General features: G+C 49.2%; 1 protein-coding gene across 2 annotated transcripts; it reads left to right on the top strand.

Moving 5' to 3' along the window:
• The first annotated feature begins 14,714 nt into the window (after positions 1-14,714).
• On the top strand, positions 14,715-52,040 carry RHPN1 (rhophilin Rho GTPase binding protein 1). 2 transcript variants are annotated; one of them, XM_069854764.1, is made up of 15 exons: positions 14,715-14,985; positions 25,045-25,163; positions 30,558-30,686; positions 35,260-35,335; positions 35,739-35,816; positions 38,082-38,206; positions 38,522-38,688; positions 39,242-39,429; positions 40,651-40,807; positions 44,815-44,934; positions 47,816-48,010; positions 48,270-48,346; positions 49,596-49,742; positions 50,996-51,154; positions 51,312-52,040. In XM_069854764.1, the coding sequence occupies exons 1-15, from the start codon at positions 14,884-14,886 to the stop codon at positions 51,504-51,506; spliced, it is 2,034 nt and encodes a 677-aa protein (XP_069710865.1). In that variant the 5' UTR covers positions 14,715-14,883; the 3' UTR covers positions 51,507-52,040. The 2 variants fall into 2 exon arrangements, with proteins under 2 accessions (XP_069710865.1, XP_069710866.1); XM_069854765.1 differs by having other exon boundaries at positions 25,048-25,163.
• Positions 52,041-70,517: the final 18,477 nt, after the last annotated feature.

Raw genomic sequence — 70,517 nt, forward strand, 5'->3', positions numbered from 1 at the left:
CAACAGGCTTCAAAGCATCTATGCCCCTAAATGTTCCTTCTCTACCCAAGATATCAGAGTGGTCTGGGTAACAGCTACATGAAATGACCAAAGATACTGCTCTCTGCCATCTCTGGGAAAAAAAAGCCACATTAGTCCCACCCATACATCATTCTCCAATGATCTCCTACCATTAACTGCTGCAAAATGGAAAAAAAATCACTAGGGAGGTGATTGCTCCCCTGCACTTGGTGCTGGTGAGGCTGCACCTCGAATTCTGGGCTCAGTTTTGGCCCATTCAGGACAAGACAGACATTGAGGGCCTGGAGAGCATCCAGAGGATGGCAACAAAGCTGCTGAAGGGGATGGAGAACAAGGTTATGAGAGGTGAATGAGGGAATTGCAATTATTTAGCCTGGAGAAGAGGAGGCTGAGGGGACCTTATCACTGTCTACAACTCCCTGAAAGGAGGTTGTAGTGAGGTGCGTGTTGGTCTCTTCTTCCAAGCAAGAAGCAATAGGACAAGAGGAAATGGTCTCAAGTTGTGCCAGGGGAGATTTAGATTGGATATTAGGACAAATTTCTTTACTGGAAGAGTGGCAAAGCAGTAGAAGTGGTGGAGGCAACATCCCTGGAGAGGTTCATAAAATGTGTAGATGTGGCACTTCAGGACATGATTTAGTAGGCACAGTTGGACTGACAGTTGGACTGGATGTTCTTGGAGGTCTTTCCCAACCTTAACAATCCTATGACTCTACGATCAAACTTGCTGATATAGGTCCCACTGTCTTGGAAGCTGTTTTATTACAGGAGGTTGTGGGGATCAACTCCTTCCACAAGCATATCCATTCCCTGGCTGGGCATCAAAGTCATTTCAGGAATAATATATCCTATATATATAGTTATAAAAAATGTTATACAAATAATCTGTATTCAGGTCCTCCCATTATCTCTCACTCCCCTTTCTCCTTCCAACAGTGCCAATTCCACGGCTTAGAAAATACAGATACAATATAAAGCTACAAATAACAGCAGAGATGTTAATAAATACAGAAATAAAGAATTTTCCACTGATTTACATTAAGAAATAAAACTAAAACCCTAATTGTGTTACTGTTAAACCTACCCAAAGGCCAAAGATACACAGGACACTTACCATTTCCACTTGTTTTCTGCCTCTTCCTTCTTTCCTTCCTCCTCCTTTTTAGCCTTTTTGTTGTTCTTTTCTTCTCCTTCTTCCTTAGATTTCCTTTTCTGGGTTTTTCCTTGGATCTCCTCTTCACTCTTCCTCTTGCTTTTCTCCCCCTTCTGTTTTGTTTCCTTCTTTGGCTTTTTCTCCTTGACTTTCTGCTTTTTCTCTTTCCCTGACACATCTTCAATCCCTACCACATCCTTCTCCATCTCCTGACCAGTCTCTGCAGGCTGCATCTCTCCCAATCCTTCATCCCCTTCCTCATCCACCTCCTCTTCCTCCTCCTTTACTACTTTTCCAGCTTTACTTTCCTTTCCCACCCCATCTCTCCCCTCCAACCCTACTCCCACTCCTTTCTCTCCTTCCCCCTCATCTGCCTTCTCCAGCTCTTGCTCCTCTTCTGAAATTTTTTCCTTCTTTATTTTCTTTTTCCTCATCTTCACCTCTTCCTCCATTTTCACCTTCTTGCGCTTCTCTGCTTTTCCCTTCTTCTGCTTTCCCTTCCCATTATCCCATCCCTGGCTGCTGCTGCTCCTCCGTTTCTTGGCTTTGCTCTGTCCCACTGCCTGATTCCTGATCCCATCATCACCCTCCTCCTCCTCAATGCTCTCCATCACATCCTCAAGGTTTTCCTCAAATTCATCCTTCTTTCCCCTTCCTCTTCTCACCAATCCCTTTTCCAGCTGCTTCCTTTGCTCTTGCTTTTTCTCTCTTTTCCTTTTTGAGCCTCGAGCATCCCCTTGCTGTTGTGGGACAAGAAGGTCCAGCTCCTTCTCCTCACTCTCCTTCATAGCAGTGACCTTCACAGCCATTTCTGAAGCCCCAGGATTTCCAGAGAGATATGCATTCCCACCAGCAACACCACCGCTTGGCTTGGGGACCTGTAGGAGGCAGCGAGAAGGGGAGAAAGGTTGACCTTGGGAAAGGAGAGAGAGTATCCCAAAACCCATGTGAAAGGAAGAGGTACTGAGGGATGTGTTCCATGCAGGATTGGGTCCAGGGGGTGACAGTCGTCCCAGGTTTCCTACCCCAACTCCTTTCTGGGTTGCTGAGAGCTGCTGTTCTGCTGCAGGTCCTGCTCTCTGGGGTTTGAACTGTGACCTACAGCAAAAGCAAAGCCACTTCTTACAATGTTAGCAAGCAGCAGCCTCCGCCTCTTACATGCAAAGTTAGGGGGTTGCTCCCAAACAAGCTCTTGTTTCCCCTTCAAGCACGGCAGCACCACAGGTTCCTCAGTAGGTGGAGATATCCCAAAGCAGCAGAGACTTGACTCCATAGGAACTGGCCCCAGGTTGCATCTTACAGGATGAGGAAGCTTATATGAGTGGAGCCACAAGGACTCCAGACCAAAAGTGGGAGGCCCCAAGGAAATGTCCCCTGAGACACTTCTACCCAGAGAAGGATACAGGTTCACAGCGCTTGGCAGCGCCAACAGAGAGCAGGACAGCAAAGATATGAGGCTGAGTATCATGGACACGCTGGAGGAGGAAACTTTGCGATGGGACACATCTCCCGGGACTGTGGGGAGAGGCTCCCCTACTGTCTTCCCAAGGTGGCAGCCGAAGCATTGGTACAACACGGAAGGACACAGCTTCATCATTGCAATGAGCTGCAACACAGTGTCCAGATCCATGACCTCCACCATCAGCAGCATTGGTGGAAAACGCAAGAATACGCCCTTGGTCAGAGAGTTCAAGTGTATTTTGAGGATTTCCGTGGAACCTGCAGACATTATAAAGCATCAATCTGTCCCTACACCTTCTGTTAAGGCTTCTCCAAGCCAGGCAGGGAACTGGGAACCTCATCTTTGAGTTGCTCATGTTGCGGAAAAGTAAAGCAAGAGATTAATGAGGGAACAGCAAGCACAGCCTGAGCCAAGCCAGGTTGAGCCTCTATCTCCACAGGGTGGAGATGAAAACTGGGGCTGTTTACCTATTGGGTCATGGCTATCTCTGAACCAAGCAAAATGCCCGTCAGGCTGCAGAGCATCACATCCCCAGCTTATGATCAGCATGAGCACAAAAATAATCCCCTTACTTATCTAGGCCAGCAGATGAAAAGCAGCCATAGCCCCATTCCTCCAGCTCAGGCCCTTGCACCAGCCCATGGGTCAGACCCATTTTTCCCCACTTCTGGAACCCCTCAGCAGGACTAGTTTGAAAGCATGGTCAGTTGTCTTGATGCCACCCAGGAAGGAACTGGGAAACAAGGTTTCTCCTCCCAAAGAGGATGTTGATGAGTCCCCTGCACGTCCAGGCGAACACAAGACCAGAGCCACAGTTCCTGCTTTTAGCCAAAACATGGGCAGAGAATGGATTGAAAGCAGCTCTGAAGAAAAGGACTTGGGGATGTTGGTGGATGAGAAGCTCAACATGAGTCAGCAGCGAGTACTTGCAGCCCAGAAAGCCAACCATGTCCTGGGATGCATCCAAAGAAGTGTGTCCAGCAGGGTGATGGAGGGGATTTTCCCTACCTGCTCTGCTCTCATGAGACCCCACCTGGAGCCCTGCATTAAGTTCTGGAGTCCTCAGCACAGGAAGGACATGGATCTGTTGCAGAGAGTCCAGAGGAGGCTACAAAGATGATCTGAGGGCTAGAGCATCTCCCCTACGAGGAAAGGCTGAGAGAGTTGGGGTTCCTCAGCCTGAAGAAGAGAAGGCTCCAGGGGGATGTTCTAGCAGCCTTCCAGTACTGAAAGGTGGCTTCAGGAAAGCTGGGGAGGGGCGCTTTCTCAGGGAGGAGGAATAGTTTTAAGCAGAAAGAAGAGATTTAGACTAGATATTAGGAAGAAATTTTTCCTGTGAGGGTGGTGAAGCCCTGGCCCACATTGCCCAGAGAAGTCATGGCTGTCCCATCCCTGGAGTTGTTCAAGGCCAAGCTGGATGAGGCTTTGAGCAACCTGATCCACAGGAAGGTGTCCCTGCTCATGGCAGGGGGATTGGAACTGGATGAGCTTTAAGGTCGCTTCTGACCCAAACCATTCCATGATCCTGTAGACAACATTTCTGCAATGGAAAGGGAGATTCTTGACCCTTTTCTAAAAGTTCCTTTAGGCTGATGCTAATTACCAGACACCAAAGGAATGCAGGGCTCAGGAAAGCTTCATATGGGGGCAGCAAGTTCCCCAAAAAACAGGGGCCAGATGCTTTTTCTGTACAGCTGGAGCACTCATTACACAATCTCCACTAAACTCATTAAAGCAAACAGCCCAGCAAAACACACTCAGCCCCTCCAATCTCATTAGGAGTCCAGCACCACCAGATTCATGACTCAGAAGGCAAAGTCCTACCACCTTTTGGGATTGGCTCCTTCCCCAGAAGGTCTTATTAGAGGCCTCTCACCGGACATTAAAGCCCCTGCCTGTAAGACGCAGAGAGGATTAGCTTGCTAAGGGCCAGCTTTATGAATTCAGCTTCCTATCTCCACTCAGATCTAGCATGCAACAAGGGAAAGAAACACCCTTTTCACAGGTTTGGTGAGGTTGATTGTCCCCACCAGCATTTCCCCACCGCCTCCCTCTATATTTATGTAGGTATGCGCTTCTGAGCAATCACGCCCTGCTGACTTGAGCATCCTTAGGGAGGTTGGACAAGAACAGGAGCCTCCCTCACCACCCTCAAAACCCATGATGGGGCCTCAAATTCCACTTGTGATGGTTTCAGGAAGCTTTGAGGTCACTGAAAAGACCAGGACATAACCAAGCTGCCCAGTGAAGTCATCAGCAGCAGGGTGGTCCTAGTGATACAGGAGGGAAATCCAAGACTGTACAACCCCACGGCAAGAAGGGAGAGGACATATTTCCAGCTCTGTGGGCAAAAAGCATACAGAAAGTAGCTTAACTTACTTTGAAGAGTCTTTCAGCCCCACTGATGGGTCTTGGTGGAGGGCTGATTCAGTCTCCTCCTGAAAGATATTAACATTGCTGATCTGGGAGAGCTTAGTTCCAACAGGTACCCCAACAGCAGCATCACCCCCAAGAAATCACCCAGCCCCTATGATAGCAGCCAGCCAGGCCACAGTACCATGTCCTATTGATGTGACCTTGCCCATCCTCAGCCACCTTGACTAGAAACCAGAAGCCTAAACCAGCAGATTTTTCCAACCACTAGGAGAGTTTTGAGGTTTTATAGGGTTAGGAAGTCCCTGTCTTACTTCCAATGACACTGAAAAGGTATTTTATAGAGCAAATGCAGGAAAACTATCATCCCTTCTCAACAATCATGCTTGTTAGATGCATTGCTGCTATCAGTTACACAAGTCCAGCACAGCAGAAGCAGGGGGAAGGCCCCAAAACAAAGATGTATCAAATGACAACTTAAACGCATCTCCACCAGCTTGGTCCTTTGAAGATTAAGCAATCAATGCCACAGATGGCAAAGAGGAAGTGGGGGGGGGGGGGAGGGGGCGCAAAGAAAGAAAAAGCAAACCATAGGGAAAATGGGGACAGGACACAGGAGATGAACTCAGAGGGGACTCATAGCTCTAAGTCCTGATCTATGATAGCCACGAGAAATATTATCACACTATTTGAACACTTGTTTCAAAGCTGAAGCCAAGTTCTTCTGCTCCTGGTCATGTAAGGCTAAGTCTCTCCACTTTGCACCCTGAAACCCATCCCAGCTTCACCCGATGCTTGCCAAGGGATAGAGGCTCTCGTTATAAATTCTGACTTCCAAGTTTCTCTCTCGAAGGCTTTCAAGGGAGGCCAAAACCACACTGAGATTTTTCTTGAAAGCTGCTGCTGAGAAGCTGCTGGGTTAACTCATTAAGGGGGAAAAACCCAAGTTAATTATAGGTTGGCTATGGCAATCTACACATTTGTTCCTTGGGAATATGCCTGCTCTCAACTTCACAACCATCAGAAATCACGCTGGTAAATTCAAGAGCACAGAGGCATCATCTTCCAAAAAGTCCTGCATGTAAAAGCCTGGTGCTCACTCCAGGGACAGCAAGAACACCAGGACATCAGCCACAAACACCCCTGGGGGGTTTCAAAGATGTAGCTCCCATTTCATCCATCTAGGAGTTTGCTGACACATCAGGCACTGCTTGAAAGAGGGTTGGAGGCAACACAGGGATGGGGAAAAGCATCTCTGCTGGTTTTACTTCCCAAGAGGATAAGTGCAGTATGTTCACATGGGCAAATGAAAATACAGGAGGAATCAGTCAGGATCTGTGCCACCCAGCACGATCCCAAGAGCAGCAGTGAAGCCCAGATCCCTCATAAAAGGATATGTCGGGATGAGACCAATCCCAGCCTCATGCTTGGGAGGTGATGGAGTTGCCAGTGTCCTGGTGCTCCCCATAAGTGCCAGCTCATGCTCTTGATCCAACAACAAAATATGACTGATTCAACCCCATTGCCACATGCACCTGAGCTTCAGGAGATTCACTCTTTAAGATGCTCAAGGATCCCTTTAAGGGGCTTGCACACAACCACAAGCTGTAGGACACCATCCTCACAGCTCCCTTGAGACCAAACCACGCAAACGCTGCTTAATACACCGGCACAGAGATCACCACGTACCAACACAGATACAACTCCCTCCTTTGCTTGGATCCCATCCTGCAGGCTCGAGCCAAGAACTTTCCCTTCTGCAGCCTCTTGCTTTAGAGAGCTTCTTGGCCAAAAGGGAGACAGAGAAGGAACAGGTTTTTCCAATTAAAAAACCTTTTTGATAACCGAAGCAGCCCAAGGAGAGCTGAGCTGGAGGCTGCACTCCCATACATGAATCTGGGGTGAACCCAGATGTGGAACCTCAGCATGGGAGGGACGAAGCCCCATAGCTCCTACCTCCTCCCCCCCCGTCAATTGTACCATCAGCCCCTCCATCCAGCTAAGGAGTTACCTGCTAATGATGTTTTCCTGTAGTGGCTTCTCCTTGACCTTGGGTGACTTCTTTTTCTTCCCTTTTGCCACAGGGGGCTGCTCACCAGGACAAACAAGAGTGGGTTTGATGTAGACAAATCACTGGGGACAGTCACAAGGGTCACCCCAATGCCCAGGCATGGATAGGGCTCGCTGGTACCTGCACTGTGCATGGTATTTCCTCCAGCTCCTTCTTCACAGCCTTTAACCTGGGTGCCTTTGGTACCTCCTGCCCTTTCTTCGAGTTGTTCTTTTGCTTCCTGAGGACAAGAGCAAATCCAATCTGCTAGGGCCAAGCAGGCAACACCTGCAACAAATCCCTTGGCAGTGGAAATAAACCACCACCTGATGCCACACAACTTAACCCTTGTGTCCAGCAGTACTAGAAAGGGGGTCCCAAAAGGAAATTCAGAGACACTTCCATGCTGATCATTTCAGGGCTGAGCTGCCCAACAGGGCCAACTGCAGAAAGCTTGATAACATAATGCTGGAGGCCCCCCAAAACCTCCTGCCATGCCCCATGGTATGAACCTGCTGCTGTTCTTCTCCCTACTGGCCTTTGAGACCACCATGGCTCTGTCATCCATCAGCTTTTTCATGTGTGATCCAGGGTTAAGGCTGCATCCTTGTGGATGGTCACTGCAATGAGATGGAGACAGCACGTGGCTGGCAGAACCCCAAGTTTTGCTTTCAGAGAAAACCACAGCAGATGGCTGCTCCACAGCTCAATCCTGAAATTTGCAGCCAACTTTGTAGGTCAAACTCCACTTTAGCAAGGACCCAAGTAAAACACCTGATTTTAGTCCCTGAGCCGCTGTTGGAGGTGGCAAAAATAAAATTGCTGCTAAAATAAAAGGAAATCTTTCTCCATAGTATAGGCATTCACAACTCCAGGTGAGTAGATGGGGTTTGAATTTGCACCCTCAAAAGAGCCCAGGGTATGCAGCAAGATTTACTCAAGTCCTAATTACACCCAGAAAGCCAGGACAATGGAAAATAAAACAAAAAAAAATTAAAAAAAAAAAACCCACCACATCAAAGAAACAAGAGGAAAACAGAAATTTTGACTATCCCCACCAAAGCAGGGAGCTGGGCTGCTGTCACCAAGCTATCAGCTCTCCTCTCCTCCTTACAGCTGGGGGAGCCAGACCCTATCCTCTCCCCTCAACACTGTTCCCCCTGGAAGCTCAAGGCCTCAGTAAATGCATGAAATAAAATATTCATATAATAACAACCTGGTCCTTTCTCAAGAATGAAGTTTACTACTGAGGGAGAAAAGGACGTCTCAAAAAGAGGAGAACAAGGTACAGAGCATCACATGACACCTCAAAAACTTTTCAAAGAGTAGAAAACACATTGAAAAACCTCTATATTTTAGCAGTCTTTCCAAAGTAATGAACACTCGCAGCTGCTGGTGGTGGTACCAGGCTCACTCAGCACAACACTACCCGAGCCCCCAAAGCCATCCAGACTAGAGAAGACCCCACCCCCTACCCAACTTCCTCCCTAAAGGCAATGCTCCCCTGTAGGCAGGGTATTTAAAGACTCCCTCAGCCCTAATTGGAGGCTCCCAGCCTAAGATGCACCCTGGGAAATGAAGTTTTAGCTCAAAAACTGAGGTTTGAGGAGAAACCCTGGCCAGCATCTCCTGTGCAAGGACACACGGTGAGGAAAAATACTTTGCACCGCTCAGGTGGAGGACTGAGCCAAACACATTCCCTTAAATTCATAGAAATCTACCTTCCAGGAGATACCTTCTCTTCAATGTTGTGATTTAATGGGTCCCAAAATCCAGCCTTTCTCAGCTGCCTCTTGCCCATCAAAGCCTCACATTTGGATTTGGAGACATCATTGAACCCCAGCTCTGGGTGAAGAGACTGGATCCCACAGGGTACTCTGTACTGCTATCCATAACCCTCATCCTGAAGGACTTACCCATCCTACTCCTCTCCAGCCCTATTCATGCAGTAAGTCTATTGCTTTCACCTGCCCACCTTGACATCAAGCACTTCATCACAGCTGAGCCTCAAAACGGTCTCAGCCATCAAGGGTGGAAGTGGCATTTGTGTAAATTGGAGAAGAGAAGATTTAGATTAGAAGTTAGGAAGAAATTCTTCACTGTGTGGGTGATGAGACACTAGAACAGGTTGCTCAGGGAAGCTATGAATGCTCCATCCCTGAAAGTGTTCAAGACTAGTTTGGATGTGGTCTTGAGCAACCTGATCCAATGGAAAGTGTCACTCTCCATGGCAGGGAGGTAGGAACTGGATGGTCTTTGTTGTTCCTTCCAACCTAAAACATTCTATGACCCTAAACTTGGGAAGGTGTTGGTTCAAAGGGTCCACAGAGGCTTTACAAACTACGAAGAAACATGGGCTTTCCCCAAAGATACTGGAGTTAAGGGCAAAAAAGGCATTGCCCCATGCTGAGATCTCTGGCCATGGTGAGTAGCGGGGCCAAGCTTTCCCCTGGGAAGGTGCCGCCCGGTTCGCGGCCGGGAGCGGAAACCCCCGGAGGGAGGGCTGGCTCCGGGAAAGCCTCTTTGATCCTCGTTGCACCACCCGGAGAAAAAGCATCCAAGCCACTTTTCTTGCTGGATGAGTAAAAGTTGTCAAGGGATGGGAGCCGGCCCCGGGGCAGGGAGCAGGAGAGGACGATGTCGTGCTAGGGCTTGTTCCCTCTTGGCTGCCTTCTGCCAAGTCAGGGACCAGCATATATTTGGGTTTCTCCCATTTTCACCTTCCATCTATTCAGCCTTGATGCTTGGTGAAGTTTTTTCCCCAAGATCTTCACTCCGGGTGAGGTGTCCACAACGGGTAATTTTGGGGTCTGCAGGGTGAGTGAGTTGGGATGAACCCCTCCTTGCGTAGACCATCTCCAGTTTGCCTATACATCCTACCCAAACAAAACTTGGGTTAAAGCTCTTAGTAAGAAGAGGACACTCTTTGCAGTGGGGTAGATGGGAGTCAGGTGATTCCATCCAGGACTTTGCAGTAGGAAAATATGGACCTCAAAGGGGGTCTGGCTCATCCTTGCGGAAAACCGGACTGCAGATGGGGTTCCTGGGTGGTTTGGTGACTCCATGGTGGGCTGTTAAGGGCTGTATCAATGACAAGCTGTCCATCACAATCAGGTGGAAGGCATCTCCCTCATTAAAGAAGGATAGACATCCTCCTAGATGCTCCCCAGTGTGCAGGTGATTGTGGCTGCATGATTAAAGCCCTTTTCTTTGCAAACCACCACCAAATTCACCCAGAAAAGCTTTGCTATTTTGCTTTTCTAGTCCAACAGCAACTTTCAGATTAAGACATCCAGAAGGAACGGAGAAGTCCTTCTTAGCATAGTGCAATCCCACACAAACCTGGAAGACCCGATGAGGAAAAATTGGCTGGGAAAGGTGGAAATGGTTTAATATATTCAAGTAGCTGTAAAATAAATTCATGCAATATAAAAGGTTTAATGTATGCCAGGCTAATTTTTGTTCCCCTCATTAAACAGCTGAATCTGCACGGGGTTCCCTGTGCCCTATTGCCATGAGTACGACTCATCATGCACAACCACGGGCTCATTAACTTCATTACAGAAACAAAGCCAAGTGCTGGTAAAAACTAAGGAACTTTTTGTGGTCAAAGATGCCAATGACAAGCCAGCTCAGCATCTCCATGTCAGGTGCTTCTCACATTAGAGTCCCCTGTACCCTTTGTGAATTGGATTTTTCCAGCCTCTGGACATTTTTCCATAAAACTTTGCCAGCTTTAACACTGTTGTCCAGTCCTGCTCTAATTTTATGGGTGTAGAATCATACAATGGTTTAGGTTGGAAGGGACCTTAAAGCCCATCCAGTTCCAACCCCTCTACCATGGGGAAGAACACCTCCCACTGGATCAGGTTGCTCAAGGCCCCATCCAACCTGGCCTTGAACACCTCCAGGAAGGGGGCAGCCGCAATTTCCCTGGGCAACCTGTGCCAGGGCATCACCACCTTCATCAGAATGAATTTCTTTCTCATGTCTAATCTAAATCTTCCCTTCCCAATTTAAACCCATTCCCCTCATACTGTCACTCCACGCCCTTGGGAAAAGTCCATCCCCAGCTTTCTTGTAGCCCCTTCAGGTACTGGAAGGTTGCTAAAACGTCTCCTCAGAGCCTTCTCTTCCCCAGGTTGAACAGCTCCAATTCTCTCAGCCTGTCATCAGAGCAGAGGGCCTCGAATCCTCTGATCACCTTCATGGTCTCCTCTGTTCCAACAGTTCCATATCCTTCTTCTGTTGTGGATTCCAGAACCGGGCACAGGACTCCAGATGGCTTCTCATGAGAGCAGAGAAGATGGAGTAGCATGATTGAAAGTAAAACCCTTCCATGGTTCAACGATATGCTTTAGAGAGGAGAAAACAGGGAAATTTTCACCTGTATCTGTCTGGAAAGAAGTAAGAACATTGATTTTACTTTATATTTTCCACTTATTATTGCATTTTATTTTGTACTCTGTTGTGTTTTGTACAGGAGTAACATCTAATGGCCATAGCAGGGCAAGAGCACGGCACTTCAAGGTGTTGCAGAGTTGTTCTGGCAGCTGTTTCACCACCCAGATGTTTTGGAGAGGAACAATGACACGATCAGGGGGGCTCACAGTGGGGAGCACTTGGGGCACACAAGTGCGCTTGCAGCCCAGCAAGCATCATAGACTCATAGAATGGTTTGGGTTGAAAGGAGACCTTGAAGATTATCCAGTTCCAACTCCGCTGTCATGGCCAGGGACAACTCCCACTGGATCAGGTTGCTTAAAGCCTCATCCAAACTGGTTTTGAACACTTCCACACTGTTTCGTGGGCTGCATCAAAAGAAGTGGGAACAGCAGGCCAAGGTAGGGGACACGGCCCCTCTGCTCTGCTCTTGTGAGACCCCACCTGGAGTTCTGTGTCCAGTTCTGGAGTCCTCAGCAGAGGACGACAGTCAAGGAGTAAGTCAAGTGGAAGCAATGAGGATGATCCGAGGGCTACAAAAGGTTCTGGGGAGACCTTAGAATAGCTTCTAGTAGTGTAAAGGGCTCCAGGAAAGCTGGGGAGGGGCTTGTAGTCAGGGAGTGCAGGGATAGCACGAGGGGGAATGGTTTTAAGCTAAAAGAGGGGAGATTGATATGAGAAATTAGGAAGAAATTCTTCCTTGTGAGGGTGGTGAGACACTGGTCCAGGTTGCCCGGAGAAATTGTGAATGCCCCATCTTCTGGAGGTGTTCAAGGCCAGGCTGAATGAGGCTCTGAGCAACCTGATTCAGCGGGAGATGTCCCTGCTAGTGGCAGGTGGGAACTACCTGAAAGGACGTTGTAGAGAGGAGGGTGCTGGCCTCTTCTCCCAAGTGACAGGGGACAGGACAAGAGGGAATGGCCTCAAGCTCCGCCAGGGGAGGTTTAGGCTAGACGTTAGGAAAAAATTCTTTACAGAAAGGGTCATTGGGCACTGGAACAGGCTGCCCAGGGAGGTGGTTGAGTCACCTTCCCTGGAGGTGCTTAAGGCACGGGTGGACGAGGTGCTGAGGGATATGGATTAGTGTTTGGTAGGAACGGTTGGACTCGGTGATCCGGTGGGTCTCTTCCAACCTGGTTATTCTGTGATTCTGTGATTCTGTTTAACGAGGCCAAATGCCGGGTCCTGCACTTGGGGCACAACAACCCTGTGCAGTGCTACAGACTAGGAGAAGTCTGTCTAGAAAGCTGCCTGGAGGAGAGGGACCTGGGGGTGTTGGTTGACAGCCGACTGAATATGAGCCAGCAGTGTGCCCAGGTGGCCAAGAAGCCCAATGGCATCTTGGCTTGGATCAGAAACGGCGTGACCAGCAGGTCCAGGGAGGTTATCCTCCCTCTGTACTCGGCACTGGTGAGACCGCTCCTCGAGTACTGTGTTCAGTTCTGGGCCCCTCACCACAAGAAGGATGTTGAGGCTCTGGAGCGAGTCCAGAGAAGAGCAACGAAACTGGTGAGGAGGCTGGAGAGCAGGTCTTATGAGGAGCAGCTGAGAGAGCTGGGGGTGTTTAGCCTGGAGAAGAGGAGGCTGAGGGGAGACCTCATTGCTCTCTACAACTACCTGAAAGGAGGTTGTAGAGAGGAGGGTGCTGGCCTCTTCTCCCAAGTGCCAGGGGACAGGACAAGAGGGAATGGCCTCAAGCTCTGCCAGGGGAGGTTCAGGCTGGACATTAGGAAAAAATTTTTCACAGAAAGGGTCATTGGGCACTGGAACAGGCTGCCCAGGGAGGTGGTTGAGTCACCTTCCCTGGAGGGGTTTAAAAGACGGGTGGACGAGGTGCTAAGAGGAATGGTTTAGTGTTTGATAGGAACGGTTGGACTCGATGATCCGGTGGGTCTCTTCCAACCTGGTTATTCTATGATTCTATGAGTTGGAGGTGGAGCCATCCAGATGTTTTGGGGGGGGCGGGGGGCACAAAGCTGCTGCGAATCCAGACACGGGGAGGCCCCGCCCCCTCGTGACGTCACCGGCGTTCTAATTCCCCCCGTTGCCAGGGGCGACAGCGCCTCCCCGAGCCGCCCCGTCCCTCCCCCCAGCCCCTCCCGGCCCCGCGCTCCCATTGGTCGGCGCCGCCGCCGCTCAGCGCCGTCCTCCTTTCTCATTGGCTGAAGCCGCTCGTAGCCCCGCCCACCCGCCCTCCTTATGCCCCGCGCGGCTCCCGGCGGGCAGCGTCGAGCGGGGGCAGCGAGGGGTGAGAGGGGGCGGCTGGGATTTGGTTGAGGGGGGGAAGGTTTAGGGGTGCCAGGTTTGGCCCCCCACGTCTGGGGCAGCTTTTTAGGGGAGGTTTGTCCCTTTCTGGGGCTTTGTAAGGGGGTTTTGACCCTGTCTGGGGGGCTGCCCCCCCCGCCCCCACCATTTAGGAGGTGCTTAGAGGGGCTTGACCTCCCCCTCCTCATTTAGAATAGGCCTTGCAAGGGGTCTGCCCCGCATTTGTGGGGTCTAGGGTGTTTATGCCCTGCTCCCCATCTGGGGTATTTCTTAGAAAGGGGTCTAGGGAAGTTTCACCTTCCCCTCCCCAGCCTCCAACTTGAGGTAGCCCTTACAAAGGGTTCTGACCTCTTTTCAGGGGGGGTTTAGAGGGGTTTGAACTCCCCCTCCCCATTTGGAGTAGGTCTGGCAAGGGGTTTGCCCCACATTTGTGGGGTCTAGGGTGCTTACACCCCACTCCCCAGCTGGTGTAGCTCTTGGAAAGAACTCTGGGGAGATTTGACCACCCCCCACCCCCATCTGGGGTAGCCCTTGCAAAGGGGTCTGTGGGGGTCTGCCCACTATCTGTGGGATTTTGGGGATGTTTACACCACCACCCACATTTGGGATAGCTCTTGCAGAGGTGTTTGTGCCTCCCCTGTTTGAGGGGGTTTACACCCTCATCCCATTTGGGGTAGGTCTTGCAGGGAGGTCTGAGGGGGTCTGACCCCTCATCTAGGGGGGTGGGGGGGGGAAGTTACACCCCACGCATTTGCAGCAGCTCTTGCAAAGGAGTCTGTGGGAGCTTACACTCACAAATTTGGGGTAGCTCTGTAGGAGGTTCTGCCCTAGCTGAGGTATTTCTGTAGGGGGAGAAGCCAGCTGTGGATTATTAAGCCAGATGTTAGGGGCAGGGGGGGTTGCAGTGTGAGAAGGCAGAAGTTAGTGGGGGTTTAAGCCCTCACCCAGGACTGGGCACCAAAGCCTTTGGGAGCTAGCAAGGTGTGGGGCCAGTTGAGGAGAACCAGAGCAACCCAAGGAAGGGCTACCAGGCTCCAGAGCCACCTTGTGGGGTCAAGCAGGAGCCCCCAGCGGCGGGCCCACCCCTCTCAGCCTGTGGATGCTGTGCCCCTGGAGATGATGCCCCCTGAGGAGGAGAGCCTGGCTGGCAGTGGGAAGGGGGATGGGGATGGCGGCCTCGTCCTCCTGCAAGCCCTGAAGAGCAGCAGCACCCGGAAGGTGAGGCACGATGGTGGGGTGCCATGGGTGGGGGCAGGATGGCAAAGCACCCAACGGATGCTCCATGGGGTAGGTTATCCCTGTCTGGACCATGAGGATGATGGTCCCTTTGAGTAGGAGTGCAGGTCCATCTTGGCCATCAGACCATGCTGGGGCTGTCAGGGCATGATAGGGGGCTGTCTGGGGAAGGGCTTGTGTGATGGAAACCTCTCCAGTAGCTCATTCATAAGCAGCCCTACTGAACTGTCTGGTAGCTCCTCATCACTTCAGCTCCACACTTCTTATCTTCCTCTACTGGTTTCCACCTACAAGCTTCCTAGTGACTCCTTTTAACCAAGTTATCCTGTATTTTGACAATTTCTCTGTCCAACCCATAGGAAGATGGTCCAACCAAGCCCTACCTGTTCCCCTACTCACTGTTGAAGGTACCAGGCAGGGTGTTGATTTGTGGGCAGCTCCTAGAGGAGAAGCTTGACAGCAAGATGATGCTACATGCCTGGAGGTGTTAAAGACCATGCTGGATGAGGCTTTGAGCAACCTCATCTGGTGGGAGGTGTCCCTGCCCATGGCAGGGGATTTGGAACTGGATGGGCTTTTGGGTCTCTTCCAACCCAAAGAGTTTGATTTTATGATCCTGTAGACAATGTTTCTGCAGTGGGAAGATTTTTGGCCCTTTTCTGAAAGCTTCTTTAGTCTGATGCTAAGTTATTGGGTTGTGAGACACCAGAGCAATGCAGGGCTCAGGAAAGCCTTTCTTTACTGTGAAGGTGGTGAGACACTGGCACAGGTTGCCCAAAATAGTTGTGGATGCTCCATCCCTGGAGGTGTTCAAGGCCAGGTTGGAGGTGGCTTGGTGCAACCTGATCCAGTGGAAAGCATCCCTGCCATGGCACAGGAGTGGAACTGGATGGAATTTAAGTTCCCTTCTAACCCAAACCATTCTATGAGCAAGTTGGTGCAACAGCTGCCCAGCAATCTGTGTGAGATGGGGCCGATAGCTCCGCTGGCTTCACTTGTTTAATTAATAACAGTGGGGTGAAACCAGTGGGCATTGTCCTTGGGCTGCCACCAGCCCTGCTGCTCAATGTTCCTTACTATCCCTTGGGTGTGAACACACACTCCTGGGGTTGAGGAAGCTTTAAAGAGCTCTTTTCAAGAAAAGATGAGTAAACATTAGGTTTTGGGGCTGTTTAAGTGCATTTCTCATTAGGACCATCCCCTGGGAGCCAGCTTTATAAACCTGCAGTGAATTTTCCCTGTAACCTGATCTCGCAAGTCTATAACTTTCAAAACTTGTTCTTCAACAGAGGCGCTGCCTTTCTGCAGCCCTTCGGCAAAAACCAAACCAACCCACTCCCAGAAAACCCAACAACTGAAAAAGCAAAGCTCTGACAGGCTGTAGAGGTGTTTTGTTTTTTTTTTTCCAACCTGAGCAAGGGCTGAGATCAAAACCTTGGCTGAACAAGGATCAATCTGATCTCAAGTCACTGGAGCCTGGCCTCTATCTGCAGCCAAAGAGGTTGCAACTTTAAACCAGGTTGGAGTTTACCTTGTTGAAATAGCAGGTGCTGCTTTGAAAAAAGTGATTAAGAGGAGGGGTTTTCCAATTTATTCTGTGCATGGAGGCACTGCTCCCCTTCTCTGATCTGTTTGGATCTACCGGATGGTAGAATAACAGAGGAAAATATTGCGAAGCAAGCTTTGAGGGAAGGAACTGACAGGGGGTATGCAACATCTGTCATAACATGATTACTTTTGTTAATTAAAAGAGCAAAACACCTGATTAGATTGCCTATTAATGATAGCAGGGCTTTCTTTAAAATAAGCCATCAATGTAGTAACTTCTAGTTGTGTTCATTTCCACTTGATAGCATCAGAGGCTGTGGACGTGGCCGCTGTGCTTTTGCTCTCTTGCAGTGGATCCCAAACACTGCTGCAATGTTGGTGTTTTCCTTTTTCTTCCTTTTATTTTGCCAGGGTTCATGTACCAGGACTAAAGATTTAATACATCTGTTTCCTGCTGGCTCCCTGCCCTGGCTGTCATGATGCACAGACACCCCTGTGCCTCCCCCACCTCCCTGGAGCACTTTTGCAGTCCTAAAATCCAAGCTCCAGCTGCAGACTTTGCTGTTTAAAAAACCCAGTCCCCCATATTTTTATTTACCCCCCCCCCCCCCAGTTATATTTTTCCGTCCTCTTGCTGAGTACATTGGCTAACAGCGAGGGCACTTTGTTGGGAAATTTAAAACCTTAATCCTCCCTTCATTTGTTAAAAGGCTGTGTGATGTAACCATATTCTCAATAAAAGGTTTTAGAGGTTTTAGCTGGTAATGTCTCCCACAGAAAACCAGCTTGCAGCCAGAGTGCTTCATGAGATTAGTTTCATGATAGGGACTTTTATATATAAATAGATGTCCGGGGAGCAAAAACCTTTGTTGTGACCTCTTGTAGTAACAGCCCATATTACTTTCTGAAATGCCCTTGGCTGGGAGAAGGAAGTTATTGGTAATTTTTTTTTTACAAGGAGAATTTTTAAGCCTGTTGTTGTGTGTGGAATGGTTCTCTGGCTTTTGCTTTCTTTCAATCCCACAGGCTAACGCTGCTAAACTAGGGTCACTTGGCCACTTGTCCTCTGCTGGCCTGACTGAAAAACTTGTGATGAGGAATAATAATTCCAGTTGACAGCTCTGACTTTACCAAATTAGCTTTCAGACCAATGTGGTTTTGGAAATAAAAAAGTTGCTGAGCGCTTGATGCTCTGGTTACCCTATTTCTACAGCAACCGTAGGTCATCTGTGTGCTTCAAGGCATCCGTTTTTGGTGGGACAATACACTGTTCTGGGAAACATTGAGTGGATGAAAATAAGTATCTGCCTGCGGCTTTTTTTTGAGTGAGAGATGTTGGAAGCATTTACTGGGTAAAACCTGCAGAGTTGAGGTTGTACCTGGAGACCATGTGCTCAGCACACAGGGCTGGGGTCATGGAGCAAGAGTACCTCTATTACTGTACTGTAGTAGCCAGCTGTATCCTGGGTTGCATCTAAAGTGTGACCAGCAGGGTGAGGGAGGGGATTCTGCCCCTCTACTCTGCTCTTGTGAGACCTCATCTGGAGCCCTCCATTCATTTCTGGAGTCCTCAGCACAGGAAGAATGTGGATCTCTTGGAGTGAGTCGAGCGGAGTCTATGAGGATAATCTGGAGGATAAAGCACCTCCTACACAAGGACAGGCTGAGAGAGTTGAGGTTGTTCAGCCTTGAGGAGGCTCCAGGGAGACCCAAGAGCAACTTCCAGTACTGAAAGAGCCTCCAGAAAAGCTGGGTAGGAGCTCTTTATCAGGGTGTGCAGGGATAGGACAAGGGGGAATGGCTTTAAACTGAGAGAGAGGAGATTTAGATGAGATCTTGTAAAGAAATTCTTTACTGTGAGGCACTGGCACAGGTTGCCCAGAGTTCATGGATTCCTCATCCCTGGAGGTGTTCAAGACCAGGTTGGATGCTGCTTTGAGCTAACTGATGCAGCAGAAGGTGTCCCCACCCATGGCAGGAGGGTTGGAACTGGGTGATCTTTAATGTCCCTTTCAACCCAAACCATTCTAAGAGTCTATTAATGACTGTGGTAGCTTGTGTGTCAATGCTTTCCAGAGCTGTTGAAATTGCCGTTTTTGGCTGCTACTTGTCTCTGCACAGGTATTTTGCTCTAGAATTTTCTACAGAGCAGATGTTGATATTCTGGAGTATGTTGTGATACTGGTTGGGTGAAGCAGTGGAGAGCAAAACCAGCTTGAACTTGACCAGCTCTAATGAAGTTTACCACCTCTGCCTGAATTACACATGGTGCTTGGTGCTTGACCCTTCCAAGCACTGATCTTCAGCTCTTCATTTACCATCCCTGCTGGGATTGAAGGCTTCCTGGGCGCAAGCCATCTGGTCTCCTGATGCTTTAGCACCTTGTGCTTCATGTGCTGTTTTCTTTAATTGCTTCGTGGGCACAGACTGGTAGTGCTGGAGAGGTTGGTCACTGACTTGGTTGTGAATGGTGTAGGAACGCCAACCTGGAGCTCACTAAGCAGGCAGTTCTGAAGACTGGGGACCTTTAGGGTTAGCACCAAACCTAGTCCAACATTGGCAGAGCTTTGGCATTGGCCATGAATTCTGGTACTACCTAAAGAAATTCCCAGTCACGAGAGGGTGGCTTTCTGATGGGATGACTCGTGATGTCCAAAGGTTGCTGTGGGTCTCTCTGGAGCCCTTGGTTATCAGGTGTCAAATGGAGGTGCCTTAGGTCTGTTTTGTAGTGTTGCTCAGCTTTTCCTTTGGCTCCAAAGGCTTTTTAGTTTATTTTACTTGGATTATCAGTCCTCTGTGTGTGTAGAAGTAGGTTCTGGGATGGCTTTTGTGGGAACTCCTGGGGTAGGGTGAGATGAGATGGAGGTGAATCAAAGGCAGGGAGACTCCAGGAAAGCCCCTGCTATTTTGTCTCAGGCGTGGATTTATGCCCTGAATAACCAAACCCAACAACTGGTTGGTGTAAGGAGGGAATGCGGCAGCCCTGGAGACATCAAATGAATGAAATCCCAACAGGTTGTCAAACAGAAGAGTTTGACTGTGTTTCTTTCTTTTCTTGGGTAAGGTTTGGATACTAACACTCATGATGCCTTTTGACTCCCTCCCTTAAATAAAAAAAGGCAATAAGCTGTCTGTTCCCCATGGGAGATAGTTTATAAAATTAAAACAAAATAATCATAGAATGGTTTGGGTTGGAAGGCATCTTAGAGCCCATCCAGATCCTGCCTGCCACCATGGGCAGGGACACCTCCCACTAGACCAGGCTGCTCAAGACTTTATTCAATGTGGCCTTGAAAGCCTCCAGGGAGGAGGCATTCACAGCTTCCCTGGGCAACCTGGGCCAGTGTCTCACCACTATCATCATCAAGAATTTCTTTCTAATGTCTAATCTAAATCTTATCCCTTCCAACTTAAAGCCATTTCACTTTGTTGTATTATTCTGTGCCCTTGGAAAAAGCACCTCCCCAGCTTTCTTCTGCACCTCCTTCAGGTACTGGAAGGCTTATTCCTTATTGCACTGTCTGGTACCCTTGCAGCTTTCTCCTTCAACCCATCCTTGGGGATGTGAAGGGTGTCTGCTTGGTGATGGGGCTGGCTGTAAAGCCTAGGATGATGACTAATCTCGCCACTGCACTGTTGTGTATGTCTACATCAAATTAAACTTTAGTGTCTTCTGCTATTCTGTGGGCCCTCTCCTGCCTCTCTAATTGGCAGAAGCCCCAGCAGTAACTGTTCTGTGGCTGGCTTGAAGGTGGCATAGCCTGGTCTGTGCTTCAGCAGGTGGGTTGTGGAGCACCTCGTGTAAATATCTAGGAGCTTTTGCTCCTATACCCATTGAAGCTGTAACTTAACAACCAGCTATGGATCTGTCTTCGTTTCTCTGAAGAGATCCATGCCTGACTTTTGCCAGCATGCTCCTGCTCTGTACCTGTTCATCCAGATGAAGATACAGCTGCCCCTTAAGCAACTAGATCTGCATCTCCATTGCTCTCCTGTTTATAACCTTGCCAGCGTGTCCTAGGACTGTGTTTTCTGTTCTCACAGGTGTTGCAGTAATAGCTTGTAGTTGTCCTTTGGCTTCATACACTTCAGTTTTACTTTTGTTAAGTTGCTTGCAGCAACGGAGCTCCTATTCTTCTAGCAGAAGTGAAAGAGCAGAAATTAGTCCCTTTGTGGGTGGCTTTGCCCTTTAGACTTCCTGGCATCCATCTCTTCCTACAGATGAGTAGGTTTGTCATTAATGCTTGGAAAGCCAGGAGGGGGTGGCCTTGTTTCGGCACCAGGGTCAGAAATAACACTCTAGGTGTGCCTTGTCACCCAAGAAACATCCTGGCTTCCTCTCATCATGGAGATGTGAAGTACAAAGTATGCTTGGCTAATATCTCTGAACAAACATTCCCTAAGGACTTGCTTACAGAAGGAAACCTAACCACATGATTGCCCTATTTATCACCCCAGATGGGTGCTCTGGAACTGGAAGAGGTGTTGAAGTTAACACCGCCGTTACATCGTTATATATGGTGAGGCTGCACCTTCAATCCTGTGTTCAGTTTTGGCCCCTCAGTACAAGAAAGGGATTGAGCTGCTGGAGCGTATCCAGAGGAGGGCAATAAGGCTGATGAAGGAGCTGGAGAGCAATTGTTATGAGGAGTAACTGAGGGCCTGGGGTTGTTTGGCCTGGGAAAAAAGGAGGTTGAGGGGAGACCTTATTGCTCTCTACAGCTACCTGAAAAGATGTTGTGGTGAGGTGGGTGCTGGTATCTTCTCCTGAGTAACAGATGATGGAAAGAGAGGAAATGGCCTCAAGTTGTGCTGAAGAGGTTTACATTGAATATTAGGAAAAAATCCTCTACTGAAGGAGAGGTGAAGCATTGGAAGAGTCTGCCTGGGGAAGTGATAAAGTCTCCTTCCCTGCAGGTATTCAAAAAGTATGTAGAGGTAGCACTTCAGGATATGGTATAGAATCATAGAATCACTGGGTTGGAAAGGACCCACTGGATCATCGAGTCAAATCATTCCCATCAATCACTAAACCATGTCCGTGAGTACCTCATACACCCGTCTTTTAAACACCTCCTGGGAAGGTGACTCAACCGCCTCCCTGGGCAGATTGTTCCAGTGCCTAGTGACCCTTTCTGTGAAAATATTTTTCCTAATGTCCAGCCTGAACCTCCCCTGGTGGAGCTTGAGGCCATTCCGTCTCATCCTGTCCCCTGTCACTTGGGAGAAGAGGCCAGCTCCCTGCTCTCCACAACCTCCTTTCAGGTAGTTGTAGAGAGCAATGAGGTCTCCCCTCAGCCTCCTCTTCTCCAGGCTAAACAACCCCAGCTCTCTCAGCCGCTCCTCATAAGGCCTGTTCTCCAGCCTCTTCACCAGTTTCGTTGCTCTTCTCTGGACTCGCTCCAGAGCCTCAACATCCTTCTTGTGGTGAGGGGTGAGGATTTGAGGAGCGGTCTCACCAGTGCCGAGTACAGAGGGAGGATAACCTCCCTGGACCTGCTGGTCACGCCATTTCTGATACAAGCCAAGATGCCATTGGCCTTCTTGGCCACCTGGGCACACTGCTGGCTCATGTTCAGTCGCTGTCAACCAACACCCCCAGGTCCCTCTCCTCCAGGCAGCTTTCTAGACAGACTTCTCCTAGTCTGTAGCACTGCACAGGGTTGTTGTGCCCCAAGTGCAGGACCCGGCATTTGGCCTTGTTGTACCTCATGTTTAGTGTAGGCATGGTGGTGTTAGGCTGATAGTTGGACTGGGTAAGGTTAGAGGTCTTTTCCAGCCTTAATGATTCTGTGTTCCCTGCAAAGGTAGGGTTTGAGTTGAATTCCCTGCACTTGCTGATAAAAAGCCCCTCCCTAGCTCTTCTGTAGCCCCCTTTAAGTACTGGAAGGCTGTCCTAAGGACTCTCTGGAGCCTTCTCTTCTCCTGGCTGAACAACCCCAATTTGTGTTGTTCCTTGGCTGCTACGCAATATATGGCCTCCAAGTGGAAGAGTTTCATGCTTGTTTCTCATTTGGAGAAGCTTTAAACTAGAAAGGCTGAGAAATCTCACATTTTTGGCTGCTTCTTAAGCACCTAAATTTTCTATTGATGTCCCTATGTGCTCCCCAAAACCCAAGAGGCTGGCTGAAATAACACACCTTTCTTCTGACGTCAAAGTGTTGACCTCAAGAGCTCCTACAAAGAAGAATTAAGGAAGAAGATCCGTTTTATGACTAAACAGTGGAGTCTAGTTGTTTGTTGTGTTTTGTTTTTTTTTTTTTCCCTGTATCTAAGGCATGATTAAATCTGTCACTGCTTGCTTTAGAAGCTCTGTGCTGTAGTTTTTCACTTTTGATTGCAACTTGGAGGGTATGTGCACAGGCAAAGCATTGGTGTCCTTTGAGTGCCAGCTGTTGGAGGATGAGCCTGGTCTCCTCTCGACCCTCTATATCCCCTGTCCCTTTTTATGTAAAAATGGCTTTTTTTGCTTGTGATAGGGTTTTCTTTCATGTCTAATGTAACCTGGGATAAGCATCTTATTCTGGAGCTGAATGTCCTTCTTGTTCCAGTACTTGTGAAATAATGTCATTTGAGTGCTCCAGGAGCAGCTGCAGACTAGTCTTGGTTGTTCCCCACGGTGGCCTTGGCATAATGCCTATAGTGGTCCATGCCAGCCAGGGATGATGCTTTGGGAACAACACCAGATCCTGTTGAGGCTAGATGTCCTACAATCCCATGGGTTACTGCAGTTACCCAACTATTAGAGGGTGTGGAACAAAGCAAGGTGTGGGGAGATAACATGAAGTTCTTGAGGGCCGTAACTCTGGAGATCCTGACTCAACATCCTCTCAAGGCTTTGGTGTTGTCAGCTGTTTCAATACTTGACTTTGTCACCTTTTTGCCATTGGCTTAGGAGTCTGGATGGGAATGGATGACTCATGTCATTAAATGTGGTCGAGATGGCATCCAGTGTTCATATGGGGAAAGACATTGCAGCTCTACAAATGGCTTGATGCTTCTTGGAGGGAGAAATCTAGGTAAATCCAAATGCTGTGATGTCTTGGATGTTGTCAGAGCATGCTTGGTCCCAGCTGGGCTTGCAAGCTTTCCTGCTTGCATGGAGTCTGCTCTTGTGTCCTTGTGGAAAGCCAAAGTGATTAATGATTATCAGTGTTGCTCTGTGTGCATCATTAAGTGGGATCTCATTAATCAGCTTTGACACTGGAGCAACTTGAATTTTGCCCCTTGTCTCAAGCCAGGCCGAGGAGAATTGGAGAGCTACCAAGTCAATTAGCTGTACCACTTAAATGCTTTTTCAGTGAAGAGGTTTTAGTGCTATCTCTAGTATCTGGTAGAGCCATCCTAATGTCATCTCTTGCCACTCTGCATCTAACTTTTTTTTCATACCTTCTTTCTTCTTGCCTTGCCTCCAGACAAGGGAAGCATTTGTGGACGTTCTCTGTGGTTTTCAATAGTCTTTCCACTTGTGCCTCTTCTATCATTTGCCACCTGCAGTTCTTCTGGTCTCCTTTTGGACAGGATGGGAGAGGATACTGTTGGAGCTCTGTAGCATCTCTTGGGTGGAAAAGTCCCTTATTGATGTGGAGGCAAGGGTTTCGCTAACAGTGGTGGAGGGAATGCAATGGGAAGGAAGGTTAATGTGGTGTGTGTAGCGGTTTTCTCAGGGAAGCAAGAGGATGAAATAGTGGCTTTGAGGAATCTTTTAGGGCTACAGTGGATCCTAATACATTCTTGGAGGTATCTGCCCATGCTTTGCCCTGGTGCATGAAGAAGCGTGTTTGAAGGTCTCAGTTCTCTTAAACTGCCAAGCCCTGTGCCCTTCCATGTGTTTTCCTTATGCAAGGACTTTTAGAAGCTTGTCCATTTGAACCTCTCCTCACACAATGGAGATCATCTCTGCTCAGGCAGAGCTTTTTGTGACACTGGATTTGAAGACCTGCCTTGTGGCAACCTCCTTTCCTGGGGCATCTTGTAATAACCTCTTGCCTCTGCGAGATGGAGGGATATTGCTGTCTGTTATTTCCTGGAGTAGGAGATTAAATGTGTTTCCCTGTCTGCAGAAAGTCCAATCTGAAGCCATGGAAGGAAGCAAGGATGGAATTAATTTACTGCTTTGTGCAATTCATTTTTCTATCCCCGTGAACTCTTGACTTGCTCCATTCAATCTCCTGCAGCCGGCAGGAGATGGGAGTGCTTATAGACGTGGGGTCACATCTGTTTGTGAGCTTAAGGGTTATATTGAGCTCATCTGGAGCCCTCAGGTCTTGTCTTGTGTCTGGATAGCGAGACCCTGGAGAGAGGGGGTGCTTAGTTCATGGATGCATTTGGGACGCCTTTCCTGAATAGCTTAGGAAATAAATTGCTCTATCAACAGGTAGTGTTAGATAACAAAACTTTTGAAGTGAAACACCAGGCTGTGAAGATGCCTTTTTTTTTTTTTCATCCCCAAATGGTGTGGCTTTTTGGTGAGACCCTGTCCTTATCCCTCAGCAGGGCTGTGACCCCTTTGCCCAGACCCAGCGCAGCAAACTGCAGCATCGCCGGGCACGGATTAACCAGCAGATCAACAAGGAGATGAGGATGCGAGCTGGGGCGGAAAACCTCTTCAGGTGAGTCTTGAACCCCATAACATCCCTGTGGCCCAGGGATTTGGTTGGGACTGGAAATATGGTCTTGCTGTCTGGATGCTTGCTTTCCCAGGGCTCTGGTGAGGGTCTGCACAGTTGTTCCTTGACTTTGGAGCATTCATCCTAAAAATGCCTGCTGTCTATGTGGCACAGTGGTGACGCGATGCGTCTTAATTAAAAGTTATAATTTTAACATCCTGTAAGATGGATACGAAGCAGGGTGTGAGCAGATTTCATTCCCGCTATTCAAGTTTAGCTCAGATCAGAAGCATGTGGATCTGTTGGAGTGAATCCAGAGGAGGCCATGAAGATGATCTGAGGGCTAGAGCACCTTGCATACAAGGACAGGCTGAGAGAGCTGGGGTTGTTCAGCCTGGAGAAGAGAAGACTCGGGGATGGGGGAGACCTAGCAGCCTTCCAGTACTGAAAGGCAAGCAGTACAAGAAAGCTGAGGAGGAGCCTGTTTGTTGAGGAGCACAGGGATAGGATGAGGGGTAACAGTATTACGTTGAAAGAGGGGAGATTTAGATGACATCTTGGGAAGAATTCTTTTCTAAGAGGGTGGGGAGGCACTGTCGCTGGTTGCTCAGGGAACTTGTGGATGCCCTGGAGGTGTTCTAGACCAGGCTGGATTAGACAATAAGCAACCTGATCTGGTGGGGGGTGTCCCTGCCCGTGGCAGGGGAGTTGGAACTGGTAGGGTTTTGAGGTCCCTTCCAACCCAGACCTTTCTGTGATTCTATGAGCTTGGAGACCTCCTGCCTGATACCTCCAGCAAGTGGAGCTAATGCTGGATTTGACTCAAAAACTCCCATCACAGCACTTGCACCAGAGCAGAATCTGAAAACACAGGTATGTCTTTGCAGATGGAGCACAATTTAGCGCCTCTCCACCCTCTTGGGAAGATGCGTTTATGGGATGGTGCATAAGCTGGCACCTTTGCACAGCTTTCAGATTGTTGCTGGTCATAGAATCGTAGAATAGTTTGGTTTGGAAGGGAGCTTAAAGACTGGGACAGGGGACATCTTCCACTACAACAGGGTGCTCAAAATCCCAGCCAGAGTTAAACATCTCCAGGGGTGGGGGCATCCGTGACTTCTCTGGGTGACACGTGCCAGTTCCTCACCACCCTCACAAGAAAGAAATTCTTCCCAATATGTAATGTCCAGCAAAAGTAAAGACAGCATGTTAATTCCTTCCCCTGTAGAGCCTTTGTGATGCAATTGCACTTTGTTTTGCAGCTCTTTTGTCTGGTTTTAATCCAAGGATGACCTTTTTTGTAGCTCCTTTGTGTATCTCATGTTCCTGTAGGGTATTGGAGGGTATGTGTAGGGTCTCTTAATATAAGAAAATATTGTAATTCTGCCCTGAAATAGATTTTTTTTTTTTTTTTATTTTGCCAGTTTGATTATTTTTCTTCCCCAATAAAATAAAATTGATTTTTTTCACTTTTTGAAGGTGGATGATATAATGCCAGCAATGTGTGCACCTGAGACAAGGGATTACTAATTGCTCTGCTGAACTGTAACAAGAAATGGTACTTTACAGGTGGATGAAGACAGCAGGACTTTTCCAGAGAGGGGAGTGAGGTTACAGCCCCCTTACCTGGCTGTTGTGCCTCATCTAATTGAATTAAAAAAAAGGCTATGAAATCACAATTTTTGCCAATCCATGCGACTCCTTTTTTTTTTTTAATATTAAAGTGGAGAAGATGTGCTGGCTCAGCAGAAAAAGGGCCTGGACATGGTTTTCTGTGCAAACAGCGGGAATCAGAGCCGTGTGCAGGGGAGTGAGCAAAAATGTGATGCAAAACACAACTTAATTGCTCGGCCAAGGAAGTGCACTGATGGGGCTCTTATTTTTGCTGGATCAGCCTTTTTAATGTCCTTTGGTAGCAGCCACTTTCCCTCCCTCCCACAAGTCCACTTTGCTGAGTAATAATGTGGTTTTTCTGGGCATTATGGTGCTCAGAGCTTATGGAACATGGGAAATCTGCAGGGAAATAAAACAAGACTGTGCCTGAAATTAAAGTAAGGAGGAGTGCGAGTTAGGATTTTTCAGCCTGGAGAAGAGACAGCTCTGGGGAGATCTTAGAGAAGCTTCTGGTACCGAAAGGTGCTCCAGGAAAGCTGGGTGGGGGCTCTTGATCAGAGAGAGCAGGGCAGGACAAAGGGAAAAGTGTTTTAAGCTGAAAGAGGAGAGATTAAGATGAGATATTAGGAAGGAATGTTTGCCTGTGAGGATGGAGAGACACTGGTCCAGGTTGCCCAGAGAAGTCATGGATGCCCCATCCCTGGAGGTGTTCAAAGCCAGGTTGGTTGAGACTTTAAGCAACCTGATCCAGTGGAAGGTGTCCCTGCCCGTGGCAGGGTGGAACTGGATGGGCAATAAAGTCCCTTCCTACCAAACCATTCAACAGTTCTATGGTGTTGTAAGTCTAAAAGTTATTACTTAAAAATTATAGACTTGAGTTGCACTGAGAAGCTTCCTTTGTATCTCTCTACACTGTTAAATGCAAATAGAAAAAGCTGTGGGTTGCCAAGCCTGGAGCAGAGTTTTCAGCTGAACTTGCTGGTTTCTTTGCCTCTGAAAAAAAAATCCTTCTCAGTGCTTTAAGAAAAATAATCTCAACTGTTCTGTTCAGCATTTGGGTCTCCTTTCGTGGTTGAGTTGCCGTAAATGGTGTGTTGGAAAAAGTGTACGTGGTGTTTGCTCAGCAGTGTTAAGAGGGCTTGTTTGCTGGGTAAATAAATGAGGAGAGGCAGCGGAAACCTTTTCCTTTCTTGTTCAAATACTGGGACTGAGCGAAGCAATCAGGGAGATAAAGGTGTAGCCAATAAACCAGCTTCTTAAAATGAAATAAAAAAAATGATCAGGAGGCTTTTGGTATTAGCTGAGTAAACAGCTGATAATTTCACTGGGGAGGCTGATGGAGACACGTAGGCTCTGCATGTTCTTATGGAGATCAGCACTTACCTTAGATGGGGAACATGAAGTGCATCAACACAGGTTTGCTCACAAAAATGGTTGAGAGCTCCCCTCTAACTCTGGGAGGTACTGAAAGATGTAGACCTGTTGGAACAAGTCCAGAAGAGGCCATGAAGATGATCCAAGGGCTGGAGCACCTCTGCTGTGAAAACAAGCTGAGAGAGTTGGGGTGCTTCAGCCTGGAGAAGAGAGGGCTCCAGGGAGACCTTAGAGCAGCTTTCACTGCTTAAAGGGGCTCCGGGAAAGCTGGAGAGGGGCTTTTTATTAGGGAGTGCAGGGATAGGATGAAGGGAGGGAAAGGTTTTAAGGTGAAGGAGGGAAGATTGCGATGAGATATTAGGAAGAAATTCTTCCCTGTGATGATGGGGAGGCCGTGGCACAGGTTGCCCAGAGAAGTTGTGGCTGCCCCATCCCTGGGAGGTGTTCAAGGCCAAGTTGGATGGGGCTTTGATCAACCTGATCCAGTGGGAGGTCTCCCTGCTCAGGCCGGGGGGGTTGGAACTGGGTGGACTTTGAGGTCCCTTCTGACTCAAACCATTCTCTGACTTTATGAAATGGGTAACATAAGAAAATGAGTAAAAAATTTAAGTATTGTTGCCACTGGTAGCAGGAAGGGAACAAACATCTTTCATTTGTATAGGAAGAAAACTGTAACAACAGCAATGATGCACCTCTGAATCCTGCAGGTGTTATGATGGATGGAGGAGGCTAATTACTGGTTTATATGGCAAGAGCATGCTGGTACAGAAGTCATAGAATTGTTTTTGTTAGAAGGGACATTAAAGATGATCCATTTCCAACCCTCTGCCCTGGCTAGGGAGACCTCCCACTGGATCAGGCTCTTCAGTGCTGAAGAATGTCTAAATGAAAGCAGCCATAGAGATCTTTGGACCTGCTGTGGTTTTGCTTTGTTTGCTTAAAAAGAAAAATGCCCTGGTCTTGGGAAATCCCAGTGAAGGGGTTCAGGGTAGAAGACACTAAAGGACCAGCATTTTCAAAGAAAAACAGCATAACTCCTACTGCTGTGAGCTGGGTCAGGGCAAGACCCTTGAAGGATGCTATCTATAAAAAAACACATTGGAGGCAACATGCTCCGCAAAAGCTGGGGGAAAGCAGTGCCCTGGCCAAGCAGAGCTCTTGCATGTGTTGTTTTCCCCTGAGCCCAGCATGACTTAGTGCGAGCAGCCAGAGCCCATTTCAGCTGACGACTGCACACTGTCAGCTCTGGTTTATCTCTCCCTGTTTTCCTTTGGAAGAGATAAGAAGGATATAATCAGCCTGGGAGCTTGTCTTGCAGGGAGCAAGCAGCTGAAATCAATCCTTGGTGTTTACATCTGATGTGTGTGAGTTGGGAGTGGAGGGCAGGGTCCAGCTGTACTGAGGGGTAAGAACAGCAAACCTTTACTCTTGCAGAAAGGTTATTTGCACCCCCAAAAAAAGCAGCTTTTCTTTCTCAAACCCAACTATAAAGCACTCTTATTAGGTCTGAGTGAGCACTTTGAGTCCTCGTGGCCAAATCTGAAGCTGCCCTGGAGGTGGGAACATGGATGGGCAAAGGGAAGGTTGCTCCGGAGGAGGTATTTCTCCTCCACCCTTGGGTGCAGATTCAGCTGTACTTGACATTGGTGAGGTTAAACCTCGTATATTGTGTTCACTTTTGGGCCCCTCACTACATGAAAGGTTTTGAGGGGCTAGAGCGCATCCAGGGAAGGGGAATGAAGCTGGTAAAGAGGCTGGAGAACAAGCATTATGAGGAGTAGGTGAGGGAACTGGGATTGTTTAGCCTGAAGAAAGGAAGGCTGAGGGGAGACCTTATCACTGTCTACAATTGTCTTAAAGGAGGTTGTAGTGAGGTGGGTGCTGGTCTTGTCTCCCTAGTGACAGGTGATAAGATGAGAGAAAATGGCCTCAACTTGCACCAGGGGAGGTTCAGACTAGGCATCAGGAAAAATTTCTTCACCGGAAGGGTTCTAGGGCACTGGAACAGCTGCCCAGGGAGTGGAGGTGGTGGAGTCACCGTCGCTGGTGGTGTTTAAAAGATGAGAATATGAGTTGTTTAGGGCTTTGGTTTAGTAGCGTACAGATACGATTGAACTCTACCTCAATGGTCTTTTCCAACCAAGGAATTCTATGATTTTAGCCAGTTGCAAACCTGTGAATGAGTTTTGCCTGGCCTCAGCCTCCACAGGAGAGCAATCTGGAAGCTCTAGCATCCCTGCTCCCTGTTGTGTGCAGAGCAAGAGGAACATGTCTGCGGGACGGTTTGGATGGATGCACATGATCTTGCACCACTGGATAACTTAATTGCTTTTTATCAGAGCAGTCAAGAGTTGATAAATAAAGGCATTGAAGTGGGGGAGGTTTGATCAGCACAGTGTTGTCTTGCAGGGCCACCAGCAACCACAAGGTCAAAGAGACAGTTGCCCTGGAGCTGAGCTACGTGAACTCCAACCTGCAGCTGCTGAAGGAGGAGCTGGAGGAGCTGAACAGCAGCATGGACGTGTACCAGAATGACAGGTATGTGTTTCTTTGGCTTGCTGCTCTGCACAGGGATTGACCCTCTGGCAAGGACCATGATGTGAAGGTTTGAGAATAGGGGTGGGCTTAGGCATGGGACAGATTTGCTGGAAATAGCTTTTTATCCTGGAAATATCCTCATTTCATCTATAGAGCTGTAAGGAGACTAAACCAAACAGCTTTTTGTAGCAGTTACTTAGGAGGCATTTGGGTGGTGCATCTTCTGGACATTAATGTCCCAAAGCAGAATGAATAAGTCATAGAATCATAGGATACCTTGGATTGTAAGGGACCTTAAAGATCATCCAGTTCCAACCCCCTGGCATGAGCAGGGACATCTCCCACTGGCTCAGGTTGATCAAAGCCCCATGCAACCTGGCCTTCAACACCTCCAGGGATGGGGCAGCCACCATTTCTCTGGGCCACCTGAGACAGGGCATTACCACCCTCACAGGAAGATATTTCTTCCTGAAGTTTTGTCTCAATCTCCATTCTTTCAGCTTAAAAGCATTGTCCTATCCCTGTACTCCCTGATCAAGAGTCTCTCCCCAGCTTTCCTGTTGCCCCGTTTGGGTACTGTAAGCTACTCTACAGTCTCCCTAGAGCTTTCTCTGCACAACCCCAACTCTCTCAGCCTGCTCTTGTATGGGAGGTGCTCTGGCCCTTGGATCATCTTTGTGGCCTCTTCTGGACTTGCTCTAGTGTGTCCTTCCTATGCTGAGGACTCCTGAGCTGCTTTTGGGGCTCCAGATGAGGTCTTACGATAACAGAGTAGAGGGCCAGGATCACCTGTCGGAAGCAACCATCTTTACTTGCATCATCCTTCTTTCTGAGCATCTCATCAGAGCAAGAGTTTTTACCCAGCAGATGAAGTAGCTGAAGAAATTAAAAGCGTGGCTGCTTGGGTGCCCAAACTCCTGTTCTGGCTGTTCCTAGAGCGATTACTCACTGGTTTCTTCTCACGTTGAGGGCATTGGGTTATTTTTCTCTTTCTCAGGATAGACCTTTTGTTAATTGAAATGCTTTGAAATGCTTACCCAGCCACCTTGGGCTTGACTCATCAGAGTGGTAATCCTTGCATGCTTGGCAGAAACCCAACACGCTGGGGCGGCTCAGCAGCACTGTTTTGCTCGATGAGAAAAGCAGAAATCCCTGAGGCAGAAAGGACTGAAGGTGCTACTCCTTCCCTTCCCAGGATGGGTGGATGGCATTTGACACCAAGCTGAGTGATGTGGTTGACACATCTGAGGGATGGGATTTGGAGGTACCTGGATGAGCTTGAGAAGTGGGTTCATGTGGACCTCAGGAGGTTCAACAAGGCCAGGTGCAAGGTCCTGTATTTGGGTCAGGGCAACTTCCAGTATCAATACAAGCTGGGGTATGAAGGGATTGAGAGCAGCCCTGAGCTGAGGAGAAGGACTGAAGGGTTCTGGTGGATGAAAAATGACATGAGCTCCTAATGTACGTTCACAGCCCAGAAAGCCAACAGTATCCTGGGCTGCATCCAAAGCAGTGTGGTCAGCAGGGTGAGAGAAGGGATTCTTCCCTTCTGCTCTGCTCTGGTGAGACCCCACCTGGAGCTGTGTTGAGTTCTGGTGTCCTCGACACAGGAAAGACATGGGCCTCTTGGAGTGGGGCCAGAAGAGGCCACAAAAATGATCAGAGGGGTGCAGCACCTCTGCTATGAAGAGAGGCTGGGAGTTGAGGTTCTTCAGCCTGGAGAAGAGAAGGCTCTAGAGAGACCTTCTAGCAGCCTCCTAGTACTTAAAGGGGGCTGAAAAGAAAGGTGGAGATAGGCTTTTTAGCAAGGTCACTAAAGACAGATTGAGGGGTCAACCTGTCTTTTAAATTAAAAGAAGTGAGATTCAGATCTGGGTGCAGATGTCCCTGCTTATTGCAGGGGAGTTGGGTTGGATGGGCTTTAAAGGTCCCTTCTAACCCAAACTATTCCATGATTCTACAGTTCTACATCCATCCGTGTTCTTTTCCCAACACACGATCCTCCTTGGGGGTGGATTGCTGTGCTGCTGGGGACAGAGATGCAAAGAGCAGAACATCAGTGACTCAGTTCTGCTGGTTGCTGCAATGATACTAAATGTAGGAGCAGGATGATGTGAGTGCAGGGTTGTGTTAGGGTCACAAGGTTGGTGAAGAATTTAGAGGTGAAGTCATATGAGAAGCAGCTGAAGCCACTTGGTCTGTTTAGTCTAGAGAAGAGGAGACTGAGGGGAAACCTCATCATACTCTACAGCTTCCTCACAAGGGGAGGAGGAGGAGCAGCAGGTGCTGATCTGTTCTCTCTGGTGACCAGTGATGGGACCCAGTGGAATGGCAGGAAGATGTACTTGGAGAGGGTTAGGTTGGACATTAGGAAAAGTTTCTTCACCCAGAGGGTGGTGGAGCACTGGAACAGCTCCCCAGGAAAGCAGTCATGGTGCCAAGCCTAACAATATTCCAGAAGCATTTGGCCAGCGCACTCAGACATATGTTGGGGTTGTCCTGTGAATGTTGGGGTTGTCCTCTACAGGGTCAGGAGTTGGACTTGATGATCCTTGTGGGTCCCTTCCAACGCAGGACATTCTATGATTCTGTGAAAGCCAAGGGAGACACTGTCTCCAATACCCTCGGGTGTTTGCTGCACTCAAAGGGTCTGTTTCAGTTTCTGAACGTAATCCTGGATGTTGTTCCTGTGCTGGAAGTAGGGGTGCGTGCAACATCTCCCGTGTTTCATGCATCCTCCCCAAGTTCTTCCCTATTGGGAATGTTTGGATTTTTCAACCTGCTGCTTGTTTGCCCTGATTTGAAAAGAAAGTAGCAGCAGCAGCCTCGAAACCCTGCCAGGCCAAACAAAAGCCCCTTTGTTTGCTCTAGGCATTGGATTCAAGAGGAAATCTTGTTATTAGGGAACACGCAATAATGGCTTTTCTGCACTAATTATAGCTCTTGAAGTTGTTTATTCAGTAGGAACAGATGAAAATGTGGGTGCAACCTCCCTGCCCTGCTGCCCAGGTTTCTGCAACTTTCTTTGCCTCTTTGCCTGCCTGGACTACTGAGGGATGTGCTAAAATGTTATCAGCAGTTTCTGGAGATTATAAGATGGGGCTGTTGGGCAAACCCGGCTTGGTGAGGGCTTGATCCTACCTGACTCACCTCCCATCTCACTCTCTGCCAAACTTTCTTGTCTCTTTAAACGAGTCCCCTGGATGTCCACGTGTCTGGGCTGAGGATGCAGTAACATGGCTTGGTGTTGGGGATGGAGATGTTCCTGAGAGATAGTGTTGAAGTCCTCGAGTGTGTCCAGAGCAGAGCAAGGGAGCTGGTGAAGGGGCTGGAAAACAAGTCTTATGAGGAGCAGTTGAGGGAACTAGGATTGTTTAGCCTGGAGGAGACCGAGGGGAGACCTCCTCACTGTCTGCAACTCCCTGAAAGGAGGTTGTAGTGAGGTGGGTGTTGGTCTCTTCTCCCAAGTGATAGGTGATAGGATGAGAGGAAATGGCCTCAAGTTGCACCAAGGGAGGTTCAGATTGGGCATCAGGAAAAATTTCTTCACTGAAATGATTATCAAGCAGTGGCAGAGGCTGCCCAGGGAAGTGGTTGAGTCCCCATCCCTGGAGATGTTTAAAAGGCAGGTGGATGAAGTGCTTAGGGATATGATTTAGTAGTGGGCAGGTATGGTCGGGCTTGTTCTCAAAGGTCTTTCCAAACTAGTGATTCTGTGAATGCTTCTATGACCGGTGGGTATTGGGGAAAGCATTTGTGGAGCCAATGTGAGCTGCAGATACCATGGTTTTCATTCCCCTTCTCTGTATACAGGAGTTGGATGATGGGTCCAACTTGGGGGCTCTTTGTAGGGCTGTAATATTCTGCATGCTCCAGGCTCTGCTACTTAAGCAGACCACTTCTTTACTTCTTGGCAGAAGAAAATCAAAATAGCTGCTAAATCCCCCAAAAGACAGTTCTTCCTGGCTTTCGTCCTGCAGTGCCTCTTATTCAGTGCTGCACAACTGCCCTGTTTTAATGTTCAAACAGAAACTACTCCCAACTGGGTATTCCCAGAGCCGTCATCATCTTCATCGTTATACAATATTAAGCGAGCTCTGTGATAAGAGCTATTATTAGACAACTGCTTTTAATAGAGGGAGCAAATTTCAATATCAAGCACAGTGCTGCAGCCTGAGTGAGTCTTTGTCAGTACCAAAGTTCCTAGGAAAGGGTAAATCCATGATCTGTGTTCCTATCACACCTGGTACCCAAGGGCTAGAAATTAAAGCAGCTTCATCACTGGAGCTGATTTTGCTGCTGTTATTTTTGTTATGGAGAGGAAAGCAGAAGCTAGAGGACTAAAGGCAGTGGTTTCAGTTTGTTTTCTGTGCACCTCTCCTCTTGGGCAGCTTTTCCAACATCATATTGGGAACAGCATCTTTCTGCTGTGTTGAGTCAGGTCCTCTTCTAGTTTCACCCTTTAACAGGAGCAGAAGCCCAGCACAAAGAGCTGCTTCATTTTAGTCCCTGAGACGCAGGGTCTCTCAGAGGCTTTTAAACCACCACTAAATAGGTTACTGTCTTCTTCCAGTGAGTCCATCAGTGTCCCCATGATCCCTTTGGGCTTGAAGGAGACAAAGGAGCTGGATTTGATGGTACCACTGAAGGTGAGCATTAGGGTTTTGCATGCTCTGTGTTGCAAGATGATGGAGGGGGACAGCCATGCACTTTGGGGGATGTTTCTGTTCGTAAGTATAGTTGGGTGCTGTAGAGGAGATAGTGCAGCAGCTGCAAAATGTTTTCTATTTCAAAACAGCTGCAAAAAACATGGGTGATATAAATATGGTTTATGGGGAGGAGCTGGGCTCATGGGAAATTGGGAGATGAGGGTCTGGAGATAGTGGAGAGCAAGAGCCACCAGGGGAGAAGGTGGTTTTCCTGGTACAGGTTTTGTTGCAGAGAGAGCTTGCAAATTGCTTGTAGAGAATCACTCAAAGTTACCCTTTAAATCTTGAGCATCTGTTTCCAAGGGGGACTCCAAGTTGTCTTTTCTCTTGTTTCTCCACCCAGGATTTCATCAGTGAACACTATGGAGAGGAGGGTGTCTTGTTTGAAAAGGAAATCAAAGAGTTCATGGAGCTGCGACAGGTCAGTGTCCCTTGAGCTGCAAAGTCTTCCTTTAGCTTGTCCAGAAATGTTCATTGGAGAAGCCACATTTTGCTCTGGAGGCTCTTTCATCCTCAATCCAATCTGCACCATTATCCTTGTGTCTTGGGGTGTGGGATTGCTATGCTAGAAAAGCTCAGCTTCAGTTCATGGGTTGCAGAATATTACAGACTATTCTGGAGCACATCGAGAAGGGCAACAAAGCTGGTGAAGGGGTTGGAGAACAAGGGTTATGAGAGGTCGCCTTGGGTTGTTTAGCCTGGAGAAAAGGAGTCTGAGAGGAGACCTTATCACTATCTACAACTACGTGAATGTACCAAGGTGGGTGCTGGTCTCTTCTCCCAAGTGAGAGGTGATAGGATGAGTGAAAATGGCCTCAAGCTGCACCAGGCCACATTCAGATTAGACATCACTAAAAATTTCTTCACTGAAAGGGTTCTTGGACACTGGAAGGGGCTGCAGAGGGCAGTGGTTGCGTCCTCATCCCTGGAGGTATTTAAAAGATGGGTGGATGAATTGCTCAGAGATATGGTTTAGCAGTGGACTGATGTGGTTGAACTTTAACTCAAAGGTCTTTTCTAATTTAGTAGTTGTTTTCTTTCCTTATTATTTAACTCCCTGCTAACTTAGAACTGAACAGCAGTAAAAGCTATAATGCAATGTATTACTGGTTTATGAATATTAATTGACCCCCAGCAAGGCTGAACCACTGCTTTCTTCAGTGCTTGGAGAAGAGGAAGCATAAAGCAATCTGGTAAAGATGAAATTTTTGCCTCTTCTATGAAACAGTTACTGTAGGTAACTTCAAGTTTTGCCTTGCCTTGAAGCTTTGATCTGGGAGAGAAGAAAGAGACAGACTTGCTCAAGCACTTGTGAAGGGCATGAACCTGCTCTTCACACTGTGGGAGGGGAGCTCTGCAAAGCCAGAAGCTGGGAAAAGCCCTGTGTTTAGAACTAGGCTTTAGGAGAGCTCTGACCTTCCTGCCTGTTTCAGGTCAAAAGCTCAAGGGCTTTTTTATTAAGAGCAAACAATCCTACATCATCCCTAGTACTTATTTCCTCAGACTTTGCATGAGTTTCACTTAAAAAGATAATAATCTCACTTTGGTTTAGATAAGCGTTGCCTCCAGCACAGCTTCCAGGCTGCAGACTCTGGATTTGGGTGCCCCAGCACCAAATTGGTGCCTCCCTGACCTTTCCTGCCGCTGAACCTGTGCCAGGGGCTGCCTCCCACTCTTCCACAGCCTCTTGTCTGCTTTTCATAGAATCATAGTATGATTTGATTTGGAGGGCACCTTAAATATCACCTAATTCCAACACCGCTGTCATGGATGACCTCACACTGGACCAGGCTGCTCAAGGCCCCATCCAATGTGGCCTTGAACACCTCCAGGGATGGGGCACCCACAGGTCCCCTGGGTGACCTGGGCCAGTGCCTCACCAGCTTCACTGTGAAGAATTTCATACTAATGTCCTGTATAAATCTTCCCCTCTCCAATTCAAAGCCATTTTCCCTTGTCCCATCATTCCGTGCATATGTAAAAAGTTCCTCCTCAGCTTTTCTGGAGCCCCTTCAGGTATTGGAAGTTGCCATAAAGGTCTTTTCTGAGCCTTCTCTTCTCCAGGCTGAACAACCCCAACTCTTTCAGCCTGTCGTTGTATGGGAGGTGCTCCAGCCCTATGATCATCTTCATAATCCTCCTCTGAACCTGCTCCAACAGTTCCATATCCTTCTTATATTGAGGATTCCAGACCTGGAATAGAGGGGCATCACTTCCCTCAGCCTGCTGGCTGCACTGCTTTTGATACAGCCCAGGACTCTGTTGGCCTTCTGGGCTGTGAGCATGTGTTGCTGGCTCATGTTGAGCTTCTCAGTCAGCACCCCAAGTCCTTCTCTGCAGGGCGGCTCTCAATCACATCATCCCCCAGCCTTTATTGAAATTGTGGATTGCCCTGACCCAGGTGTAGGGCCTTGTACTTGACCTTGTAGAACCTTGTGAGAGTCACACAGACCCACTTCTCCAGCTTGTCAGGTCCCTCTGGATGACATCCCATCCTTCTCGAGTGGCAACTGCACCACTCAGCTTGGTGTCTTCCTTTGATCTAATCCTGTTGATCGAATTGACCTGATCCTATCAATCAGGTGGATTTTCTCCCCCCTGGGCTAGCCAGCTCCATAAAACCAAAGTTTCCTTCCTGCTTCTCCTCTCTATTCCCACCAACATGTCTCGTCTCCTGTCCCCACAGGCAATGCGCACCCCAAGCCGCAATGAAGCTGGCCTCGAGCTCTTGATGGAGTATTACAACCAGCTCTACTTCTTTGACAGCCGTTTCTTCCCTCCCAACAAAAACCTGGGTGTCTTCTTCCACTGGTTGGTGCAGGTTTTTCCATCCTGCCTGGGGTCGCATGAGTAGGAAGTGTGCTAGAACCAAGCTCCCACATTAGGGTCACCTGCTTTGGCAGCAAAGCCAAGGCTGGTGAATGCAGGGAGCTGTATTTAACCCTTGCTCTGGACTTGCTTTCCTCCTGGGTGGGTTGGTTAGGGGAGGCAGGAGAAAGCATGCTCCCCATGGGAATGAGCTTTGATGGGAATGGTGGCTGCAGGCCCATGCAGAGCACTGGAAACACTCCAGGCTCCTCCTGCACCTGTGGATGAGGGCAGCCCATTGACTCTTCCCTTTCTCAGGTACGACTCCCTGACTGGGGTCCCATCCCATCAGCGTGCTCTGGCCTTTGAAAAAGGCAGCGTGCTCTTCAATATCGGAGCCCTGCACACCCAGATTGGAGCGCGGCAGGACCGTGCATCGCTGCCAGGGCTCAACCAGGCCATCGATGCCTTTCAGAAGGCGGCTGGTACGTGGGTTTATCTTCTTCCAGCTCCTCAGGGGCATGTTGGCAGCATTTCCCTAGGGTGGGAATAACCTTTAGGAGTGCAACAAGGGGAGGGAACAGTTGTGCAAAGAGAGATGAGGGTGGGGCATCTCCAAAGGACTATGAGCCAAGCACAAGTTGGTACCATGCTGCTTTTGTGGGTATGAAGAGGAGCTGGGGTGACCCAACAACCACCCAAAGGGCTTTATCTTGCCTCACAGCAGTAGGGATATCCCAGCTGGGAATAGGAGAGTTGCTGATCCTTCTGCAAGCAGCTGAGGAGAAAAGGGACCCTCGAACTGCGGTCACCCAGGGTTTTGGGGAAGAAAGCTGTGGGCGCAAGGACATTTTAGGCAGCAAGAAAGGGACTCCTGGACCTTTTGTCCTAGGATATTGTTGCCGATTATGGTGAGGTGTTTGGATACAAGCAGGGTCAAAGGCTCTTCTGTGCTGCCGCATGAAACCTTTATGCTCTGAAAGCCTGACCCTACTTCTTGCAAGCCTAGTTTCTACCAGGAACTTCTCCCTCATGCAGGTGCCTTTAACTACTTGAAGGAAAACTTCTCCAATGCTCCTAGCCTGGATATGAGTGCTGCCTCCTTAAATATGCTGGTTCGGCTGATGGTTGCCCAGGTCCAGGAGTGTGTCTTTGAGAAGACAACCTTGCTGAGTGCCCAGCATGACTTCCTTGCACGGCTGCAGCTTGCCCAGGAGGCAGCAAGGGTGAGTGTCTTGGGGAGGAGAGGACTTGGTGAGGCTGTTACTGCTGGAGGTGCTGTTTCTGGGGTCAGCAGAACCCATCAGGAGAGGGCAGCCTGCTGTCACTGTCTCATGATGGATGTCCTACATCTCAACTGGGTGGAAAACTGGTTGGGTGGCCGGGCCCAGAGAGTGGTGGTAAATGGTGTGAAATCCAGCTGGAGACCAGTGACAAGTGGGGTTCCCCAGGGCTCGGTGCTGGGTCCAACCCTGTTCAATGTCTTCATCAATGATCTGGATGAAGGCATCGAGTGCACCCTTAGCAAGTTTGTGGACGACACTAAGCTGGGTGGAAGTGTCGATCTGCTGGAGGGTCGGGAGGCTCTGCAAAGGGATCTGAACAGGCTGGACCGCTGGGCAGAGTCCAATGGCATGAGGTTTAACAAGGCCAAATGCCGGGTCCTGCACTTGGGGCACAACAACCCTATGCAGTGCTACAGACTAGGAGAAGTCTGTCTAGAAAGCTGCCTGGAGGAGAGGGACCTGGGGGTGTTGGTTGACAACCGACTGAACATGAGCCAGCAGTGTGCCCAGGTGGCCAAGAAGGCCAATGGCATCTTGGCTTGTATCAGAAACGGCGTGACCAGCAGGTCGAGGGAGGTTATCCTCCCTCTGTACTTGGCACTGGTGAGACCGCTTCTCGAGTACTGTGTTCAGTTCTGGGCCCCTCACCATAAGAAGGATGTTGAGGCTCTGGAGAGAGTCCAGAGAAGAGCAACAAAGCTGGTGAAAGGGCTGGAGAACAGGCCTTATGAGGAGCGGCTGAGAGAGCTGGGGTTGTTTAGCCTGGAGAAGAGGAGGCTGAGGGGAGACCTCATTGCTCTCTACAACTACCTGAAAGGACGTTGTAGAGAGGAGGGTGCTGGCTTCTTCTCCCAAGTGACGGGAGACAGGACAAGAGGGAATGGCCTCAAGCTCTGCCAGGGGAGGTTTAGGCTAGACGTTAGGAAAAAATTCTTTACAGAAAGGGTCATTGGGCACTGGAACAGGCTGCCCAGGGAGGTGGTTGAGTCACCTTCCCTGGAGGTGTTTAAGGCATGGGTGGATGAGGTGCTGAGGGATATGGTTTAGTGTTTGATGGGAACGGTTGGACTCGATGATCCGGTGGGTCTCTTCCAACCTGGTTATTCTGTGATTCTGTGATTCAACCCATGGCTCAGCAGCTTGCCTCTCGTCTTCCCACAGGTAGAAGATGTCTACTCACTGGTGCACCAGACAATGACCCAGGCCCATGTGAAGGATTACGTTCCCTTCTCTTGGACCACCATGGTCCATGTCAAGTCAGAGCATTTCAAAGCCCTCTCCCACTACTTCGCTGCCATTGCTCTCTGTGATTGCCCCGGTGAGTGTTATGGCTTGGAGGCAGCTGCCTGCTCAGCCAAGTGCTGGGTCTATGTGGTAGCCTGGTGTTTGGGAAGGACTGCAAAATGAAGTGAAGGAAGATAAGCTCTGCCAGGGGAGATTTAGGCTGGACATTAGGAAAAAATTCTTCACAGAAAGGGTCATTGGCCGCTGGAACAGGCTGCCCAGGGAGGTGGTTGATTCACCTTCCCTGGAGGTGTTTAAGGCACGAGTGGACGAGGTGCTAAGGGGCATGGTTTAGTGTTTGATAGGAATGGTTGGACTCGATGATCCGGTGGGTCTTTTCTAACCTGGTTATTCTATGATTCTATGATTTCTCTTCTGACCCAAACCATTCTATGATTTGAAGATGAGCAAAAAGGTGCTGTAGGGATGTCGCCTGCTGTCCCCTTTGGCGCTGAGTGGGTAAATGGTAGGTCAGCTGCTTGCTGACCACCCATGTGCTGGTGTCCTTGGCTGGGCATTGTCCAGAGGTACTCAGTCCATTTGGTGGGCCAGCTAAGGGCTTCAAAAACTAAAGATAAAACCCTCATATTTAATTTCCAGCCTTATGTCTGGCAAACTAGGGTGGTGGGGTGCTGACAGCAGGGTGCTGGAGTTGGGCTGACATGGCTCCATGGAGCCAGCTGGAGTGGCAGATGTGGGTTGTGACCCATGACCTCCATCTCTGCCATTATCTACACCCATGCAAGCAATTTTGGGTCAGGCAGAGGGTCTGGAGGGGGGCAGCCAGTGTATGTTGTGACCTGCAGCACCAACCCATCACTTGGTGGAGCGGCTGAGGGGCTTCTTGAGCCAAAAGCAGTTCTGTGCCAGTGATTATGATAGCTGCCAGACTGTCCCAGCATCCTCCCCCGCTCCCAAGCTTGCCTAAAATCTTGCTGCAGGGCTTGTGCTGTGTGGGCGTTGCAGAAGCAGGATTGAGCAAGGAGAGCTGCTTGGGCAGAAATGGGAGAGATTGGAGTGCCAAAGAGTCATAGAATGGACCTTAGTTAGAAGGGACCTTAAAGATCATCTAATTTCAACCCCTACTGCGATGAGCAAGGACACCTCCCACTAGATCAAGCTGACCAAGGCCCCATCCAACCTGGCCTTGAACACTTCCAGGGATGGGGCATCCACACTTCTCTGGGCAATCTGTTCCAGTGCTTCACTACCCTCATTGTGAAGGAATGAAGTTCCACCATGAGGCTGGAACTTTTTAAAGACAGAAATGGCAGAGGATGGTGGTGAAGGTGGGTTTGCATGGAGTTACAAGGCACAGGGGAAACCTTTCTCTTAAAATTTGGGGCTGTTTGCATGTCCTTGTAAACACAAATCCACAGGACATGCTTGCTTGGGGATTTGTTTTGCTCCACACAGAGGATGCTGTTGAGGTCTTACGTGCCTGTTCACTGCCTCTCCAAAGTTATCTTGACCTCCTTGTTCAGAATAACAAATCTTTTGCTCCCATAACCTGCCAGCAATAAAGTCCGTACGCTGCAGTTTAATCCCCTGGTGATGCTGGCAAGGAGAGAGTTGGCATAGGAAGATTCAAGTCTGAAGCTGCCAGTTCCCAGCTCACTGGTTGTTGATGCTGGGGTGCTCACCAGGGTTTGGAATCTCCTAATATTTGGATGAGCAAGTCCACGAGGCTCTGTGGATCCTTCTGCATTGCTTCTTATCAGACCCTGTTCCCAGGAGAGGAGGTTGCAATGCAACACTGAGCTCCCTGTGAGCTAAAGGGGATAGGGAACAACTTTGGTTGGAAATCAGGGTGTAAAAAAAATCACACCTATGGGGCCTAGCGTGGTGCTTGGAGCACCTGTGCAAGCTGCATTCATCTCAGTTTCTCCATCAAAGGACTCCCTTGGCTGTACTGCCAGCTCTCTGTCCATGCAGAGGTCCCAGGCACAGCAAGGAGGCTCAACTCCTAAATTGCACTTTTAATCTCCTCGACTTCTGTGCTTTATGGAAGAATCTTTCAGTGGCAAAAGATCTTGAAGATCAAGTTCAACCCTTTAGTTATTTGAATCGTCTCCCTCTCTCTGGCCTCTAGGTGGGGAAAACACAGGGGCCATTTACAAGCTTGCTTCCAGATTGGAGGAAGGGAGAGAAGGGGACAAAAGAGACAGGTGTTGAGAGGGTTATAGAGCAGAGCACCTTGAGTGCCATCATGTGGCACATACAGGAAAACCAGGTGCTCAGACCCAGTCAGCGTGGGTTTAGGAGGGGCAAGTCCCGCTTGACTAACTATGATCTTCTATGACAAGGTGACCTTGACTTCGCAGATGAGGGAAAGCCTGTGGATGTTGTCTACCTAGACTTTAGTCAAGCGTCTGACACTGCTTCCTGCAGCATTCTCCTGGAGAAACTGTCTGCTTATGGCTTAGATGCATATAACCTTTTCTGGTGGATGGCTGGACCCAAAGAGCTGTGGGGAATGGAGTTAAATCCAGTTGGTGGCCAGTCCCTATTGGTGTCCCCAGGGCTCAGTGTTGGGGCTGGCTCTGTTTAATGTCTTTAGCCACGATCTGGATGAGGAAACTGAGTATACCTTATAGAGACCTCCCAGTACCTGAAGGGGGCCTTCAAGAAAGCAGGGGAGGGGCTGTTTACGAAGGCTTGTAGTGATAGGACTAGGGGCAATGGCTATAAACTGGAGAAGGGCGGATTTAAACTAGACATAAGGAAGAATTTCTTCACCATGAGAGTGGTGAGACACTGGAGTAGGGGCTACAAAAAAGCTGGAGAATGATATGCAGTGACAGGACAAGGGGGAATGGCTTTAAATTGGAAGGGGGAAGATTTTGATGAGACATTATGAAGAAATTCTTGATGATGAGGGTGGTGAGACAAAGACCAGGGTTGCCTCATCCCTGAAGGTGTTCAAAGCCAGGTTGGATAGGGCCTTGGCCAGCCTGGTCTAGTGGGATGTTTCCCTGCCCATGGCAGGGGAATTTGGAACTAGATGATCTCTAAGGTCCCTTCAACCCTAACTATTCTATGATTCTAACAATGCTACGTAGCGCTCCAGGTTTGGGGAAAGAGTGTCTGGAAAGCTGCCTGGAGGGAGCAAAGGACCTGGGGGTGGTGGTTGACAGCGGCTGGACATGAGCCAGCAGTGGCCCTGGAGGCCAAGAAAGCCAACAGCATCCTGGCTTGGATTAGAAATGCCGTGGCCAGCAGGAGCAGGGAAGGAATTATCCTCCTGTACTCGGCATTACTGAGGCCACACCTCGAATTCTGGTTTCAGTTTTGGGCCCCTCACTCGTAAAGTCATTGAGGGGCTGGAGTGTATCCAGAGAAGGACAACAAAGCTGATGAAGTGTCTGGACCACAGGGGTCATGGGGAGCAGCTGAGGGACCTGGAATTGTTTAGTGTGAAGAAAAAGAGGCTGAGGGGAGAACTAATCAGTTTTCACAACTGCCTGAAAGGAGTTTGTAGTGAGGTGGGTGTTGGTCTCTTTTCCAAAGTAACAAGTGAGGGGAGAAGAGGAAATGGCTTCAAGTTGCACCAGGGGAGGTTTAGATTGGATATTAGGAAAAACTCCTTCAATGGAAGGATTCTCAAGCATTGGAAGAGGCTGCCCAGGGAAGTGGCTGATTCCCCATCCCTGGAAGTTTTTAAAAGATGGCTAGACGTTGTACTTACAGACATGGTTTAGTGGTGGACTTGGCAGTGTTAGGCATATGGCTGGGCTTGGTGGTCTTAAAGTCCTTTTCCATCCTAAATGTTTGTGATTCTGTGATCATGCTGTGCACAAGACAAATCCTACACTTTGCTTGAAAGCCTGATACAACCTTGAATGCAATAACTCATCCCTCTCCCCGTCAGTAATGTCTTGATTGTTGCAGACTGTGGTTGGGTGAAAGGAAGCAGTTGCTGAAGTTATCAGGGCCACGTGAATGTGGATGTGGCTTCTTGATCCCTGCCATGGGAGTCTGGTGGCTGAGTAGCACCCTGACTTCTCTCTAAGCCTGTCCGCACCCATCTGTTTCACACAGTGGCATCTGATGCTGAACTACCAGCACAGGAGAAGGCTTTTATACAGTTCCACGTTGCCATGCCAGAGGGACCGTCACTCCGCCTCCTGCTGCAGGACCCTGAGGAGAGAAGGAAGCTGGGTAAGCACATCTATGGGGGCAAAGCCTTCAGTTCTTGTGATAAAACCTCGATGTGCAGGCCGTGAGCCCCACTGGAACCCTACCTGTGCAGGTATGGTCTGCACCAAGAAGTGTGATGAGCTGTTGGGAGGAACTCTCCGTGCAAAGATACCTTGTGGGAGGGTTTCTTTGAAAACAGCCTCTCTTGGGAAGGCATTCATAAAATCATAGAGTAGTTAGGGTTGGAAGGGACCTTAAAGATCAGCTAGTTCCAACCCCTCTGCTGTGGGCAGGGACCATCTCATGGTGCTTGCACCAACCTGTACAGCAGATTTTGACACTAAAAACTTGGGCACCAAAATGTCCTGAGCCAGATAACATCACCCAACACAGCAATGAGAAATCTCTAGGGACACAGATCCTGGAAGCTCCTTGGCTTACTGCTGACTTGCCCTGATGACAAGAAGACACAGCAGATGCCATGCTTTTTTAGCTGCATCAAAAAGCTTGGGAGACAAGAGCTTCCTCCCATGCGGATTTTCAGCTTCAGGGGTGAAACAGAACATTGCTTATTCAGCCGTAGTTGTGTTTTGGCAGCACCTCCCCAATGAGACTGCAATGAGAGCAAGCTCAGCATGCTGATTTTGGGGTGTCATCTCCTGTTCATCTCACTCTCAAGCTACCTCCTGGTGCTCTCTCCCCTCGTTATACATCTGTGAAAGGAGACAGGTCCCACCAGGAATGAGGTTGTTGCATTGCTGGTCCCAGCAGTGTCCTCTCGGCTGGATTTCAGTGCTGGGAATGTGAGGTGGGGGACACACATGAGGAGACTTCTTAAATGAACCCCAAAATCAGATTGTTATTGTAACACTACCCCAACATCTTCACCTGCTTTTACCTGGTTTTGCAGTTTTCATCAACCTAGCTTCCAGTGCCTGCTCTTCTTGAGGGGACCAGGCTCTGTTCAAGATTTGCTGGTGAAAGATGAATTTGCAGATGACAACCTCAGCTCTGGTTTTGGTTTACAGGAAGGGAAGAAACTTGGCAGCATTGAAACCATCTCTCTGAAAGGATATTTTTTCCTTTCCTTTGTCTCCTACTCTTATAACATTGTGTGTTATCAAACAATATATTACACCATCTTCAGCAGAGCAGAGCCAAAAGCTTGCACAGCTTCCATCCTCGACCTCTATTCCCAGTGATCTCTGAAAAATAGCAGGAGTTGATGATACTCATAGAACGGTTTGGGTTGGAAGGGACTTTAAAATTCATCCAGTTCCAACCTCCTGCCATGGGAAGGGACGCATCCCAGTGGATCAGGTTGTTTAAAGCATCATCCAACCTGGCTTTAAAAAATTCCACATCATATCATGGACTGCGTGCAAAGCAGTGGGACCAGCAGGTGAAGGGCGGGGATTCTGCCACTCTACTCTGCTCTTGTGAGACCTCACCTGGAGCCCTGTGTTCAGTTCTGGAGTTTCTGGAGCTAAAACTGGATTTGACTCACTTACTGGAGGTATCAGTGAGGAACTTTGCAGTCCAAGGTCAATCATGGAATCAGAATGGTTTGGGTTGGAAGGGAGCTTAAAGCCCATCCAGTCCCAACCCCCCTGCCATGGGCAGGGACACCTTCCACTGGATCAGGTTGCTCCAAGCCTCATCCAACCTGGCCTTGAACACCTCTAGGGATGGGACATCCACGACTTCTCTGGGCAACCTGTGCCCATGCCTCTCCTCCTCCGCAGGAAAACATTTCTTCCTAATATCTAATCTAAATCTCCTCTATTTCAGCTTGAAACTGTTCCCACTTGTCCTATCCCTGTGCTTCCTGACAAGAGTACCCCCTCAACCCCCCACAGCTTTCCTGTAGGCTCCCTTCTGATAAAACATAGTTGCTTTCTTGCCCGTGGATTGAGCTGCCTGTGGATTCTTTGATAAATATGATTGATTGCATTTGGTAGAATTTATTTGAAGAGTCTCTTCCTCTCTGGTTTCCGTCCAGCCTCAATATATTTCCTTGATTGTGACTTCTTGAGCAGGAAAGTAGAGGCCCCTGGCGTGGGCCTCATAAGTTTGAAGCAAATTCCAGTCATCTCCTTAGGTTATGTTGCCACCGTGTGTCCTAAAGCTGGAAATGCTACAGACACATGTGTTTCTATCAGACGTGTTTATAAATATATATATAGAAAGAACTTTTTTGGTGGTTTAGCGTTGGATACGGGTATCTTGGTTGCAGTCTTTTGCAAAAAAAAAGATGTCTGCATCCATATTCATAGGCTGTTGTGATTTCTTCTCTTCTGGACATTTTTTGGCTGCTCCGTTTTCATAGGGATGGAAACAAGTTGAGAGGAACAAAGCAGGAGCAGGTGCTGAAGAGGATGGAAAGCAGGACCTGCAGGGCAGGAAGAAGGCTTTGCTTAGCCTAGAAAAGAGGGAGATGTCTTGCATCAAAGCTCAAAAGCTGTCTCCAGGAGGATGAGGCTTGAGTGTCCTCTCGTGGGGGATGCAAGGTGATGGAGAGAAGTTAATTTGCAGAGGAGATTGAGGTTAAGCGTTAGGAGGGACTTTGGGGGCGGCACAATGTGGTGGCAGCTCCTTTGCCGGCAGTTTTCGGGAACATCTGCCAGCTCCGACGCTGGGGGAGTGAAGTAGGTCACCCTTCAAGGTCCTTTCCCAGCCCTACATCGAGGGCTCTAGCTGACGGCTGGGACCTACTCCATTTAGTGCACGTTGAATGCCTGGCAGGCTGCAAACGTGACTGGGCTGTCCCTGAGTCACGTCGAGTGACACAGCCGCGGAGGCTGCTGTCATCTGTGGGCAGCCAAGCGAGCGGAGAGGGAAGAGCAGCAGCAACGGGGCTGCTCCGCTCTGCTCGGGCTGCGATCTCTCTGCTCCCTTGCAGGCAAAGCTCATCTGAGGAAAGCCATCATGAAGCACGAGGAAGCCATGAGGATCCACGGCTTGTGCAAGATCCTACGCAAGATGGATATCCTTCAGGAGGTCCTCTCCTTCGCCCACAAACGCTCGCTGAGCAAATACTCAGAAATTGACCATGAGGAGGACTTCTTCGAAACTGGAGATGCCCCGGACATTCACCGTAAGTGATTTTTGGGGACTTCTGCTGTGGAGGGGTTTTGTGGCAGGTTGCATGGGGTGGGAAAACTCCATGGTGAGTTTATGGGATGTCACTGTGGGCCAGAGCTTTCTGCATGGCAGTGGACCATCTCTGGTGGGGTTTAGGGCTCAGGGTTGCATGTCTGCCTGAGCAGGTCTTATGGGTCATGCCACGATGAAGAGGCAGTAGCTGCCACGACTACCTAACCCCAATGTGTGTGCTTTTCTTTTCCTACTACCAGCCAAAACACACCAGAAACCAGAGATAAAATCCCCCAGCTTCTCCCAAGTGAAGGTGACTGACATATTCCACAGGCTGGTATGTATGGCTATGGCATGGAGGTTGCCCCAAGGGAGCAGACGTCTCCTCCTCCTCCCCTGTGTGCTCTGCTTGCCTGGTTTTCTTCCTTCCTGCTGCCTCATCTCCCTCTCCCAGTACAGCCGCTGTGCTCACAGGCGGCTTTCCAAGGAGGCTGAGCCACCTCTTTGCAGACAGGGACCTGTGCAGGAGGAGGGGTGGGAGGGTGCTGATCTGTCTTTGCGAGACCTAAATGAGTTTGGAAGCTTTTCTGGTTCATGGAGGAGCAGGCACCGGTATTTTGGGTGGGCTTTACCCAAGAAGGAACAGAGAGTCCCTTTAGTGGGAGATTTTTGAAGGAAGCAGAGCAGGATGTTGCCAGCTTGGAGGCATTTTGAGAATCCCACCAAACCTTTATCCCTACCATCCATAGGGTATGGATACAGGGTCCTGCGGAGCAGGACTGAGCTGCTGTGGGACGTGGTTGTGCTGTCTCTGTCCCCCAGTTATCTCAAGGGGTGCATACCACCCCATGGAGAGGTTGGACGTCTCTGCTCTCGAACAGCCCCAGAGTGGACAGTTATATCCTGCTCCTGTGGGAAAAGGAAAGTAGGGAAAAGACAGGAAAATAGGGGAGATTTGGGAGGGATGTGATTCTGAAGAGGTGACCTGTCCCAGCACCTTGCACTGTGCTGCTTGATCGCTCCAGCTTTGCATCCGCAGAGCTGGGTTGAGATGAAAAACCTCATCCCCCATCATCCCTCCTTGGGCAATGGGTTTTGTTTCCCGATAGCAGGATTTAAGGCTCCAGCTTTGTCCACTGGAGCTTTCTGTTTCATTTGCTCCAGGATTGTAGTGTCTAAACTGATGCCAGCTTGCTGACCATGACAAGACCTCCTCCTGCCTCATAGGAGCCAGACAGTGCTGATAGGATGTCCAGGACTAAGCTCTGGGCAGAGGGTTGGAACAGAGACCTTTTGAGGTCCTGTCCTATCCTGCATAATACTGTGCTACTGCTCACAAACACAAGATCTAACATCTTTTAAGCATCTCTAGCTTTTAAACATCTCTAGCTTTATAGTGCATAAATCTACATTTTGGGGCATGTAAGCAAGGTAAAACACTAGGCAGGATCAAAATCGCATCTTCAAAGACATGGAGAAGACAGGCTTTCTTGCTCTGCCTCTTCCCCATCAGTGGGTGTTTTGTGAGGTTGCAGGGAGTTGCTCTTGCACCGAAAGGTGCTTTCTACATTTCTGCCTTACCCCAGGGGCCCCTCTCGGTTTTCTCGGCTAAAAACAAGTGGTATCCAGCACGGAGAGTCCACCTGATGAGAGGAGAGAACGGCTTTGGGTTCACACTGCGAGGAGACTCCCCCGTCCTCATTGCCGGTGTCATCCCGGGAGGCTGCGCTGCCGTGAGTACCCCAGGCCCTCGCTGGCCCCAGGAGGATGGTGGAAGTGTCATGTTGGAGGTGGCCTCAAGGGGTGTTGGGTGGTTTTAGATCTTAACGCTCATTTCTGTGACTTGGTAACTACATTGGTGTGCTCAAGTGGAGACCACCCCTGCCAGATCATAACCTGGGGCTTGCAGATGGGTGTCACAGAAGAACTGGGATTTTTTTTTAGGAGACAGCTAAGAGAAAAATACGGAGGTTATCTCAGTTTTTAACTGCTGGCAGCCTCTTTTTGGCACACGCCCAGTTCCCTTCTTCCCCATTTTGGGATGTGACAGTGGATGGAACAAGATGGCAAGTCTGAAACTTGAGTTATGGCAGTGAAAACTTGCTCTGTGGACTTCCCGATAGGTCAGGGGCAATTTTTCCAGCAGAAGCTTGTTGGAGCATCATGGCGTTATGCTGCAAAGGTCGCCCCTCACCCGCAGCACTGCTCAATATTAATCCCGCCATTCAAAGTCCATTATCTCTAATCACACACTTCTTAGCAGCGGGCCTACATCCCTTTTTGGGAGACTAAAATCTTCTCCAAGGCCATATGTGGTCCATGCCTGGACCACAGTTGTCCCTTGGGTTCCTAACATTCATTATACTCAGCTGGAGTGGTGGGATTTGTCTCCGGATCAATGTTGAAATGTGGGTGTCCATGCGTGGACAAATTTCTAAACCTTCTTTGCAGCTGGATTGCTCCTAGATCTGATGCTGTCCCCACAGACCAAAGCTGTTGTGTGTTTTGCTTCAAGTATGTCAAAAGCCTTGTTGATATTTTGATGAATGAAGGGTACATGTAGGACCTTGCTGAGCCTGCTAAGTTTCTGAGATCTAGGCTTGCAGGTGATAACTTATTGTTCTCATGGAGACCTGGAGCATTTAACCTTTATCGAACAGTTGGAGCCGGATGCACTTTTTGCAAGGCTGCAAAAAGTCGCAGGGCTGGAGTTTATAGCAGGCTGGACGTCAAGTGTGACCATCTCCAGCAGCTGCAGAAGACATCTGTAGTCTGTAGAGCACCCCACTTTTCTGTGCACATTGCAAAGCAGATGTAAAATCTTTGAGATGATGAAGGGATCAACTGGTTTGTGCTGTAGGTGGAGAGTGGACCACGACCCTCCCTGTGGCCCGTATTTCTGCGGGATTGGAACCTACAGAGTGGGGTGGGTGCTGAGCAGACCTTGTGAAGCAGCAACTATGATCTCAAACGTCTTTTCCTGCAGGAAGCTGGGCTGAAGGAGGGAGACTACATTATCTCAGTGAATGGCAAGGACTGCAAGTGGTCCAAGCATGCCGAGGTGGTGCAGCTGCTGAAAAGCACTGGGGAGGAGGGAGTGGAGATCGGCGTGATAACCCTGCAGGGCTCGGAGGGACTGAAAGCTGTAAGTCACATCCCGAGCCTTAGGAGGGAAAACTAGAGAAGAGGTTTCCCAGTGCCTTGCTCCCTGGCTGGAGGTGCAGGGCTGAAGCCAGGCATCACATCTGCCACCTGGGTGCTGCCCTGGTTTCAAACCTCTCTCCGCTCCCCTTCCCAAACAGGTGGACAAGAAAGCAGCAGCGATGTCCTCAGGTGCTGGGCTGCTGAAGAACAACAAGGAGAACAGCCGAAAGAGCCTGATGAACAGTAAGAGTGCCAGCACACTGCTGGTTTGGAGCAAGAAGAGCAAGCGGAGCAAGAAGAGCACCTATGGTGTCCCCTTCACCGCAGTGGGAGACAATGAGGCCATGTACTGAAGTGGCAGCTGCTCTAGGTTGTGTCCTGCGATCTCCAGAGCTGGCTGCCCATGAACCCTCACAAGCACCGGTTGCTTGTCTGAGCTGTGCTGGTGTCGGTGCTGCAAGGACCTTCCCACCCTGTGGATGTGCCGCTGGTCGGATCCTCTCCAAAGAGGCAAGCAATGCACAGCACCAGACTCCTCCATCTCCCAGCTCCTATGTTAAATGATCCTCATCTAAACATTGTGGGGAAACACTGATTTATTCTTAAATTTTAATTTTTCTGAAGGGGTCAGGGGGAGCTGTGCTTCGATATAAAGCAGGGACTGGTTTGTGTCTTGTGCTCAGTGCGAGGAGCAGCCAAACCAAGCCCCAGCCATTAAAGCAAAAGCTATAACCTTCTTTAGTGTCTCCTAGACTTTTTCTGCAAGGCAGAAGATGACACCTCTGCCATAGCTCACCAAGAGCTGCCGGTGGAGCCGAATTGTTCAGCAGCTGCAGCTGGAGGTCACATTCAACTCCTCTTTTTGGGAAAGGGGAAAGCACAAGCATCAAAGGCTCGTGGTGGTTGTATTGTGGGGGTTCAGGCAACACCAGACTGTGCATCTCTGCCACAGTACAGGTTAGGGCTGTCCCAGTGAAATAGGTTGAATTTAGGATGGATTTGACCTTTTTTAGTGTTTTTTCATTGTTTTCTTTTAAATAAACACCTAGGTTGGCCCAGCAAATCCAGCCCAGCTGCCCAACCTGCTTCTTTGGAAGAAAAGGGAAAGACTTAACATGCATTTGTTGTCTCGCTTTTTTTAATCAGTAGAGGTGGATTGCCCTAAATATGTGAGTAGATTAATAGCTAAGAGCCTTGTTATTTTCTTGTATGAGATTAAAATTCCAGGAAAATAGCTCCTCCATATTATTAAACTACTAAATTTGTGCTAGTATTTGATCTTGCACACGTTGCTAATACCTTAACACTGTCCTGTCAGCATTCGTACCCGAGCTGGGCTGATGGATTCATGTATCTTGATAATTGTACTGGAAATGCTGGGAGATTCTGAATAACATGCTTAAATAGATTGGCAAAATTTTCTCAATCCCATTTCTGCCTTGTGCATTATTTTTCTGAAGGCTAAAGAGCTGTCTGGTCTTCAGTGCTTGGATGATCTTGGTAGGTATAAAATACCCTTCAGAAATGCAATTGTATTTTTGTACTTTTTAAGTCATGACACGTTTGTAGTGTTTTTTTTAATGAAGTGAACGCTCTCTGGCAGTGGGGTGTCATCGAGACAGCATCTCCCAGGGGTTGTACCGTGACTTTTGGATGGCTCAGTGCCTGCGTGCCAAGCTTTCAGCCCCAGTTTTATAGAAGGGGAACTAAAAGAGGGCTTCTAACTTTGTGTTGTTGACTGAGAGCACTCTCTGTAGACTGAGACATTATCAGACTGGATTATGGATCCGGCTGCCACCACGAAGCCATCTGGTGCAGTCAGCTTTTCTATGTAATCTTACCAGCTGCTTGGCGCGGGAGTGGTAAGGAAAGGGGGTAGGTTCACAGAAAAGGCCACCTTGCCGTTAAAAGCATCCTAGCAACATCTTCCCCTGATCCTAAATGTGTTGCCGACACGGACATCTCTGAGCTCGAGATGTATTTATTTAGAAGAAGCTTGCATGAACAGCGAGCCTGTGCGTCGCGTTACCACCTGCATCACCCAACTCCTTTGCTGTTGGTGGAGGGGTTGAGTTTAATGTGCGTTGGATAATTTCCCTAACACCAGTGGGTTTGGTTTGTTTTTTTAATTTGTACATTGACTCTCACCTTTTATGGATTAAAAAGCACTGATTTGAAAACCCTTTGTGGCATGCATGTCTGTGGCAAATGACACATGGGACTGGGAGATCAAACCCCGTTTGGCCTTCCATATTGGGTCATTTTTACAAAAATCTGGAGCTTTTGAAGTTGGGAGAGATCGTTTGACTCTATTAGAACCTGATCCAAGACAAACCAAGCTCCCAAGCATCCAGATTGGTCCAACAGCCCTTGGTGAGCCATTGTCTCCATCTCCAGCATGGTGTAGCAGGAGCCAGTGTTTTTATCATATGGGTTACTTCATAGCAGTAATTCAATTGGGGTGGAACAGGGCTCAGGTTGGATCCCTTGGGGGTTTTTCTCCTGAAAAACAAGGAAACCATTCAAGAAATTAGTCTTTCTTTCTCACCACATGTTTTGACCTGCTGGGCTTGGGTTTCCAATTAGGTTTCCAGCACACGTTTCCAACCCCCTTGTTTCTGGAAGACCACATCAATGGGTATGAAGGCATTGCTTGTGCTGGAGGATCTCATTGGTAGCTAGTAAATGGCAAAATCTTGAAAATAGGACTTCCTCCTCCCTTTTCCCTTGGTGATTCCTTTCACTGGACTCACATCCCCATTATCTTAGGAGGCTGACCAAGCCAGTGGTTGTGGAGCTGAAGCATGGGTCCTGGCAGCCAGGCAAGTCCCTTGCTCAGGGAGTGTGCACCCCCCAGGAGGCTAAAGTACAGAGTATCTCCTCTTCAGAGGTGGATTTAAACCCCCTTAGATGGCAATGAACCTGACTCAATATTTTCAACCCTGGGTTAATACGTAAAAGGGTGGTGAGGAGCCTCTTTTTTTCCTGCCTTCCACGTCAGGGTTAAAACAGCATCTGACTGTTCTGAATATATTTGTGATTTAGGGTGTTTCCCCTTTCATCAGACCTCCTGTACCCAGCACCAATGTCACAGTCCTACCAATTTTTTTTTAAGCCACCCACAGCAAGTTATTCTGCTGCAGTAGATCCTTTCTCCGCCTACATTCAATGGATGTGGGAAACTGGTGACTCTGCAGCCAGAATTGCCTCCCCCTCTGATGACGTGTTTTCAGATGAGTTATGTGCTCTACCGGCAAGAGCCTGGGGCTCCCTCCTTCCTCACCGAGAGGCTGCGGAGCTGGATCTTTCCATGCTTATCTTCTCCATCTGGACCAGGAGAGGGATCCTCTATGATCCTGCTGGTGGGACACAAGATAGGTAGAAAGCACAAGAACCATTGCAAAGAAGAATTTGAGTCTCTCCAACCTCTGTCCCTGGGGTGAGGAGTTCCAGGTGGGCTCAGTAGGGGCATCCTGGGTTGGAACAGGTTAACGCAGCTCTTGGGGACACCTTATGACCAGAGAGGAGGAGGTGCAAAGAGGGTTTATTTTTATCCCTTTTTGTTTTCTGTCTCAGGGACCCTAGAAATCGGTGTTGCCCACTATCCTGGAGAACTCAACCAACCCAGGGGGGTTCAGCACAGTTTCTTCCCTTTGAAGTTGAATTTTTCTCCTCTTGGAGCTTCAAGCTCAGTCATAAAAATCACCCAGCCCTTATGTCAGCCCTTCCAGTGTGGTGGGAAGGTGTTCTGATTTTCCCCTCCATTAAGTACACAACAACCCTCTTAATAGAAGAGGATAAGGTACCTGTGGTGTCGGGGAGCTGTGGCCACGTGCCTGCCTCCTCGCTTCATGGCTCGTTGGCTCTGTAAACCATACCTGCTCCTCTGGAGCTGTTGCTGACTACAAGCTTATGCTCCAGCTGGTCTCTGGGGACAACTGAAAGCAAGCAGTTCTGGGGCTGATGGACCTCAGCCACAGCATGGTTTGGAGCTGGGACCCTGCACCCAGGTGAAGTGCCCTCACTGCTCACTTCACTCAATGTGCAATTTATTAGCAGGATCAGGCCCTTCAGCAGCACCTGGTTCTGCTTTCAAACAGTCCTGGTCCAGGAGCACATCAGTGCGGTCTTTCTGGGAGAAGAATGGGGCAAAGCAGGCTTTCTCCTGCTCCCAGGAAGAAGATTGAAGCTCTGCTTAGTCCCTTGTCTCTCAGAGCTCACTCCATCCCATGAAAGGTGTTATCCTCAGCTCCACATCCTGCTTTGGCCCTCTTGAGCACCCATGTCCTGAGTGTGGAGCAATGCCCACCCCCATTCTCCTTTGCTCCCTGAGCCCACTGGAGGGCAGCAGCTCCCTGTCCAATGAACTCAATTCCTCGTAGCACCAACACTCCGCATCTGCCCTTGATCCACACTAGCACCCAATGCGAGCAGACATGTCCCTAGGATGCTTTGGAGACCAGAGCATCGCAAAGTATCACATACTTCTAAGCAACAAGTGATAGGACAAGAGGAAATGGCCTCAAGTTGCACCAGGAGAGGCTTAGATTGGATATGAGGAAAAACTTTTTTACTGATAAGAGTAGTGAAGCACTGAAAGAGGCGGTACAGGACAAGGGTGGAGTTGCCATCCCTGGAGGGGTTCAAACAACGTGTAAATTTGGCACTTCAGGACGTGGTTTAGTCAGCACGGGGGGGTTGGGCTGATGGTTGGACTCAATGATCTTAGAGGTCTTTCCCAACTTTAATGATTCTATGATTCTATAAAAAGTGGTTTTTAACAGTACATCCTGCATGGTCCTTATCAGGAAAGTGTGCAAGAAATAAAGCCAAGCTTTACAGTGCCGCATCCTCTAGGGCAGAGCATCCTGAGCTCATAGCAAGTTCCATCCACTCCATAAAAGGAGGAGTGAAACATTGCTGGGAGCACCCATCCTACACCTGCAAGCTGGCACTTGGGTCCCACTGGTGGGGGTAGGTGCTCCCTGAGGGAGAGGATTCTTCCCCTTTGCTCTGCCCTCATGAGACCTCACCTGGAGTCCTGTGTTCAGTTCTAGACTCCTCAGCACAGGAAGGACATGTATCTGTTGGAGTGAGTCCAGAGGAGGCCACGAAGATGATGAGAGGGCTGAAGCACCTCCCATATGAGGAGAGGCTGAGAGAGTCAGGGTTGTTGAGCTTGGAGAAGCGAAGGCTCTGAGGAGATCTTAGAGCAACTTCCAGTACTGAAAGATGCTCCAGAAAAGCTGGGGAGGGGCTTTTGATCAGGGAGTGCAGGCACAGGCTGAGGGGGAATGGTTTTGAGCTGAAAGAGAGGAGACTGAGATGTGATATTAGGAAGAAATTCTTCCCTGTGAGGGTGGTGAGGCACTGGCCCAGGCTGCCCAGAGAAGTGGTGGCTGCCCCATCCCTGGAGCTTTTCAAGGCCAGGTTGGATGAGGCTTTGAGCAACCTGATCCAGTGGAATGTGTCCCTGCCCATGGCAGGGTTGTCTGAACTGGATGAGATTTAAGGTTTCTTCCAACCCAAACCATCCTGTGATTCTATGCAAACAGCACTGGGAGATTCATCATACTTGAGACCCCAGCAGAGGGGCTGTGCTGAAGGTGTGTGCAGCCACCAGGGCAGCTGAGCTGGGTCGATCAAGACTGGGCACTGGGTACTGCAGAGGAGAGTCCCAGCAGGTTAAGGAGCTGGTGGAGACGTAAGGTGACAGTGTTACACTAGAGGGCAGAGTTGGTATATGCTGAATCCTGCTTCCCACAGCCCGGCCAGATCTTCATCACCCCCAAACATCCCAGAAGAGAATGGGATGGTTATTGAGTCTTGAATTGTCACGTACCCCAATGCACGTAGTTCTGCGCACATTACTCTATGCAAACCGATCTACACAGACTCATAGAATGGTTTGGGTTGAAAGGAACCTCAAAGCCCACCCAGTTCCACCCTCCCTGCCATGGGCAGGGGCAGCTCCCATTGGATCAGGGTGCTCATAACCTTATCCAACCTGGCCTTAAACACCTTCAGGGATGGGGCATTGACAACTTCCCTGGGCAATCTGTGCCTGTGACTCACCATCCTCACAGGGAAGAATTTCTTCCTAATGTCTAATCTAAATCTTCCACCTTCCAATTTAAACTAACCCCCCCCACAACCCATCACTCCAGGTCCTAGTGAAAAAGTCCCTCCCTAGCTTTCCTGTAGACCCTTCAGGTACTGGAAAGCCTCTATAAATTCTCCCCAGAGCCTTCTCTTCTCCAGGCTGAACAATCCCAATGCTCTCAGCCTGTCCTCATAGCAGAGGTGCTCCAGCCCTCAGATCATCTCTGTGGTTTCCTCTGGACCCATTCCAACAGCTCCATGTCCTCCTTCTGTTGGGGATTCCAGAATTGGACATAGGACTCCAGGTGGGGTCTCAGGAGAGTGGAGCAAAGGGGGAGAATCCCCTCCCTCACCCTGCTGGCCATATTGCTTTTGATGAGGCCCAGGACACTGTTGGCATTCTGGGCTGCAGTGCACATTGCCAGCTCATCTCAAGCTTCTCATCTACCAGCACCTCAAGTTTTTCTCTGCAGGGCTGCTTGCACCTAAGTCAGTTCTTGATCTAGCAATTGCCTTGATGCTACTGGACAGCAAGTCTTCTTGCATCTGCCCAATGGGCAAAGTGCAGGGAGAGGAGGGAAGATGAGCTACCATGAGCAGGGACCTGCAGACACCTGTCTGTCCCCAGAGCCCACCATCCACAGCTGCTTCATAACAGGAGCAAAAGGGATGGGTAGGGACAACCCCATCCCTGTGTCATCCCTGAATCATAGAATCATAGAGTCATAGAGTCATAGAATCACTAGGTTGGAAAAGACCCATTGGATCATCAAGTCCAACCATTCCTATCAATCACTAAACCATGCCCCTCAGCGCCTCGTCCACCAGTCCCTTAAACACCTCCAGGGAAGGTGACTCAACCACCTCCCTGGGCAGCCTCTGCCAGTGCCCAATGACCCCTTCCGTGAAATTTTTTTTTCCTAATGTCCAGCCTGAACCTCCCCTGGTGGAGCTTGAGGCCATTCCCTCTCATCCTGTCCCCTGTCACTTGGGAGAAGAGGCCAGCACTCTCCTCTCCACAACCTCCTTTCAGGTAGTTACAGAGAGCAATGAGGTCTCCTCTCAGCCTCCTCTTCTCCAGGCTAAACACCCCCAGCTCTCTCAGCCGTTCCTCATAAGGCCTGTTCTCCAGCCCCCTCACCAGCTTTGTTGCTCTTCTCTGGACTCGCTCCAGAGCCTCAACATCCTTCTTGTGGCGAGGGGCCCAGAACTGAACACAGTATTTGAGAAGCAGTCTTACCAGTGCCGAGTACAGAGGGAGAATAACCTCCCTGGACCTGCTGGTCACACCATTTCTGATACAAGCCAAGATGCCATTGGCCTTCTCAGCCACCTTCCAATGCATAAGGGGCAGCAGGTTAGACCTGGCCCAAGGCAGCCCTGGTCTGGCAGCAGGGCAGGGTTGAAGAGGGGTCCTCTTTCAATCCGTGGTGCCCTTGTTTCTTTGGGACATGAATGTTTCTGAAAAGATTGTGCTCTATAGTCAAAGGAGAAGTGGGGGGTGCTGATCCTCTACTGGATTCACCCGCAGAACTTTTCCTTCAGGACTATGGATCACATTTTCTAAGTAACTTTCACACAGCTCCTCCTTCCTTATTTTAGTCTGAAAAATATTTGCCCTAGATCGAGTACAACATTTCCCCATTTCAGGATTTCAGTCGCTGTACGACGAGCTGCCTCTGGTCATCTGTTTGCAACAGCAACAAGAGACGGGCAAGTTTCTTCTGTGGCACCAACTCCACTGGCGTAAGAGACTGAGGCCAGATGAGGGATGCAGGACTTGTGCAGGAGGCACTGGGAGACAAGTTTTGGTCTACACCAAACAGTGAGGTCAAGATGGACATGCTAAGGGCAAGGAGATCATGCTTTGATGAAGGAAGGTCATGTTATCAAGCAAGGTAAGTGGGCTATAAGGCAAGGAGGTCATGCTGTGATGAAGGAGGATCAAGCTGTGGAACAAGAGGATCATGCTAAGTGTCAAGAATGTCATGATGTGGAGCAAAGGTTGCTATGCTATCAGTCAGGGACAACCATGCTATAGCAGAATGGGGTCGTTTTATTGAACAGGAGTCATGCTGTGGGTCAAGGATGTGGTGCTATGGAGCAAGAGGGTCATGCTATAGGGCAAGGCAGACATGCTACCGGACAAGAGGGTCACGCTATGGGGCAATGTGGGTCATGCTATGGAGCTAGGGGGTCATGCTGTGGGGGAAGGGAGTTTCAGGGTCCTCATACTCAGTGCGGATCCCTGATAGCTTAGAGAAAGTCCAGCTGTTGTGACCTTGCTCAGCATGGCTGGATGCAGCTCTTGGGCCAGACTGGGATGTGTCCTTCCATTGAGTCAAGCAAGCAGCCTGGAAGGCCTTCTGGGAGATGTAGGTTCTGCCTAACTCCTCGGGGACAAATAAACCATGCAGCAAGGGGCAATAAACGCAAAGTAACGTTGTAGGGTGCATCTTCCCTCTTTCTCTCCTGCCATGGAGTGACTCCTGCCATGACCCTAGACTCTCCTAACAAACTCAGCCTATTTTTTTTCCCATCTCTGAAGCAATCCTCCTCTTTTTCCCTGCACTCACGAAGGGCCTCCTTCACCAGGGCCCAGTCTTTAATGGGAAGGACAGAACTGAGCCGTTCGGAAATGGCTCCTGAATCTTTAATAAAGCAAACATTGCCTAGGCCATAAACATATGATGACAGCAACAGAGGCTCTCAAGCTTATTGCCTGGCCGCTAGTTCTTTACTTAACTCTGCCATAATGGCTTTAATAGCCCGGGAGGGAGCTGAGGTGAAAGTCCTATTAAAAAATGTATTTCCGAATTTAATTGAGGCTCCATCTGTAGGGAAAGACAGAGGAGAGGTCGCTCCACAAGAGAGCTATGAAAAAAAAAAAAAAAGAACTCTCTCTGCCTTCCCCCGCCCCCACTCCTGCCCTGCCTGGTTAGTGACCAGCAGCAAATGTCATCTCAGCCAGTGGCCCTGGGGATGGGGGGCCTTCAGAGTGCTCCTTCCCTAGCAGAGACCACCAGCACCCCAAGACCATCTGTTGCAGAAGGAGGGGGCACCTGCGTTTGTGATGCATCCTCTCTGGCTTGGCAAGGCTGTCCCCTTTACAATCATAGAACAGTTTGGGTTGGAAGGGACCTTAAGGAGCATCCAGTTCCACTCCCCCTGCCATTGGCTGGTACACCCCCCAATAGACCAGGCTGCTCAGTCAGCTAGAACAAGTAGCTATGGTCAACAGAGACCGTCAGCATGAGCAGGCAGCACCACCATCCATGATGGGCAGCATCACCCACCACAGTGGTCTCCTCAGAAGTACGGCCTGGGTGATTGCTCTGACTGTCTCCCCACCCATCCAAGTTGCACATGGCCCTCCAGTCACCCATCAATCTGTTTAGCTTTTCCTGTAAGTTCCCAGACACCTGGTCCCATATTCATAGACATGAACACAAATACACACATACACATACAAATACACATATACACATCAGCATCATAAATCTATTTGCCTCAGTCCCTTCAATATCCATCCACCCATCCATCCATCCATCCATCCATCCATCCATCCATCCATCCATTCACCTCCATCAGTCTAGCTACCTATTTATCCATCTATCTATACATCCATCCACCTCCCTATCCATCAATCTGTCTCTTTGTCTACCTATCCATTCATCTACCCACTAGTCCATCTATCCGCTTATCTACCCATCCATCTATCCACCTATCTACCCGTCTATCTATCCATCTATCTACCTATCAATCTACCTATAGATCTATCCACCTCTCTATCATTCCATTGATTCACGTGCCCATCCATCACTCTCTACATCTATCCTGCCACCCAGCACTAAGCTTTTCTCCACCCAAGGAAGCTTTGTGCATTGAGATCTTTGCAGCTCTTTATAGAAGTCATTGGGGATGCACCCAACACTCCAGACTGGGAGACAAGCCTATGTCCTAGATCACCACTGTCTGGAGCCAGATGCCCTGTGATAGGGTTATTTCTTCCTGCACAATTGTCTGTTGGAGGATGGATGAAAAAGGGAAAAAACAGACAAGAAGGCAGATGGACAGCAGATAGGGAAAGGAGGAACAAAAGGGGAAACAGTTGGGATCAGGTTGCGATATATCCCTGTCTGCTTGAATGATGCCAGTGTGTGGGCTAGCAAGCAGCCACTCTAATTAGTGATGAAGAAGAGGGATTGAGAGAGGAAGAATTCACTCCTTCCTCCACCCTTTTCCTGCATCCCCTCCTGGCAAGCATCACCCTGAGTCAGCAGATCTGCTGAGGTCACACCACCCGCTCTATTAATTGGATTAATAAAGATGTACGTCATTGAAGTAATTACCCACTAATTGGGGATGACAAGGTTGTCAGGGTTTGTCCCTCGAAGGGACAATTTCCCGTCCCAGGCCCTCCTCTTTCCCAACACACACCGAGTCAATTGTCTTAATTAAAAATCAGGGAGTCCATAACCTTGCACTGCCAAGCCCTGGGGAAACTGTTGGTTCCAGAGCCATGTGGCAGGGGAGGGTGGTGGCATCTGCCACCTCCAGCCACTGGCTCAGCTGGGAAGCACAGTCTAGGCTGATGGCACCCAGGCAGCAAGTTGGAAGGTTCTCAAAGGTCCCTTCTGTCTCCTCTGCATCCCTCATTAACCCTTTGACAATGCTGCAAGGTTCTAAGAAGGCAACAAGAGCCAAGGGGGTGTTGTGACCAAGGTCTATAAATACATTGACATGCAGCGCCTAGCATGCCTTGATATCCAGGGACACAAGTATTGTGTCCAGTTCTGGAATCCCCAACACAGGAAGGATATGGAACTGTTGGAACGGGTCCAGAGAAGGGCTACAAAGATGATCAGAGGGCTGGAGCACCTCTGCTGTGACAGGTTGAGGGAGTTGGGCTTGTGCAGCCTGGAGAAGAGAAGGATTACACCCTACAGCAGCCTTCCAGTACAAATAGGGGCTCCAGGAAAGATGGGGAGGGACATTTTCCAAGGACCTGTAGTGACAGGATGAGGTGTGAAGGTGTCTGTGAAGGTGGTGAGGCCATGGCGCAGGTTGTGCAGGAAAGACGTGGCTCCCCCATCCCTGGATGTGTTCAAGACCAGGTTGGATGGCACCTTGAGCTGGCTGGTCCAGTGGGAGGTTCCCCTGACCATGGCGGAGGGTTGGAACTGGACAATCTTCAAGGTCCCTCCCAACTGAAACTATTCTATGACTTTAGAAGGTCCTCAGCTTCTTGAAAGAAAACCAAACTGCACCCACCCTACTCCATAACAAGCAGGTAACTCTTCCAGACAATGAAATGGACACTGGAAAAGTTTTGTTAAAAAACAATCTCAGCCTGATGAAATATTTCATTTCTGCCAAAATTTTCCCTGCCCTTTCCCTGGAGTGAATCCCTGCTGTCAGCCACCAGCTGTGGATCGTCTGTGTCTCCTCCTGGAGTCCTGCCTTGGTGGGGCTGTCCAATGTTACGTCCAACCCTGTTCCCTTGCACGGCCAGGATGCCACAGGGGAGCCCAGTGCTGGATGCTGAATCCTGCAAGCTGCATGCTGTGCCCTGATGATCCCCACATCTGGATGCTGAGCTGTGTTGGGCTTGCGATGTGTTCTACGCAGGGATGAGGAGCCTTGCACTGCTGGATATGATGCTAGCACAGCTGGATGCCGGACTCTGCATATCTGGATGCTGTGAGGTCTGATTCTGAGCAGTACCTGGGCTGGTGCCGAGTCTTTCACAGGCATGAAAAGCTTGGTACAGCTGGATAGTGAATCTAGCACACCTGGGTGCTGCTGAACCTGGTGCTGAGCTCTGCACAGGCTGGTGCCGAGTCTCACACAAGCATGAGGAGACTAGCACAGCTGGATAGTGAATCCAGCACAGGTGGATGCTGAGTTCTGCGTGGGGATCCAGAGCTTGGCAGAGCTGGATACCGAATCCAGCTCTGCTGAATGCTAAGCCCTGCAGATCTGAATGCTGCACAGTCTAGGGGGAGAGACGCATGCAATGAGATTGTGCAGCCTCAACTTTTCTGCAGCCTTAAAGAGCTGAATTTGAGGATCAGCTAACAAACTCAGGCTAAACGACCAGGCAAGGGACTCCTCCCAAGGCATGAGCACAGCAATGAAAAAGGCTGAGGGGCTTCATGGGGAATCAGTGCTGCCAAAACCAAAATGATTTTGTTTGTACTGTTAACAAGGCAATGAAATCAGCAGCAGAAAAAAAGCGATGGCTGCAGCACATCATAGTGGGTTGTGAGCAAAACCAGTGAGTCACTGTCTGGTAAAGCTCAAAAATTCATAGCAGGTGTGAGACTGTGGGGTTCAATGCCTTTCCCTCTGGTGGGAACTGCTGGGTGAGCTGGGCTCTGTGAAAAGCAAGGAGAAGGGTTTCATGGCTTGCAAGAACTCTGGAGGGTTGCTTTGCTTAGACTCAGTTTAGCCTTGTATGTAATTTTGACTATTCCCATGCCTAGCTGGCTTAGCTCACCAGATGAGGACCCCAAATCATAAAATCAATCATAGAATCACAGAGTAGTTCATGTTGGAGGGGACATTTAAGGGTATCCAGTTCAACCTCCCTGCCATAGGCAGGGACATCCCACTGGATCAGGTTGCTCAAAGCCACATCCAACCTGGCCTTCAGCACTTCTAGGGATGGGTCATCCATGACTTCTCTGAGCAACCTGGGCCAGTACCTCACCACCCTCGCACTAAAAAATTTCTTCCTGATGTCTCACCTAAATCTCCTCTCTTTCAGCTGAAAACTGGTCCCCCTTGCCCTATCCCTGCACTCTCTGATACAGAACCCCTCTCCAGCTTTCCTCTAGATCCCTTCAGTACTGGAAGGCTGCTCTGAAGTCTCTCCAGAGCCTTCTCATCTCCAGGCTGAACAAGCCCAACTCTCTCAGCTTTTCCTCATATGGGAGGTGCACCAGCCTTCAGATCATCTTTGTGTCATCCTCTGGACTCACTCCAACAGATCCATGTCCGTCCTGTGCTGAGAACTCCAGAACTGCACGCAAGGCTCCAGGTAGGGCCTCATGAGATTGAAATAGAGGGGAAAATGCCCTCCCTCACCCTGCTGGTCACACCTCCTTGGATGCATCCCAGGATATGTTTGGCTACTCTCATGCTGTTCCTTCCTTGGAGCAGTCTTATCAATGGAGAGGGGAAACTGAGGCACATGGGGTCAGCTGGCTCGTCTGCGGCCCCTTGTCATCTCTAATCACCAGGTTGAGAGATGGGAGGTGGCATTTTCTCAGCCTCTTATGCGATATAATCAAATCATTTAATCCTTGCTGAGCCGAAATCAGCCTCCCTGCTCAGGGTCCATGTTGTGAAGAACACAGGTATATTAAAATGCGTATTAAATTGCTTGAACAGACATTTAAAAGGTGCCTTACATGTATAATGCCCTAAGTTAATGTTTCTACGGGGACCTGAAATTTTTAATTACCTGATTTGGGGTGTGTTTACTTTTTCCTGACTTTTTTTTTGTTGGTCTTTTATTTAAAGCAGATTGAGGCCAGCATGATTATTTCTGCGATTCAAGAGAAAACTGTAGCGGTGGCATCTCCCTCGTGGCCTTTTTCCTTCCATATTCACAGCAAAAAGCAACAGGCCTTGTGCTGTGCTGATGCTGTCTCCACCAAAACACAACAGAAAGGGATGGGAAAGGGGAATGGGAAAGCTAAACTGAATTTCTGTCCTGGTACTGGGACAGATACAACAGACAATGTGATTTCAAAGAAGGATTTTGATTCCCCCCACCAAGGACCTGGCTATTTGGGAGGTAATGATAGGACAAGGGAAGAAGAAAAGGCTCCAGAGAGACTTTAGAGCAGCCTTCTGGTACTTAAAAGTGGCCACAGGAAAGCTGGAGAGTGGCTCTTTATCAGGGAGTGCAGAGACAGGATGAGGGGGAATGGTTTTAAGCTGAAAGAGAGGGGATTTAGATGGAATGTTAGGGAATTTTCTTTACTGTGAGGGTGGTGAGGCACTGGCCCCGGTTGCCCAGAGAAGTCATGGACACCCCATGCCTGGAGGTGTTGAAGGCCAGGTTGAACGAAGCTTTGAGCAACCTGATGCAGTTAGAGGTGTCCCTGGCAGGGGGTTAGAACTGGATGGGCTTTAAGGTTCCTTGCACCCAAACCGTTCTATGATTCTGTGATGTGAAGGGGACTGGGCTCTCCTTTCCCTGTTTCCTTCTGCAGCAAGAAAAGCAAAGATGAAATCATGGTTAGAGTGAAGTGATTGGTACAGGCAAAGTATCCCTAAATGATGCACCAGCATCCCCTACTGAAAAGGTAAATAGTGAAGAACCAGCATCAATTTCTTCCCCAAATCCTTCTGGGGAAATATGCAGAAGATGAAGAGTCCAGGGTGGTGTCACGGGGCCCGTAATGGTCTTGGGGTCTTTCCTTTTTAACCCAAGAGCTGCTTTTTGAGAGCTCTGGGGTAAGTAGGGCAGGAGACACTGAGCCGAGCCGAGTCGAAGGAGAGTGATTACCCGAGCAATAAATCAGCAGTGCGGGGCTGATGATATAATAATGGCGATATGATGTCATCGCAATCCTGCCCATTGATTTTTTTTTGCCTTTCCTTTTATTTCTTTCCTCTTGATGAACTGGCTTTTCCCTTGCATTACCCTGCCTGAGCCCACCCTGTGTCTGCAGCTCTTTATTTCCAGAGCCATTGCTTCAGGTACAGTGGCAAGGAGTACAATGTTTGCATGGGTGCAGTACCTTGAGGGTCCTGTCCCCAGGGACACCCTCACTGAGGCACCAGGATGCTCCTCATGACTCCTCAGTTGGTCACTTAAACCTCACCTATAGGGAACAGGAGATATTTTACTCACAGCCAGGCTGGGACTTTGTGCAATCTTTGGAGTCTTAAGCTTCCTCTTGCCCTGTCCTTGCTTTCCTTCCCCTCTGCTGCTGCAAGTGAGAAAGAAATCTCTCCCAGACGTTGCAGGCAGCTTCTTAATGCATGTCTAGAGCAAGAGGAGATGGGAAAAGGTTTCAGTTCAGCTGAAACCAATGGAAATGAATCAGTGCATCCTCTCAGTGGAGGTATTTATAAGATCTTCAAGGTCTGGCAGGGGGTTGGGGCATCCACAATTTAGCAGAACCTAACTTATTTAATGCTTCTCCTGGCTGTGGCTGCAGATTTCAATCCTGCTGTAAACTCTCCCCATCCCTTTGAATGAACATCTGCATCCAAATCCAGGCCAATGTCCAAACTGCGCTGACATCCACAGCTGCTGCCCCATGCCATGAGGATAACCCAAGACCAGTCTTAGCTAGAGCCGCAGCACCTTCCCTGTCACCTTGCAGCATCCTCCCAGGGAGGATTTTCCAGGCTTCAGTAGGAAAAATACCAGGTACGACGGCTCCTCCAGAGCAGACTGGTTTCCATCGGAAATGCAAGGACAAGCATTAATCCTCGGGCTCCGTAGAGTCGGGATCTGACAAGCACCGGAATAAACTCAAGGTAGGGAGCAGCTCCCCAGCATGATCCTTGACCCACCTCCTCCTCCCAGCCCCACCATCCTTCTCCCCTACCCCATAACCTCACCCCTCTGCACCCCCAGGGACAGAAAGCAGAGCTGATACCCTGCTTGGATCAGGGGGTTAGACCCATCACACAGCTGTGGTGATACCTGGTAGAGTTTAAAACTAAAAATCTGCAATTAAAAATATAGATGTGAAGATGATTCCTAGCTGGGTTTCAAGCACTGAAACTCCATGTCAAGCCCTGGGGAGCCCATGGAACAAACCCCACCAGGATGTCCCTGCTCTCCTGCACCCCAGCTCCTCCTGACCCTGTTGCTATCTCCCTGCTTTCCAAGGCTCAAGGAAGGGCTGTGGATACCAAGCTCACCTGGGGAAATGAAAAGTGGTGAGCAAGGAGCAGCTGATGGATCGGCCGAGCTGCTGCCAGCAATTTCATGCAGGGTAAATCCATTTATCACCCCAGCAGGAGGAGGGGAGCCACTGGCAGCACAAGGCTCTAGCAGATGAGCACATCTGTCACTGGCAGGCAGGGGGGACTCCAGGGCCTCCCCTGTACAAGAAAACTGTGGACAATATCCCAGTTCCCAGGGAGAGAGGCCCTGGTTCGGGGTTGGGGTTGCAGTGAGGGATCACAGCTTTTAATGCCCCATAACCTTCATCTTCCTCGCTGTCTCAGGACATGACTGAGGCTGACAGTAGGGCTAGAGGTGTCGCGTGGGCCAGTGCCAAAACCGGTGCGGTCAAGAGCAGTGCAAATCAGTAAACTGGGGAGAGACAGGGGTGCCACAATGCAGATGAGACCCACCAGTGGCTCAAGGGCTCCTGTGCTACCTGTTGGATCTGAGGCTGATGAACCCAAGGGTGCATCCAAGGCTGAGCAAGTCCTTTGAGACTTGTTTCTCAGGCATGTTGCTGCACAGGACTTTCCTTCTTCTGCTCCTGACAATGGTCTCTGAGCTCGTTTTCTCCCTGGAGCTCACCAAAACCCTGCTGAAAAAAAAAAAGACAATATTAATACACAGAGCTCTGAGACACATCTCCTTGCCCCTTCATATGTTGTCCTCTCACTCTGCTGCTGCAGTGGGTACTTATTTCTGTACCTCCCTGGATAGCCTCCAAGGGACAAGTTTGTAGCCAGATGGACACAGGACAAGTGCTGGAACCCCCAGCAGCAAATTCCAGACAGCATCTGAGCACATTTCCAAGTATGCTCTGTGTGTGTGTTCACAGTACATACTTGGAACACACCATGAACAGAGCTTTGCTGCAGGTGCTCACTTGGCGCTGCCATCCCTCTCCGAGCGTGCAAATGCACTCCATTTGTGTGCATTTATGTGTGCAAAGCCACATGCAGATGCTATTGTCCAGTCTATGGGCCCTGTGTGGGGCATGGTTAGGGGTGCCCCATGTACTGGTGGGGTGCAGGCTGCTATGGAGTGTGCTCCTTTAAGAGGAAGCTGTGTTTCGCAGAGTTAGCACTTTGTAGCGTGTAATGTTAAGGCTGCAGTGGGAATCGCTCTCTGATATTGAACAGGTAAATAAAGCACAGCTTGGAAAAAAACCTTCTTCATGCAAGGCAACTTTCCCTGGGGTGTCCTTAACCCACAGCCTTCCTCTCCACCCCAGACCACAGTGGGGGGCTGCCAGCCCCACAGCAGGGAGGTTTAAGCAGCTCTCAATCGTTTAACCCTTCCCTCATCACTCTGCATCCTGAGAACATAAGGTGCTTGTGACCAGCAGGGTAAGGGAAGGAATTCTGCCCCTCTGCTTTGGTCTTGCGAGACCTCATCTGGAGTCCTGTGTTCAGTTCTGGAGCACAGGAAGGACATGGATCTGTTGGATGAGACTTAGACCAGAAAGTATAAGACCAGAGAGCTCATCAGGGTGGTGATGAACCGGAATGGTCCTGCACACCATCAAACCTCTCCATGTGCCAACCATGGGGCTGCCTTGCTTTGGGAACAGCTTCAGACAGGGGAAATTCAGGATTTCAGAGACCAGAGGCATCTGCAGAGCACATCCAACATAACTCTGTGTCCTGCAGCACTACCACACAAGTGCCAGTGCTCCGAACCCCATTCTATACTGAGAAGGAGGAAATGAACTCCATTTCCTAGATCATCTAGTAGTAGAAGCGGATCTTCCATCCCCAACAGAAGAAGGATATGGAACTTTTGGAACGGGTCCAGAGGAGGCTATGGAGATGGTCAGAGGGCTGGAGCACCTCTGCTATGAGAACGCGCTCAGAGAATTGGGGTTGTTCAGCCTGGAGAAGTGCATACTCCAGGGAGACCTTAGACCAGGTCCCAGTACCTGAAGGGGACCTACAAGAAAGTTGCAGAGGGATTTCTGAGGGCATGGAGTGATAGGATGAGGGGAAATGGCTTTAGATTGGAAGAGGGAAGATTTAAACTAGTCATTAAGAAGAAATTCTTCACGCTGAGAGTGGTGAGACACTGGCACAGGTTGCCCAGGGAAGTTGTGGATACCCCATCCCTGGAAGTGTTCAAGGCCAGGTTGGATGGAGACTTGAGCTGGTCTAGTGGGAGGTGTCCCTGCCCATGGCAGGGAGTGGAACTGGATGGTCTTTAAGGTCCCTTCCAACCCAAACCATTCTATGATTCTATGATTTTTCAGGGACAGCCCTGCTGGGAAATGAACCCCAGCATCTTGTCCTCTTCCCGTGTGCAAACCTAGTCACATTATCCCCCATCTGACCCCTCCTCACAGGGTCTTTCTCTCGTGTTCATCTCTGCTTAAAGCAGCACTCACTAGTGACAACCTGGAAGGATTTTTGTGGCATGACTAGATTTCCATGGTTCTAAGACTGAAGAAACTGGATGATGTCCCCAGACACCACCAAGTGCCCCTACTCACATTACTACAACCCCAAAACCCTACAACCAGATTGATCCCAGGCACCTGCCCAGCCCTATATTTATGGAATAGCAACATGTTCATTCCCATCCTATTTGATCCCTTGCTTTCTCCACGATTGTATTTGGTTGTAAAATGGTTACATCTCCACTGAAAGGGATTCGTGGCTGATAGTAAATCAAGAATTTCACCTCCCCTCGGGGATCCATTTGCGACATTATTGCTGTAAGGAAAATGGCTGTTACCTCACACCGGGCAGCCCTCACATGTGGCATTTGGACTGATTAATGTTAGGTTTTGTTCGGTAATATTAAATGAAAATATATATATTTTTTTAAAGAAAAAATATAGAAAGGGAAAGAGGGAAAAAAAGATGAAAACCCTCCAGAGCCTGCATAAGCCTCCACGTGAAGAAGAAGGAGTTGGGAAATGGAGTGTGCTACTTGTGAAAAATGGCGAGGAAAAATTATGTTTGGAAGATCTTCTCTGAAAGACCATGACTGACGGATCTCAAGTCAGCTTCACACTTGTCTTCCTGATAACATTTCTCTTCCTGGTCATCCAGAGGGACCTTGACAGGCTTGATAGATGGGCCTGTGTGAACCTCATGAAGTTCAACAAGGCCAAGTGCAAGGTCCTGCATCTGGGTCAGGGCAATCCCAAGCACAATTACAGGCTGAGTGCAGAAAGGATTGAGAGTAGCCCTGAGGACTTCAGGATGCTGGGGGATAAGAAGCTCACCAGGAGCCAGCAATGTGCACTTACAGCCCAGAAAGCCAGCCATATTCTGGGCTGCATACAAAGCATTTGGACCAGCAGGGAAAGAGAGGTTTCTGCACCTCTCTTTCACTCTCA

This window comes from Phaenicophaeus curvirostris, chromosome 3, assembly GCF_032191515.1.
Source record: "Phaenicophaeus curvirostris isolate KB17595 chromosome 3, BPBGC_Pcur_1.0, whole genome shotgun sequence".
NCBI lineage: Eukaryota > Metazoa > Chordata > Aves > Cuculiformes > Cuculidae > Phaenicophaeus > Phaenicophaeus curvirostris.

What these genes read in the sequence shown, in the direction of transcription:
- RHPN1 (XM_069854764.1), top strand. Translation starts at nt 14,884, where the DNA reads ATGATGCCCCCTGAGGAGGAGAGCCTGGCTGGCAGTGGGAAGGGGGAT. An exon ending in AGATGCCCCGGACATTCACC is followed by an intron (nt 48,011 to 48,269) that starts GTAAGTGATTTT and finishes TCCTACTACCAG; the next exon opens with CCAAAACACACCAGAAACCA. An exon ending in GCTCGGAGGGACTGAAAGCT is followed by an intron (nt 51,155 to 51,311) that starts GTAAGTCACATC and finishes CTTCCCAAACAG; the next exon opens with GTGGACAAGAAAGCAGCAGC.